Source organism: Bactrocera latifrons, unplaced genomic scaffold (genome assembly GCF_001853355.1).
Source record: "Bactrocera latifrons isolate USDA-ARS-PBARC rearing strain unplaced genomic scaffold, ASM185335v1 scaffold_141, whole genome shotgun sequence".
NCBI lineage: Eukaryota > Metazoa > Arthropoda > Insecta > Diptera > Tephritidae > Bactrocera > Bactrocera latifrons.
Window position 1 is genome coordinate 708,949 of NW_017534864.1, and position 72,089 is coordinate 781,037.

Sequence of the window (72,089 nt, forward strand, 5' to 3'; positions counted from 1 at the left end):
TGTATCTCAGAATTTAACAAACAAACCAGGTATTGCTGTTTTAGTAAGAAAAGACATTCCACATAAATGCCTCGAAATCCATTCAAATATAGCTTATTTAGCCATTCAGATATCCATAGAATTAAAATTTACGATTATTTGCTTGTATATTCCCCCACAACAAAATTTTACGCTTACTGAGCTTCAGCAAATTCTCTCCTCAGTACCCAAGCCCGTAACCCTGGTTACAGATATGAATTCGTGGTCCCCATTATGGGGCTCCCTCCGAACCAACGAAAGAGGATTAATTCTGCAAAACGTAATTCTTACAAAGAATCTTACCGTATTGAACGATGGTGTACCGACTCATTTTTCAACTTATAATTCTTTTACGCACATCGACCTATCTGTTTGCTCTACCAATATAGCTATAAAAGTGAATAGCCGAACTCTTGATAGTTTGTGTGGTAGTGACCACTACCCAATAGTAACTGAAATTGCAACATCATCCTTTCCGAAAGGCAATTCTGTTCTGCGATCAAATCCCGGTATCTCAAAATATCAATAAAGAGGCGGCTAACATCACCGAAATTTTAAGGTCTGCAGCGCACCTTTCAATCCGGCAAACTGTTTCTAAGCCCCATAAAAATGTAGTTCCTTATTGGTCAAAGGAGTTGGATAGCTTAAGAAATTTAAAACCGCATAACTGCAGACAATACAAGCCTTCCAGAACATAGCCAACCTGATTTTATATGTACTATTTTTCGTAAAAAAAAACTAAAGAAGCAAAACGAATGTGCTTCGAAAAACATACTACAGAAATAAATCCCAGTTCTAATCCTCAAAAGATTTGGTCGGACATTAAAATGCTAACTGGCTTACCAATATACGGAATAGTATAGCATAGTGCAAAGAGTAGTATTATATAAAACTGATCTCTTCGACGTATCATGCAGCCGTTCAAAGGAGTATACGCGCCTTTCCAACATCTCCGATTCAATGCATCTTAGCCGAAGCTGGAAAGCCTACCTTACAAGAAAGAATTGAATATACCACTATGAGGGTTATCCCAAAGATCTTTCTCTGCAGAAATAGTATTATGTATGACATAAGACACACGCCAACATTGCACAGAGTGCTGGAATACGCAAACATTTTAGGAATAGACTCGAAACCATCTTTTCTGCCTCCCGTCAGTTCACCACCTTGGGACTTAAGCTACTCATCTTTCCTTATCGGTTTAACAAATCACGCCAAGTCAACCACAAGCCCAACAGTATTCTAGATCCTTTTTGAAGAATACAGAGCTCCTTTTCGGAACGAATGGAAAATGTACTACACCAATGGGTCAAAGACGTGTGGTCGTCATTCGCTGTGGTCCAAGAGGACGGGAAAACATTAATAGCAGGGCATCTACCAAATTATGGATCAGTGTATACCGCAGAGGCGGTTGCAGTATACAACGCAATACTAGCAGCCTCAGAATCTAACGATAAGACGATAATCTGCACAGACAGTATGTCAACTATTGCTAGTATCATAAATATTACTAACAAGGCACCCCTAATTTCTGAAATACGCACCAAACTTATACAAAAAGCCAAAGAAATCAAAATTATGTGGATTCCTGGTCACGCTGGAATTATTGGCAACGAATTAGCGGATCTGAAAGCAAAATCTGTAGCAATGGAGCCATTATTTACCTTCAATTATATGGTGAGGAAGGATATCTCCCTACTCGTCAATAAGTTCCTTATAGAACAGAAAAAAAATGCTTGGAATAGTGTGCAATACTATTACTCGAACTTCAATACAATTGCCATGCAGTAACATATTCCGTTCATCTGCCGAGCAAACGACATTATTGCTTTTACTCGACTTCGGATTGGGCATACCATGGCCACGCACTCGCACATGCTAAACGGTTCACATAGACCACGCTGCGAATTCTGCACTTATCCATCGCTAACAGTTAAACATCTTCTCGATGAATGTACTAAGTCTAGTGCAACTAGAAACGCACTATTTGATGATCAACCCATTTCAAATACGCTCAAGATTTTTTCTGAGGAAACATCCACAAGGTAGCCGAATTTTTGTCCATAACTGGCCTTAGAAAGTTAATTTAATTCTCTAATTGTAAGTTATCTTAGATCCAAATAACCTCCTTTACTAACATCAATTATTTTAATAATTGTACTGACAGTAATATTGATCTCATGGTTACCTTTTACTGGCTAAAATATTAATATTCTAAGACAATATAGTTTTATTGGAGCAGTAAGCCGYAAGCCCTGACAGCTAGTGCTTCTTACTCTGTAAGATAATAATTGTATTATTATTTTTCATTTAMTAAATAAATAAATTAAAAAAACCAGCTCATTCATCATGCCATGCTTCCCGAGAAAATCATCAAATTGTTTTTGAAGAAACCTGTTCTCTAATAGAAGAGAACGTAATTAAGCGTGGTCGATGTTATTTCGTTTCGTATTTGTATAAACAATATAATGAGGATGGAGTCATGTGTAGAAGTTCACGCAAGGAGTGGCCAAAAACGATTCTCTTACATGTGACTCAAGCAGCTTACGACTTCCGGTCTTTGACCAAGTATCCTCTGGGTAGCCTAAAAACATCCGTTTGAAGCCGAGCTAAGGTGAGAAGGCGAATACATAGGTTTGTGCGCAGGGTTTGGGAGCCCCCATGTAAAAAAATACCCCCAATGAAAAGGAACAACCAGCCTCGGATGAGAGACCCCCTTTTAATGACGACCTTGGCAAAAGAAATAAGGACTACGAATTGAGGGCATGCACCTGGAATGTCCGGTTCCTTAATTGGGAAGGTGCCGCTGCTCAGCTGGTTGATGTCTTCGTGAAAATAAAGGCTGACTTCACCGCCGTCCAAGAAATGCGATGGACGGGACAGGGACAGAGACGAGTAGGTCCTTGTGGCATTTGCTACAGTGGCTATATAAAGAAGCGCAAGTTTGGTGTGGGATTTGTGGTGGGAGAGAGACTCCGTCGCCGAGTACTATCATTCACTCTGGTGAGTGAGCGTCTAGCCACAATCCGCATCACAGCGAGGTTCTTCAACATATCACTGATTTGCGTACACGCCCCGACGAATGAGAAAGACGATGCGACCAAAGATGCCTTTTATGAGTGCTTGGCTCGCACTTATGAGAGCTGCCCCCGCCACGATGTCAAAATCGTAATTGGCGACTTTAACGCCAAGGTGGGCAAAGAAGGTATCTTTGGCACTACGCTCGGTAAATCCAGCCTCCACGACGAGAACCATCACCAAATGGGTTGAGGCTGATCGACTTCGTCGGGGCCCGAAATATGGTTATCTGTAGTACTAGATTCCAGTATAAGAAGATTCATCAAGCTACCTGGCTGTCTCCGGATCGAAAAACTACCAACAAGATCGATCATGTTGTGATAGACGGAAGACACGTCTCCAGTGTTTTAGATGTGCGTGCGCTCCGAGGTCCTAACATCGACTCGGGCCACTATCTTGTTGCAGTCAAGATTCGCACCCGCCTCTGTGCAGCAAACAACGCACGCCAACAAACACTAGGAACAAAGTGGATTGCCGGCTGAGCCATTCAAACACGGCGGCGAAGAACTGATAAGGAGCATACATCAGCTTTTTTGAAGAATACGGTCGAATGAAAGCATGCCCAAGGATTTTAAGTGTGCTATGCCCAATCCATAAAAAAAAGGAGACCCCACAATCTGCGCCAACTATCGAGGGATAAGCCTCCTCCAATATCGCATATAAGGTTCTATCGAGCGTATTGTGTGAAAGCTTAAAGCCCACCGTCAACATACTGATTGGAACTCATCAGTGTTGCTTTAAACCTGGCAAATCAACAACCGACCAGATATTCACCATGCGCTAAATCTTGGCTGCTTTCGACAGCACGAAAAGATCTGCCTTTATGCGGCGGTGTCTAAATTTGGTATCCCCGCAAAACTAATACGGCTGTGCAAACTGAAGTTGAGCAACACCAAAAGCTCCGTCAGAATCGGGAAGGACCTCTCTGAGCTGTTCGATACCAAACGAGGTCTCAGACAAGGCGACTCTCTAACGTGCGATTTCTTCAACCTGCTTCTGGAGAAAATAATTAGAGCTGCAGAACTAAATAGAGAAGGTACAATCTTCTATAAGAGTGTACAGCTGCTGGCGTATGCCGATGATATTGATAACATCGACCTTAACACCCGCGCCGTTAATTCTGCTTTCTTCAGATTGGACAAGGAAGGAAAACAAATGGGTCTGGCAGTGAACGAGGGTAAGACGAAATATCTCATGTCATCAAACAAACAGTCGTCGCACTCCCGACTTGGCACTCACGTCACTGTTGACAGTCATAACTTTAAAGTCGTAGATAATTGCATCTATCTTGGAACCAGCGTAAACAAAACCAACTATGTCAGCCTGCAAATTCAACGCAGGATAACTCTTGCCAACAGGTGCTACTCGGACTGAATAGGCAATTGGCTCGGTTATAATCGCGTAAGTGGTGTATACGCCAATTAAGAAAAGGAAGAATATAATGATTCATTCAGAGAGCTAAATAACGAAGAAACTTCCAGTGTTCTATTCAGAGCCCATTATTTAGAAGACAAAATTCGTTTTAAATTTAAAAATCAAATTCATATCTTGCAATCAAATAATAAAAAAGTCGTTGCACCTAAAGGAATAACTACTATTGAAGATTCACTATTTAGTCATTTACAAGATCAAGATATTCTACAAGCTGCAATATCAATTTTGCGTACTGAGATAATAAACATAAATAAATCTAGATTACCAGATGAAATATCTAGTAAAGGATTGATACAAGGTGAATGCTCGATACCACAAACGACTTGAGGCTGTTCAAATGCAGGATATAATGTCAGGAGATTTTTTCATAGGTCATTGGGCAGTGAAGTCATTCGGTTTATTGGGACTAAATTAATACATCTCAACTTTCGCGACTGTTATTCCTACAAAGTGAAACATGAAATTGTTGAATCGAGTTTTATTGATGATCTCTCCTGTCCTGTACACGAGGAAACCGATAGTAAAACTATTTATCATGTATGCAATATTCTATACGAGTCAAATATCGTCATTAGAGGTTCTGATACAGATATATTAATTATAATGCTTGGCAATATGGTGCAATTAAAAAATCGGTTCTCTCATATTTGGATGCTTACTTGGACTGGAAACCATGAAAGGTTTATTGATATTACTAAAATTTACGAGCTGCGCGGTGAATTATTCACAAAGAGTTTGTTTTCACGCTTTCACGGGGTGTGACTTTATCCCTGCTTTTTTAATAAAGGTAAAAAAGACCTTCACCTTGTTAAAAAAAATGTTGAATTTCAAAAAGGTTTTGAAGGTTTAGGAAACGCTGAGTTAACTCCGGATATGCTATACTATCTGTTTAATGTTATTCAAGAATTTACTTGCCACATGTATAACACCAAGAAAACCAAAGACGTTGATGATAGTCGTTTTCAACTATTTGCCAATAGCTACAAAGCATCTGACTTAACTCTTTACGTCACGGTTTTTATCTGGCAAGGCTAGAAACACAAATTCTAGCATACTCTTGTTAGGAGGGTCAAATTAAGAGATAGCTGCAACTTTTTTTGTTGTACGTCAGGGGGGGTCCGTTATAAGGTGGTTACTTATGGTAACCACTGTGAAAGAAGTGTTCAAATTTTTCGTTTTTTTTCCTTTATTTAAAACAATAAAGTACATAGCATATTACAAACGACAAATGTGATTATTAAAACATTGTTTTCCTTCCCTGTAGCAAAGAGGTACTTGGCATATTATGCAGCTACAAACTGTGCGTACTGGTTTGTTTTTCGTGCTACATGCACTGCATCGCCTTTTAGTACCTCTTATGGGTTGATGGTTACCTTCAGCAAGTCGTATTGATTCAGGTACCTCCTGTTTGTACTTCTTGATACAAGCACATTTAGGTGAAGACTTGCCAGAGATTTACGAAAACCTTCTCTTATTGCTGACATAGGCCGGTGCAAGCATATCTTGATAAACTTGGCGTCTAAAGTCCTTGAGTCCCTGTTCATCTAATCCTGATGTTTCGTCTTTTTGGCACTCTTTATAAATTAGGAATGCATTTACCACTGTGCAATCTAAAAAATGAGAGAATATGCGGTGCCACCACTTTTTAGATTTTCGATCAATCGCGTAGCTACCCTTCTATTGATCGAATTTGTCTACGAAGTTCATGTTTTCGTTATAATCTTTCAATGCTAGAGGGCAAGGCACTTCCACTTTCTCCCCAGTTTTTCTGTTCTTCGGACACAAACTTCATTTCTAGGATCGTGGAAATTACTTAAGACGAAAACAAAACGTTTATCTTTCCATTTCAGAAATGAAACCATTTGATTATGACTGACTGGATAATCGAACTCGCCGCGCTTTAGTTGCTTATCTGGCTTCAAATTTGGAAGGTGTTTACGCGATTCATTTACTGTTCCACATGCATATATCTTTTTATGGCGTAAATCGACCTGGAGCTCGTAGCTATTAAAATAATTGTCGAAATATACTCTATGGTTCTTGTTTTCCAGTCCCTCGCAAAATTTTTTTACGCCATTGCCTCCTAAATTAGTTTCCACCTTATTTCCGATTTTTCCTGCATATATATTGAAATTCAGACAATATCCTGAAGAAACACACTTTGTCCATACCTTGTACCCCCTTTTGATAGGCTTTTTCGACATATATTGCTTCGGACTGCTTCTACCTTTGAATTTGATCATTGACTCGTCGATAGCGATCTTGTCAGAGTGGTTGTAGTTTTTTTTTGTAAGATTCTCGGAGCATTTCTATAAAATTGCGCACCTTATATAATTTGTCATAATTCGGATCGTTCCGCGAAGGCAGAAGATTGTTGTCATTTAAATGTAAGTGTCCAAGAATCCATGCAAAAGTGTTGAATGGCATAAAATGTGATATATATTCGTCATGCAAATCAGGTGAGGACGACCAGTAGTCTCTATAACTTGGACTTTCCTTATGCCCATTATTAAATTCAGAGCAATAAAAATGGACATCTCTTCTACAATGACTGGATTGTAAGAAACTCCCTTTTGTTGAGCATATGTTATCCGTCCAAAGTAAATTAAAAATTTTGATAGGAGTCACACTACGGCTCACTACTAAATCATATATTTCGTCCGGCAAATGAGATGAAAGCTCAAAGTTATCAGGATCCAAAATTGTATACGCTTTCTTCCATTTGGGAGGTTGCAATGAATGAAATGGTAGCGGAGCAACTTGGTTAGCCGGTCTATTACTTCCAAGTAGCTGAGCTAATGGAATTTCATCGCCAGAATCAAACTCGTCATCTGACAGAAGAAGACTCTGGTCTAATAATATTGGAGACTCCTCTTCCCATTGATCATCCTCATCAGACAGATCACCACCTGCACAGCTATCATTGTCTGAAGGTATATCTTCAAACAAGAATGCGTCAATTTCCCGATCCGACAACTTGTTCTTGGCCATTTTACCTAAAAAGAGTAAATTTATTCTACCTTGCACTTCACCGTGAACTTTCTCATAATTTAGCCACTTACCGCACGGTGGTTACCGCTRCTAACCACTTTGAATAAGTCTAATTTACTTAAAAGTTTTAAAAGATTTTACTTTTTTTTTTTTGTTAATAACAAAGTACGCAATTCGCACAAAATTAAACCACAATATTTATTTTGTGCTCACAAGGGAAGATAAAATTAGCACACACAACCACGACTGTGAAGTTCACGAATTTTACTAAACATTCATAATGGTAATCGACGGTTGCTCTGTTCATTTTCAAATTTTTTTTTCATAAGAATCGCATAGCTTGCTTATTAACAGCCGACGTTACCTATGATTTAAGTAAGATGGCGCTGTGTTGTGTAAAACCTCAAAATATAGGTGGTTACCTGTGGTGGCCACCGTAACGAAAAGAGTTCAGTGAAAACTTTAATAAAAAAGTTTTAAACTTCAACGCTAATTCAATACCTCCATGTAAAGCTGAACTTTACCAACAATTCTTGAGGGCTCATTACATTTCCAGCATTTGGAAAAATACTTCACAGAAAAATCCGACGATGTTAAACCCACTAGAATATCATACGTGTTCAAGTGGTTTGGGGGAGACCACCTACCATGTTTATTTAGTGATTTTATTCAAAATATACCAGGTAATTTTATTATAATGTACTATATGCTATTTTATATTCAAATTATTCAGTTGAAACATTTATACATAATTTTCCAGACGACAACGAAGATGATGACGATGACTAAGATGATGAGCATTATGACAATAGTAATGATCCGACGACGAAAATCCGACGACGAAATTGACGAATCATAATACGATGGATAATTTATATATAAAAATGTATCAATAAAAACGAAACATATTTTCATTAATACCAATTAAGTGAATGTTGTTATAATAGTTATTATTATTGATTTATAAACAACCCATTTTCGCCATTCATTATTATAAAGTAGCAAATATAATTTTGTTCTTATACAATATTTTTCATAATACATCTATTTCCATGCAGAAATTATCGAAATAGAAGTAAACACAGTAGGTACAGATAATCACACTGTCAATATACTATATATTGTCGTCTGCCGGAGTATTATAACCGGAGTAAAAGTCTGCCGTTTGAAAAATAAATTCATGATACTATTACAAATAACATATATAAAAATTAGATTTGTTAAAATAAATGTGTTTCACAACACATCAAACGAATCTTTTTGATATTTTGGGTTCAATTGATGTCGATATATCGAATTTCAAAACTGCGACCAAAATGAAGTTGGATTGAAACCCGTAATACTAGTAGCCGCCTTAGTTATTAGTTTGTTTTTGTTTAAGGCCCATCCGTCAGATCAAAATTTTAAGGGAATATTATTAAACTATTGATTAATGAGGATTCATGTATGATTAGTGTGTCATACGATACAGTGTTGCGTTACGATACAAAGGTGAGGTTTTAAGCATGATTTAACAAAAATAAGTTACAGCTGTTCAAAAATGTGTGAAAATAATGGAGAAATTCGCCATATTTTGAAATTTTTGTGTAAAAAAGGTAAGAATGTCACGCAAGCCACCTAAGAAATTTGTGAAGTTTACGGAGATATTTGTTTATTTATTTAAAAAAACTCTTTTTCGACTACCCAATATTTCTTTGAAATACTGAAAAAATGTGCTCCCATTCTAAAAATGAATGCTGTTATTTCAAAGTAGTAACTTCAACAATTGTATAAAAACCATTTTTTGTGCTTCCATTATTATTAATAACTGTGAATATTCGATTTGTCATTGAGTTGGTGTGATGAGAAAGCTTTTCTGGGGTTAGTAAAGTCCATGTATCCAAAATAACTGTTTTCAGCTCAGAAATCGTATAAAATTAACGATAATCTAGATGTTTTAAAGTAGGACTTACATCAGAATAAAAAACATCGTGGCTATTTTCGTAAATCTCTTCCAAAAGGCCATCTGGACCATCAAGATTTTCTCATCGAAAAAAAGTTTTTTTGTAAGCGCATTGTCTACTTTGCCGCAACCGTATTATTCAAAATTTTATTTTTCTGAATGCCAGTCTTTCTTCATGTGATTTCGGACAAAACTGAGACGAGAGACTTTCCGGTGTGGTTGCAAGAGTGGCGCTTTCTGCATTTGAGCACGTAAAATATTAGGATTTCGTTTCACCGCACGCCAAATTGTTGAAACAGATGTAGAAATTTGGTTCTCTCTTTTCTCTTTCCGTATTGACGTCGTTTTATTTGATAACTGTCTACATTTTCTCCTTCCCTGTTAATAATTTCTTTTCGACCAACGTAAGTTTTCTGGCCGTAATTTTCTTTGTTATTCAGGTAATTACACACCACTGTTAATGACCTTCCCAAATTATGTTATAGCTGAAACACTCACCATTGTAAGCGTTTATAGTTGCTTTGCCTTTATTGTTATGTATGTTTTTGTGCGGCATTCTACTACTAGCTAACACAATTTAATAACATTAATTTATACCTCTAATAGTGCAATTCGCTGTCTCAAATTTGTGACTTGATAGTTCCCAGGTCACACAACTAAAAGGAACTCTTGATTGCCATTTTGAATATACAAAATACAAGTAAATACATCTCTAAATAAAGAAATGCAAGAGCTGATTAGGAAGAACAACAAAGCGTCGGGGGCCGATGGATTGCCGGCCGAGCTATTTAAACACGGCGGCGAAGAACTGATAAGGAGCACGAAAAGGAGCTGCTTTTATGCCGCGATGCCTGAATTTGGTATCTCCACGAAACTAATAGGGCTGAGTAAACTGACGTTGAGCAATACCAAAAGCTCCGTCAGGATCGGGGAGGACCTCTCCTAGGTGCAGGTGCACTTAATCGGGCAGGTGCAATCTTCTATAAAAGTATACAGCTGCTGACGTACGCCGATGATATTGATATCATTCGCCTATACACAAGCGCCGTTAGTCCTGCTTTCTCCAGACTGGAAGGAAGCAAAGTAAATGGGTCTGGTTGTGAACGAATGCAAGATGAAATATCTCCCGCCATCAAACAAACGGTCGTCGCACTCGCGACTAGGCTCCCACGTTACTGTTGACAGACATAACTCCGAAGTTGTAGATAATATCGTCTATCTAGGATTCAGTATAATCAGCAACAACAATGTCAGCCTCGAAATCCAACGCAGAATAACGCTTGCCAACAGGAGCTACTATGAACTGGGTAAGTAAAAACCAAACTCTATAAGTCACTCATTATTCCCGTCCTGCTAAATGGTGCAGAGGCACGAAGAATGACAACATCTGATGAGTTGACGTTACGAGTTTTCGAGAGAAAGGTTCTGCGAAAGATTTAAGGTCGTTTGCGCGTTTCCGCGAATATCGTATTTGATGGAACGATGAACTGTATGATGACTTTGACGACATAGTTCAGCAAATTAAAAGACAGCGGCTACGCTGGCTAGATCATGTTATCCGAATGGACGAAAACGCTCCAGCTCTGAAAGTATTCGACGCTGTACCCGCCGAGGAAAGGGAAGACCTCCACTCCGTTGGAAAGACCAAGTGGAGAAGGACCTGGCTTCGCTTGGAATTTCCAATTGGCGTCATGTTGCTAAAAGGCGAGCTGTTGTCAATTTGGCCAGCAAAGAAGAAGAAGAAGATAATGTCTTTATAGAAAAAAAGTATATATAATGTGATATTCGAGATTTTCTACTGCGTGCGGAAGGTGGGCATAAAAATAAATTAAATGCTTCTAATATTTGCTTACAGAGCACGCAATAAACTTGGTTAAAAATCCATAAAAACTGTTTTATTTTGAGCAAAAAAAAAAACAATGAAAATCTGAAATAATCACAATTTGTGATTTTTGATAAAATGACTCAAGCTAATCAAAAATCCGATCTGAACAATTGCACCATTGCCTTGGACAATTATCTATGCCTTTTCATATGATCCTATGTAAGCGCTCATAAAAAAAAACGATTTGACTTTATGTTTACATGGTATATTTTAATAAAAATTAATTAAATTAAGCCCTGTAGATAAAATATATTTTTTAAATATGTTTAAATAATAAATTTGAGGAGATTTTTTTGACATTTACTCATATTGTCCTTTTAAATATTGGTTTTTAGTGAAAGTTAAAAACGCTATCAAAAACTAATTTGGTTAAATACTTGTATTTAATACTTTTAGAGTGTTTTCCTTATATTTTGATTTGACAGAAATTTATTATTTTCTTAATAGTGGGTGTCGGTATGCTTTTTGCCTTTATAACACTTTATAGCCGGTTGAGCATACTTTCGTATAGTTTTCTACTTAAGTCAGAAGTTTCATTATACCATAAATTCAACAATCTTTTTCAATTTTTGAATGCTAATTGGTTTATGGCGTCGGTTTTGTGCTTCATAATTGTTCTCATAGGGTTGAGGTCAGGTCTTTCCAGTCCCTGAAAGATACTCAATCTCAAAAATATATTTATATTCGTTAACCTATGCAATGTAAAAAGTTTATTTGTGATAATTAATGTGTATGGAACATAAAAAACTGGAAGAAATGTTAATGTTATCCTTACCGACTTTGACCGATAACACGGTGCAGAATTATCTTGTAAAATTACTTTTCTACGTGCACAGTTAAAGTCTTTTTTTATTATTTCTGCGTACGTTGCTGAGTTAACAATACCACATAATTTTATTACTTCGCCAACACTATAATTTGTAATTGCTCCCAAACCATAATGTATGGCGACTGCTTTACAGTACTCTGAGCACATTGATCACTGTATCGTGCATTCACTCTGCGACGAACATGACTTCCGAATCTGGTCCATTAATGTTTATTTTGCTTTCGCCTGAAAAACCAATACGATTCCATTCATTTTCGGACCAATTTGCTCTTTCCTTGCTTCAATTTAGACGGGAAGAAACATTTTTGATGTAGGAAGCGGGGAATTTGCAACTCTTCGGACATTCAAATTATTTTCTTTCAACCAACGTTTGACAGTTCAGCTGCTTAGTTCTATTCGATAAACATCTTTAAGCTCTGCAGAAATTCCTGGGGCAGTTTTAAAGCGTTCCCTCAAAGATATTCCCACCAAACCTCAGTGGTCTCGCTGATTCGTCTTCCTTCGATGTCCGCTTCCAGGCTGGCGAAGTACACTGTTAGTTTTCAAAATTTTTCCACAAACTTCCCCACTGATGATTCGTTACAACCAACTTTGTGAGAACATTTGTCACCGGTTTCTTTTTAAACACAATTATACTTTCTGATTTGCAGCCAAAACCATCGTTTCAGTTTAAATTGACTTATTTATCAAAATCTCAAAAAATTATATGAAATTCAATTAAATTTTTGTACTTTAAGCCCAACAAACATTAAGAAATTAAAATAACTGTCCTTTGATTACGGGATTTTCTCTTAAAACCCAGAAAATCACAAAAACGGGAGTGTAGCTTCCTATGAAAAATACGTGTGCTAAATTTATGCATAAGAAAAACGGGATTTCGCTTAATACACCATACAAAGATCTCTTTGTCCATTTATAGCACTTACGAATATTATAAGCTTACTCACTTTTATTTTATTTCTTCTTGTATTAAACAGAATATCGAATAGTGAATAAATATAAAATATTAGAAATAATGATGCTTTAATAAGCAGGCATATCAGACCGAGTTGTACGAAATCCATAATAGAGAAAAATATTGAAAAAAGAACATATATTATTTAAAAGTAAATTTGGGTGTCACAACTATATCTCAGAAGTGTTATAATCAACAAATGACTTCAAATAAGATACATACAAACAACGTTTTATAAATTCTTATAACAAATGTTTCAGTTGTAAATAAATGTCCTGTCTAAAAGGATTAGTTGTAAGCAATTGAAAAGGAAGTCTACGGATTTCATCAGGTACATTTTCTTGTAGATCCAATCTACCCGGATGAAACACATGTTGATCTGTGATTCTTTCATAGTCAAAACCTTTATTTTTAAGATCAACTAGCTCAGCCAACGAAGGATATTCGCCCATTTCGAGCATAGAAAACCTGTATAAAAAACGGGACAAATTTAGTATAGTATTTTCCAAATTTAAGTGTGTGCCTCACGTAGGAAAATCTTCACGAAGATGATGTGTTCGCACCTCATCCTGAAAATAAATTTGCATTTATTTATTGAACCGAACATTACTGGCTTCCAGTTGTATATGTGTGCATATAAAAATCCCTGTCTGATTTAAATATTAGAAACGCAAAAGTTTTAAAAGAAAATACCTATTTATTGGAAGAACCATATTAGTTCAACTAAAATAACTATTCATTTGGTCAAACTTGTCAGCACTAGCACACAAATTTTGTAAATAAATTTATTTTAATAACTTAGATTTATATGTCAATTATTCATGAATTTAAATTAAATATATATATACATATAACAAAGAACTTAAGTATTGACATTAACAGTCCATAACATACATATATACAAGTAACAACTTCCGAAAGGTTTAATCATGTAAAAATATTCGCTTAATTTTTATGCACATTATATATATATACATGGCTACATTATTGAGAACTGTTCACCTTATCAGATTTCAACCATTGTTCATCGTAAAAAGCAAATCCTTTTTCCACCAACTCTCTGTTAATTTGTAACACTTCATTTCGATTCGAATCACATAAGACCATGTGAATTATGCGTTTCTATAAATGAATTTAAATTTTAGAATTATCGCACTACAATAAGTCAATACTACCTTTTCATTGATCTCTGAGACTTGACCATAAAGCATTAACTCAGAAGACAGGGACAAAAAATATTGGATTGACTCCGGGCTCCAGTGATAATTATTGGGACAAATATGGGACAATGATCCGCGAATAGCTTGTTTTGGCAATCTTGCGAACGAGGTCAAGAGGAATTTTATGTTGCTAACAGGTACATTCGAAACCGTGCCATAATCTACAAAGAAGACCTGAAAGTAACACCTGTGAATTAATATTTACCATAAAATAAAAAATTAATAGTAAATACCTTTGCTTTATTCCCAATAACTGAAGTTAAAATTTCTGCACGATGCCATAGTCCTTTGTAAAGAGCTGCACACACTTGGCCAGGGCTTACACAAACACTAGGTATGCAGAATATTTCAGGTTCCAGTGATGTATAAAATCGTCTAAATACATTCAAATTTTAACCATGTTATATTAACAAATATAAAAAAAATACTTACTCAATTTGAAGCATTAGTTCATCCAATTCATGGTGTTTTTTGTAAATATGAAACCAAAATTTGTAAGGGCTGTGAATCTAGATTTAAAATAAAAATTAGTATACCAATAGTGAAGTGAATTATATAATAATGTATTACCTCTGATATAAAAATTCCAATGATAGAACCTCGAATAATTTGGTCCGAAATTTTATAAGATGGGATCTTCTTACCGAAGGTCATGGTATTTTCCGGAAAATCCATTCGGAATACTAGGCTATTCTGTAAAATTACAAATATTCATAACTTGTTACACATGTCTTTTTTACAAATTTACGGATATGAATACACATTTTTAAAAATAAAAAAAACAATACATACAGCTGCGAAGGCTGGGACTGCTTCTTCAATGTCATCTATGTGACTTTTTTCAAGTGAATTTTTTAATGACAACGGTTTAAAAACGTGTTTAACAGATAGTTCGTCATCTCCGTTCTCGTTATTATTTGAAATTTCAGTGAAATTTTGTTTTCCATTTTCTACAGTTTTATTTCTTGATGGATCTACGTCATCGCGTATTTCACACATACCAAAGATTTTCCATAAATATTCATCTTGGTTTAGTTGTGTTAACGGAGGTCTGCCCAAAATAATATTTTGTTCTACCTCAGAATGTGAAATTGTTTCATGCATTTCATGTTTGGAGTGTTTGATTTGTGCAAGTGTTTCAGATATTTTATGTATGGGTTTGTTGCTTTGTAGAATGTTTCCAGGTATCAAATGTAAGGGTTTGTTGATTTCGTTCACATCATCAGGAAAGCTTTGCCCAGAAAATTGTATTGGTTTTTGTTCAACTCTTTTAATCATAAACTTCGAAGTGTCAAGCGCTTGACACTTTATTACCGTATTCCGCGGGCCACAGCGTGATATAAAATGACTGAGACGAATATTACTTGAAGGAAGAGTATTATTGCTTGTTTTCTTAGAACTTCTTTCTACTTTCTGTCCGGCAGAATGTGGTTTATCAAAGTTAGAAGCATTTACTGGTATTATTTTTTGTTTTGATGACTTTGGTTTAATTCTTGTCTTTTTCTGCTCACTTACCATCTTATGTATATGAGCAGATTTTTCATTGAGAACAATACCTACAGAAGCTGAAGGCCCATTTCCGTAAACCTAAAAATAAATAAAATAAAACAAAACTTAAAAATTTACTTTATAGCTTTATAGCTTTATAGATCCAATATTTACAWTAACCGTATCAGGAATAGAACGAAGGAACGACTCTAATGTTTGGAAACCAAGCTTATGATGAGGTATTCGTTGGCCCTCAATGTTTCTATAGTCCCGATTAAGTTCATCAATCGTAATTGCTTTAGGACATGAAATGACAAGCGATTTAATTATTGCTTTTACTTCTTGTAAATATCCAATTTCCATTATCCTATTTTTATGTACAAATAACTTAGGCACAATCAAAAAATAAAGCCCTTTAAACCAAAAAACAACACATAACTGTAAACAATTGAGATGAGATAAGCATATTAAGCCATAACCGATATTTTCCAGTGCTTCCTCTTCATGTAGTTGGGTGTCTCCACAAACAATTTTAGATTTCTAAAAACCTATACTGCAAGTAATGTTGTCTCCATCTTGTATTTGCAAATTAAATGTTTTACCAGAAATTTGGAGCGGAAACATTTATTAATGATTATGGTATCTTATTATAGTAAGTGCATAAAAGCATAGCCAACTTCAATGACAATAGTGGCATTCTCTTGCTCTTGCAAAACGCTTGCACGGTGCACGGGAATTGCGGAAATTTCCTCTAGGTTCAATGGCACAACAACAAACACACTGAGAAAATTATTTGCAATGGCTGTAAAATATGTCAGACCAAAACCCATGTTTATTTTCCTGCCGTCATGTATCACTAGATTCTGTAATGAGTGCTCTCTTGTCGTTGTATATTTCGGTATAGGATTTTTGCATTTTGTGTCGTCGTGCAATCTTGCAAAAGCAAGATAATCCCCCTATTGATAATTGTCAATGAAAACTCATCGAAAACGCACATTGTCGATCCGAACGACTTAGATTCCACAACCCACAAATGTGTTTTCAAAATGTTTTCTATGTCGGTCCGAACATAGTATAACTTAAATTTAAATTTCACTGATTTCCTTTGTAAGAAGACCCTGCAAACGTGTAAGCGATTTGTTATTGTTCACTTTTGCATTCGTTAAAACATTTGTTACTTTTGTTGAGAGAGTGGGAAAAAAATAACACTTAGCTACTTGATATTCAATGGTTATCTCGCTCTAACCAATGGCAAATATCGCATGCTGAAGGCAGCTTTCTAACACAATACATACATTTGTTAGCAAATCTCTTTACAGTAAGTTAAGGGTAACAAATTCTTTTGTTAGCGCATAGCTTACCTGTGTGTTATGGATAACAAAAAGTATTTGTTTATAAGTATTATTTTAAATTTTGTAATATTAAAATCGAAATAATGAAATATTTACTTAAACTAATAATTTGTCTATTATTATTACATTCGGCAGGAAAATAATACAAGATTAAGTTTATTTCAGTATAAAAATTATAATTCTAAAAATTAATATTTGTAAAAGTAAAATTAGAAGCTTCAACTTAAAACTAATATGTACAACTTAGAACTAATATATATAGGTAATAACAAGAAAACTTAAACTTAACTTAAAACTTAAAAAAAAAGGCTAAACCTTAATTTTTTTTTTTTTAACGCCGCAATCGTTAATACCACAAATCTCGCCGCATAATATACCCAACTCGATTTGAAACGGATTGGAAGTTACACATCTCTGAATAATGAAATTTAATAGATGTGACTGCCCCTAATACCCGAGACAGATACGTAATAACTATACCATATATTGTACAAATACCACATGTGTGTCACCAAATACTAGCAAAATCCCATATGAGGAATAGTTAGGTTGTTCACGGTAAGGTGGTTATCGGGTTATTAGATTAAAAATAACCTCTATGCTCCGTGAACATCTTATATTGTATGGTTATTTACTTATTTTTACAAAAACAGTTGATCAATGTTTACAGTTTAAGTTCAATGAAATTTCTACTTATAAAATGCCTAAACAAAGTTTAAAAAGCAACATAATTGAATTTAAAATAAGTTCTGCTATTCAGGAAATGGACTTTATTGAAGATATGTGCTTATTAAATAATCCGAATTTTAAGGGCTCAAAAAATTTTTCTTATAAAATTTGCAGACATCTTGCGCCCTGAACAGTGTCACAATGCAATTGTAAACAAAAAACAACTGTTAATAGCAGAATTTCCAAAAAGAAAATATAAATGGAAATGCCATTCGCTTAGTTTTATTTATTTTTTGTGCTGCCATTTAGTAAAATTCCAACGACTTTCTACTAAGACTGGAAATAAGCAAACAACCACATAATCTGTAAACAAGGGCCTAGGTTGGTCAAAGTTGGTTATTTTTTCATACTGCAATTTGTTGTTGTTTACTCAATCTCATAACCACTTAACCCGATAACCACCTTATCGTGAACAGCCTAAGTATTTTGCTCTTAACAATAATGTGATGTTTCATTGTGGTATTTGTATAAACAGCAAACAAACAGGTGACAAACTTTGTAAAACCTTTTACACACACCTGTTTGAAATATTCTGTCAAAATTACTTAAAAAATTAATTAATGAAATGGAAAACTAAACATTTTTCACAATTTTTCTTAATGAAAAGCAGGAAATGCCTCATTTTATGTGAGAATTTTAGAGAGACTTTAAGCAAATCGCTTTTCTGCGATGAAAATATATTAACTTTAGAGTATTTTAAAAAATTGAACTTATTTTGTCAATAAAACACAACAACATATTTATTGTTTAAAATTTTTTTTGACACATTGCCTTGTGTGTCACCAACATAGTAAACAGAATACCATGTTACAGTTTACAAAATTACTTAAATCTAAGTGTTTTTGAACCTAATTTTTACATATATATATGCAAATCAGTACCATTTATGTCGCCAAATACTGCTTGCAATGCTCTCATATGCTCCATCAACATATCTGTTTTTTTGAGAGTCCTCCTTCAGAAAGGGGATCCACCCAAGTATAAGATGAACAATTTTCTGAATTGTCACAAATTGTTGTCTTTACCAAGTTTGTGGCAGATGTACCCTGCCAAATTCTCAAGTCCGTCGTTGTTGAGAATCTTCACGTCATCAATTTTTTTCAGTTGGGCCAGCGGAGTTTAGATCTATTGAAAGACGTTAAAAATATTACCTGCAAAAATATAATAAACATACATATATGCGTTTAAATAAATGGAATAAATTTTTTGTTAAGTTTATTATTATAATTAGGATAAGAAACAGTGGTAAGTATACAAAAACTTAGTTTGTATATAAGTATATATTTGCACTTGTTAACATCAGTTCATTTTTATATTAAAATGTTTTCTGTAGCTTTAGGTTTATAATGCTATGTACTTTTAATATTTCGATAATTACCGGTTAGAGATTTCTAAAACGTCCTGGTTTAAACCAGACTATATCATTTTCTGTCGTTCATTAATCTCTACAGGAGCAGTGGTTAACATGGGAAAAGCGCTAGGTAATAACTTCGTTGGATTCCGCGAGCTTAAACCTGCAAGAGTGTTTGGTTATAAAAGTAAAATTATTGTAATCAAAATGATATAATTACCCATTTTAAACTGCTTCTGCAGTTGCAATCGAACACTGCGCAACGCATTTAAAAAAATATAAAATTCCTCACTTAATACTTCACTCCAAAGTACAATTCGAATTCACATTCAAAGGCGCGGGCGAATAATAAGTCAACCGTGACGTCAGCAAGAACAGCTGACTGAAAGCAAACAAGCGCATTGCGTAATCTCTTTCTCTATCATTCTTAGAAATAAAGTGCCATAAAGTTGAGAGATTTATTTAACAATCAATCTCAAGAGAGAGTTACCAGGTAAACGATTTGATATAAATATAACTGTGTTTGCTTCACAATTCGACAGCCTTATATGGTAAATCTTCTACCATACAACTAGGAATATCGCTATCTAGTTGATTCTAGCTATTTATAGCAAAAAAAGCCCAGTGTGCTCCACTCATCGATTTTACAGCTAACAGCATGATTAAAAACCAAACAAGAGTTCTTTTTTGGTAAAGACTTTAACGGAAGGATTGTTGCTAGATATTGAGAAAACCATTTTTCAACATTTTGCTGATAAAGTTCTGGTTATGCCCTTTACCAGACGTTGAGTTAACGGCGCTGAGGACAAAAAATCTGAAAACAGAAGAACTGATTTCCACTTTATCTTAAATTGATTTAATTTTTTTTTGTAGCTTTTGCTTAATGCTTATGCACAAATTACATAAATATGGAATTTTAAAATTATATATAGAATATTTTCAACGAATATTAAGATGGTAAAAATTAAATATATTCCCGGAAATGATATTCAAAGATTTTGTCAAAGCCCAAAAACAACAATTTATCAAAAGTAATTGGTTTCACAATTTCAAAATCAGTCGTTTTGTTTGTAAACAGAAAATTCGTTAGTTAAATAAGAACAATTCAAGAATAGCATCCACATTTGGCTGTCAATGCCGCATTCGGATTGAATGTGTGCTATTGGTGTTTTTATTAAATGTCAGATGTGACAATTGGCAGCATTGCTTGCCAATTGACCGCTCTCTTTCTTTTACTTCCTTTTCTTACCGAGCAAGCAGCAAAATGTCGAAGAGAGGTAAAAATAATCCGGAAAAATCGTGAAATTTAACCGAAATATTTATTTTATTATTGTGTACATTTGTTATAAAAATGTGTACTAGTGTATAGTAATCAATATTTCAATTGTGTGTTTTAGGACGTGGTGGTACCGCGGGTGGAAAATTCCGCATCTCACTTGGTCTGCCAGTGGGCGCCGTGATGAACTGCGCTGATAACACAGGTTCGATACCCTTTATTTATTCTGTTTAAATCTCATTAATTTTTAAATTGTACTTTAGGCGCAAAGAATTTGTTTGTAATTGCTGTACATGGTATTCGCGGTCGTTTGAATCGTCTGCCAGCTGCTGGTGTAGGTGATATGTTTGTAGCCACAGTGAAGAAGGGTAAACCTGAGCTAAGAAAGAAAGTAAGTTTTTGGATTAAAGTCACCTTATTAATTGTGTGAATTTGTGTATTTCATTCTATAAGAGTATGCTTGAGAGTTGAGGAAAAGGGTTTAACTTGTAAAGTGAATGACAAGTATTACATATCAATCCAATTAGGCTTAGATTCTCGAAATAATAGTATTTTGAGTCTGTAGAGGAAATTATAAATGATAATATGTTTTGTGTGCATTTTGTAATTTACTCGGAATAATTTTTATCTTACACTTGCGACAATGTTTTGGATTCAACACCGGGTTCGGTAATTAGAGTAGAGTGAATTTTTTTCGAAAATTTTAGATTAGCATCCCCCGATTACAGGGTTATGGATAGGGGCGGTTCTTCAAAGATATATTTATATTTGCCACTGACTAATGGGTTTATGGGATATTTGCGTTTAAAGTTAGAAAATTCAAAAATTTAAAGGGCGTACTTCAATTTATAATACATTTTAAATTTTACATCTGATAACACTCCACTAAATTGTGGCTTGGGGTAAAGTTTAGAATAGCATCCCCGGATTTCGGGGTAAAATGGGTATGTACGGATAGAGGAGGTCCTCTAGATTAAGAAAATGTATATATATAGTTGCCGCTGATTTATGGTTTTTGAGATATTTGCATTTAAAGTTCAAAAATTCAGCTACTAAAAATGCGTGTTTTCCCATTTATAATGAATTTTATGGATATAGTTTTAACTTTTATATCCATTAACGCTTCACTAAATCGTTTCTAACTATTTATTTTATATTAAATGGTGCAAAATTTATTAAACATTTAACTTTGTTCATTAATTTTTGGTCGTACAATAACAAAGGGTTTCATTCCAACTAAAAATCAGTGCTACCTGGCGTTCATATTTTACAGAAGTACCGAAAGAAAACAAATAATAATGACAGGWTATATATATATGTGACCTGGTCTACGGAAAGGGGGCTTAGGTATCTAAAAATCCAAAAATCAATTTTCACTTTTTAGTTGATTCGGATGGAAGATGAGATTTTTAACAGCTGTTTCCCAGAAAACTAGTTTTCGCACGTTAGCTACCTTTTCGTAGACCAGGTCACATATATATTTCCGCATAGAATTCCTTTCTGCATTGGCGGCCTTCGGTCGCGATTCAAAAAATAACCCTCGGTCGGAACAACACCTGGGCGTACTCAGTTCGTGCCGCACTTAAAAAAAAACCCTCAGTCGGACCAACACTCATTTTTTTTGCGTTGAACTAATTTTTGCGTTGGCAGCCTTATTTATCAAGATATTGAAAATTCTGAAAGATTTTACATTACTCATCACACGATAATGAATTTAGTTTTGACGTCGTAATCTTTCTTTTTTATTATTCTTATTCCATTACAAAATATGGTAACACTAATTTTTTGCTTGTTTACAACCACTTTTTTATTTTATGAACAAAAGGATTTTAACTAAAGTTTGATATGGAATTAAAGTTATTTTTGCTCTATTCAATATAAAATAAATGATAAGAAACGAATTGGTGTAGTGTTAGTGGATATAAAAGTATAAAATGTAAGTGTAAAATGCATTATAAATCCGAGAAACACCCATTTTAAATAGTTGATTTTTTGAACTTTAATTGCAAAAGCCATAAGTCAGCGGCAATTATATTTATACATATCCTTGATCTGGAGGACTTCCTCTATCAGTACATACCCATTTTAACACCGAATTGCTGAAGATAACTTTGGCATCACGGGATAAAATGGACATGTGCCTACAGAGGAAGTAACACGCATTTTAAATAGTTGATTATTGAACTTTAAATGGAAGTATCTCAAGAACCATAAGTCAGCGGCAACTATATATACATATATTCTTGATCTGTAGGCTCTCCTCTATCCGTACATACCCATTTTAACCTCGAAATGGGGGGATACTATTCTAATAGCACAAACAGCCAAAAACGTAGACCCGTGGCCCGTGTCAGCGGATACTCAACTTAGATGTGTACAAAAGTATATACATATGTATGCGTATTGAGCAATGGCAACACTGTTCATATGACAACAAACAAAGATGGCTGATTTCTGCGTTTTTACCACGGGCTCAACTTTTGACACATTTTGCTCGCTAAGGAAGGAAAAGGAAGGGAGTACCGTTTTTGGCTGTTTCTGCTATAAATCGCAGGCAATTTTTTTTATAATTTTTGAAAATTTTTTTGGTTTAGCATTGCTTTTATTTTATATCCGGTCATATGATTTTGTTCGGTTAGATAGAGGTCCGAAGACCGTGCTTCAAGTCATTCCTTTGTTTAACATAACACATCATGTGAGTACAGAAAAGCAATTGCAATAACAAGCTTGGCAAATTTCTTTCCACTCATTGTTTCAAAACTACAGGAAAAGACAATAAAGGCAAAGGAAATTAAATTCAAGTCATATTGCAATGTGTGTAATAAAACATTTAAAAATTTTTCCATTATATTTGTGCATATTGTTATTATTTATTATTGACTCATAATATTTAAGTAGTAGTTAATAATAGAAAATATTTTAAACATTTGCTGTAAACATATAATCGGCATGTGCTATTAGGCAATAACGTTAATGTTTTACATGGCATTGCCTTTCAAGCATCTTAAGTTTGTTTGTGTTTTTGGCATTCATTGCTATTCAAGTGCAATGCTCACCTTGCTGTAAATGATATCAAACACGTTAGTACAATATGTCGCTCGTTGTTTCGTTGTAGATATCAAGTGCACTTGCGCAGCAGTCTAATGCCGCCCAATCTACCATGTTATCTATTCGAGATTTGCGTTGGGTTATTATCCTGTTGATTGACCCATACCATGGAAATATCCTTTTTGACTAGGAAGTAGGATAACGCCCAAGAGCATCATTTTATCTGAATCTTTATCCCTCTTAAAGCTTTGGTATATCCAATTCTGGCATTAAAATTTTCAACTGCTTCAAATAATCGCGCTCGTGTTTTATATTCATTTAAAATGAATACAAATTTATTTTCATTAAGTGTTGATAACGCCAATAGGAATGACTAATTGCCATTCGTTTTTGCGCTTTAAAAATAAGATCGATCTTTACTGAACTGAAAAAATTATGTCTCATTAGTTCATAAAATGTGAGCAACTGACAGAAGTTTATCTAAAAATGTTTTGGCAATTTACAGTACCCACTTTTCTGTACAGCACTTATCAAGGACTTTGTTTGTTTAGGTTAGCAAAGATCGGCATTTTTCTTATCTATCTACTAGAAGCTTATCGAAAGTTTGTTTGTGCCTCCTCTTATAGGTTTCCAGCGACCAATTTTTGCAGGATAATATCATTGCTGTTATTAACTCGGCTATAATCGCGTAAGCGGGGTCTACGCCAGTAAAGAAGAAATAATATCATTGTGTAAATAACTTCCAATTGTTGTCTCATATATTTTTTCTGAAATGTATTTTTAATAACTATCCTTTGGTCTATAACTATCTCGGTTTTAAAGGATTAACCATGATTTAAACATCCCATTTGCTCAAATTCGCCCTGGGATAAGAATGTTATAAGGTAATAACACTTGTTTAGCCCAGATCCGAAAATTTGATGTCGGTGTCGGGGTATAAACCGCTTTTTTGACTTCGTTCTCATTTTTTTCAAACAGGTTGTTTCAGGCTCAAAGCAACAAAATGCCGTAAACTTGCTAATATACGCGAAAAACAAAAATTGGAAGAATAACGTTATTGTATGAAGAGAAATGCAAAATTCCTCATATACCATATGTACATTTTTACATAAAGCTAATATATTGTACATCAATCGGACCCATACACTTTCTTGTTTGTACACCTGATGATAGTTCTTATTTCCTTAATAAACATTCGAAGCTAATTATGTTTTAAAATTAAAAACAGAGCTGACACAATTATGTATTTCTGCATAAATTGCGTTCCTTTCAATATGGATTTTTCTTCTTTTCTAAAAGAGTAAAATTGTCACTGTAGACACTTTAATACCGTGTGGTATTAAAAATTGTCCAAATATAATTATTTGGTATATATGGTAATAATAAATGTAAAACGCATTATATGTATTAAAGAGTGTAGGAAATTAAAAAAATATCCTTTTAATAATAATTATAATTTTTTCTTTTAAGGTTATGCCAGCTGTTGTTATCCGACAACGTAAACCATTCAGAAGGAGGGATGGTGTTTTCATATATTTCGAAGATAATGCGGGGGTTATAGTGAATAATAAAGGTGAAATGAAAGGTTCTGCTATCACTGGACCTGTTGCGAAAGAATGTGCTGACTTGTGGCCCCGTATTGCATCTAATGCCAGTTCAATCGCATAATGTTTTAAATAAATGATATGATACCAACTAAAATATATCGCATTGTTTATTTCAATTACATATAAATGTAATATACAAATATTTTTTATTTGAATTATTTTGACGCTTCAGTGCGACATGTAGGTTTAGGTCTTGTAATTTCCAGTGAAATTTTTCCATTGGCTCCTTTGAACAAGGCGTAACATATTTCGAAAGTGCACCCCTCCAAAGAATCGCCATTGAATTTGGTTATGATATCACCACGTTGTAACTTATTATCAATCTCAGCGTAGCCAGAAGGTATCTGAAAACGAGTTGTAAACAGTAAAATTCAATATTTCATATAACTATCCAACATTCTTAAAAATTCTAAGCAACTACATTCTTCCATTCATGGCGTTGTGAATCTGAGTATTTTATAACTTTACTTGATTTGTAATCCAAATTTCTATCATTTATGATTGCATATTTATATTGAGTTTCAGTAAAAAAACTTACAATTTCGGAAATTGTGCAGCCGCGATCATTTGGTGCTAATGAAAGCCCCAAGTCTTTTCCTGGTTTCTTTATAAATTCAACATTGAACTTTTCCACTTCCAACGGGTCAGCTCGGAATACTTGGAATGTTACAACTTTCTCGTACGTTGTGTGGAATATTTGGTGCACTTTTAGCGTCGTCATTTCACTGCAATTCACTGGCTTGCTGTTAACTTCCACTATATGGTCGAAAATATTTAGGCGTTTATCTGCTGCTATCGCTCCATCAGGATAGATGTGGGTTATAATACATCCGGTCTGCAAAATAGAATAGATTAAAATTTAAAGATTAAATAAGGACGATCGGCTGAGTCAGATTAAGGCCGAAAATTAGATACTTTTGCAGTCATTTTTGTCTTTTAAATCAGCCGGAGAAACGTTTATCAATTTATACTCTTGCAACAAGTTGCTACAGAGTATAATGTTGTTGTTGTTTTAACGGAGTATTAATCTCCGTTAGGATGGTAAGAGTTATCCAGGTTGTCGCCGACATCATCCAGCGGGAGGCACAGAAAACGTGCTGTTTCGACGGGGTCGTACCAAAGGGGAAAGGGTGTTAGATGGGTGGGGTTGGTAGGGCATGCAAAGAGGTGGTCAGTATCATGCGGAGACTCTTGCATACAGGACATACGTTGGGTATGTCAGGGTATATTGTGGATAAGTAGGAGTTTAACCTGCTACAATATCCAGAACGCAGCTGCGCTAGGGTCGCCACTTTTCTCGCGGCAACTTGAGCTCTTCGTCTGCGATGGGTGGTGATTTGACTTCAAGAACGCCATTTACTGGAAAGGAGTTAGTGAAGGTGTTGATAGCTCCACTGTGAATGGCGGTCAGGGCCTGTAGGAAGTTAGTTGCGTCCGAAGTCCGGTCGGCGTACTGTTCAATGTCGTCGACGTAGGTAAGAAAAGACCTCTTGATGCGGTCGTTTGGGGAGTGATGGAGCATAGACTATCAAAATTACACCTAAAATCTTAGGATTATTGACAGGCGGAATTTTGACGCCATCGACTGCAATTTTGTGCAGCCGTCGGTTAACACCGCTTGGTTTTGTCTACCGAAAGGTGCAGTGTAAATTTCCGGCAAAATAGCTCGCGGGTCCGAAGAGGCATGACCATTAAATTGAACTTCAATTCGGTCATCATGTCTCTTCGGGTTAGACAAAGCCTTGACAGAAGCCCAAAGTTTACCGGCACTGGTGGAGATGTTGCAGAAATTTAGGTGCTCTATCCATTTCGTCCGCTTATACTTTTTTAAAAATCGTCGAATCTCAAAATTGAGCTCCCTTATTTCTGTTCTTAGTGAATTCTGTGAAGCCGACCCAGTTAGCTTTGTTAAAGCTATCGATGGTGCGGTGTTATGGGGGGCAGACTTCTGCAGCGTGGGGCAATGTACGACTCACTCCACTCATGCGTGGTGCGCAGGCTGGAACACGCCTGGAAGTGACACCAGCCAGTGCAGGGATTGCACTTGACTGATGTGACGTTCCGACGTATGACGGTCTGACACACGAAACAGACTGTGCGAGGAACCAGTTGTTGGTGTGTGGTTCACGCACGAGGAATGGAGCGAGATGAAGGTTTGGGGAGGAACAAGTCAGAGGGGAGCTATGTTGTCCTGAGCTCCTGGCGACCGTGGGGATCCTCTGTTGGCTACTCAGGGTTGCAGATGTGCAGATTGCACAGCAGTAGAGGCTAGCGTCGCAGTATTGCGTTGGCAACATCGGACCAACGTAATTCGTGGTCCACTCCCTATTAGTCTTAAGGCCTGAGCAGGTCGTATGTTGGTTTCATCCTTTGCATGTGTTATACCTCACCGAGGTGGACTCAAAGCCATCACGAGTTAGGAGGATACAGAGCAACTCTGCTGCAAGGCATTGCTCTGATGACATCCGACATTTAACTTTTGCTTAAATAGTGCGCTTCAAGTATGTCACCTTATGACCAAATAATTATGAATAATAAGAGTATGCCTATTCCGTCAAGAATGAGTTGAATCGGATCAATAAGAAAAGAAGAGAAGAAATTTTGCCCCCTTATATCTAATAGAAAGATTTTTGAACTTCCAGTTGACTTTATATCGCATGTATCAGCAAATGTATGAGGTATTTTAATAAAATTGAGGCAGTGTGTTTTCAGGGTGAATTTAACTTACAAACCTTATGCGTCTGAAGATATTTGCCCGCCTTTGATTCCTTGGGAAGATATTGACCGATATGGCTACTAAGACAACCGCGTGCACATATCCGGAATGGACCCGGAGTTTTGTCCAGCAGAGGACTGTCAACTAGGCTACATTCTTAAAAATTTTTTGGAGAATGGTTTATTCCGTTTCAATAACGAAACATCAACTACTAACTCGTTAATGTATATGGCCTATGTATTGGAAACGGATGCGAATATTATCATTTTCAGTAATTGCGGACATAATAGGTATCGACGGGCTTCGAACATTCCTAATCCCACATTAACAAAAACTTTACCTAAATATGGCCATTCCGCGCCTCTTCTAAAATTTTCGAACTGAACTCTGTAAAAGACTGATATCTAGTATACCTAATGTAACAAGTAAATAACAGGTTTAAATGTGTAGCAAATAATATAACGGATTAATGGCATTAATCAGATTTTCAGATGCAGTTCCTCTGTTTCTACCCGTTTGGTCGTTAATTTTACGTCATTAACCTGGAAATTTCGCATGTAAATGGAATATGGTGTGAAAAAGTGGTAGAAAATTTCTGAAATCTTTGTCGCTCAAAGAATGAATGGGTAAATCCGTTAATTTACGAAATCAGTCTTAAATCGTGTCATAGAAAGAGGAGAAATAGTTTTAAGAATACAAAAAGAAGAAAATCTTTGAGCAACTCCACGTATCAGCAATCATGACTTAGAATGCTTACCTTGACATGGTTGTTTTTGCCTCCAACAACTATGACTCCAAGAGGTTTCTTTTCAACTTTCAGTTCAATAAGTATTTTCTTGTTGACTTTGATTTCCGCCACGGAAGGATCCTGTGGTTTTTCAGCTTCTATTTTTGCTTCTGTTTGGATTATAAATGTTACCGGTTTAAATTTTCTTTCTTTAATAACCAAGGTTGGAAGACAATAAAATTTCTGAATGGAAAAAATGCAAACCTTCTTTTTTCTTTTCTGCAGCCTCTTTTTCGGCCTTGAGAGCTTCCTCCGATTTTAGAGTCAACAAAACAAGTGTTACTATACCCTCAGCGCGCCTTATTAGTGCGACGGCCTTAAAATATTGAAAGTATTTGTAAGTTTATAAAGTTTTTTCTGATTTACTTGTATTTCTCTATCTGCAGGTACATATGTATGCATGTATGTATGGCTAACCACGCTGAATATGAGCCAGAAAAATAGCTGAGTTTAAAACATTATACATAATTTTCAAGAATATGTGATTCGTACATACAATATTTCTCAAGTATTCAAGAAAGTTTAAAATTAACTTTACATTGACTCCGCTATGATAATGATATAATACTTAAAATGAAATTTTTTATTATTTTGTTAAGACATATGATCTCATTAAACTTTTATAGCCTAGACTGTATAATATAATATAAATCCTATGGAAAGCCATTAACGTGAGTAAGCTATAGCGACCCAACTGAATAGGAACATAAAAGGGTGAAATCCGCAGTAAGAAAGTGACTTAGCAAGACGGAATCGTTATTTTATTATCAAATGGTTTTTGTCCATTTGACAAGTCATAATGATAATACATATAATATAAATCTTCATTTTTGTAGTGAAATAGAAAAACCACTTTTTTTGCTTCCGATATTTAAAAGCTATTAATTTCAAAAATACCTCATCGTAATTTGATTCCAAAGTGACATCTTTGTTTACAGCTAATAACATATCACCGACTTTTACTCCAGCCTGTAAGGATGTGTATTACTGATTTATTTGTACAAATAAAAAAGATAAGACTAAGCAATATATTACCGCTACTGCATTGGATTCTTCACGCAAATCGGATATGAATATGCCGTTGCCCACTTCGACATGTTTTCCATATATAACCATAATTCCTAAAAATCCTTCCTTTTTAACTTGTACTGAACGGGCATTGGGATATAAATCAAATAAAAACTTGGTCTGCAAAAGATTAAGAAAATAACACGAGTAGATATTATTCAAAAGTTAACACATGCTTATATACATACATATATATATATATGTATATATAAACTGGCTTCACAAACGTTGACTAAAATGTAAGAATAACAAAACCATAACCATGGTAAAACTTTAAGTCATCAGTGATAAGATAAGTTTCACCCTTGTTTCATAATATTTCTTTTGCACAAAGTGTACATGTTTAAACTTTGCTATGATACATTTTAGAAGTCAGTCTGTATTTGAACTATCAGTTTATATTGCCACTTACATCATCGACTTCCTTGGGGAACTTCTTTATGGGCTTTACCGATATACCTTCATCATTGTCTTTTCTGCGTGATGTTACAAGGATAATTCTCTCGGTGTCGATGTTTTTGAATATCACTGAGGCATTCAAATGGCAACGGTTCTGTAAAACATTTCCGTTCACCTCGAGTATCTCATCGCCCGGTTTTATATCCAACGAAGCTAATAGGCCATTGGCATTTATTCCAGCTACAAAGCAAGCCATTTTTCTTCTATCCTTGTGGCCGGCTAAGGCCAATCCTAGTGAGGTATTCGGCGCGCGCGTCACTTCTATTTTCCGCAAATCTTTCATTAAATTATAACGTTTCTTGATTTTCGCTGTGACAATAAAATATTCACATATACATCCAAATCCGAGAAAATCCTAAATAAATATTCATCTTCATACCCATTGTGTATCCGAACTCATCGGGTTGTTCTTTGTCTCGTTCTTTCTCTTGTTTATTGAGTTTGCAATTTCCGGCGGACGCTCGATCAATCTATAATAATTTATTATGTGTAAGTGTTAAATTAAAAATTAAAATGCTAAATCAAACAGCTTTCAATATGGCAACTTGTTGCTAGCTAAGAAGAAATACTTATACAGTCAGGGAGTTTTTGACTAACTCCTAACTAAAGGTGGTGAACTGAGAACTAAATTGAACCAAAGTCACATCGATTGTAAAAAAATACATATTTAAAGACTTTAGTGAAATCTATAAAATTAAAATTCCAACTTTAGAGAAAATATATCTACAATTTTTATACTCTCGCAACAAAGTTGCTAAAGAGAGTATTATAGTTTTGTTCACATAACGGTTGTTTGTAAGCCCTAAAACTAAAAGAGTCAGATATAGGGTTATATATACCAAAGTGATCAGTCTGTCCGTCCGTCCGTGCAAGCTGTAACTTGAGTAAAAATTGAGATATCATGATGAAACTTGGTACACGTATTTCTTGGCTCTATAAGAAGGTTGAGTTCGAAGATGGGCAAATCGGCCCACTGGCACGCCCACAAAATGACGGAAACCGAAAACCTATAAAGTGTCATAACTAAGCCATAAATAAAGATATTAAAATGAAATTTGGCACAAACGATCGCATTAGGGAGGGGCATATTTGTACGTAATTTTTTTGGAAAAGTGGGCGTGGCCCCGCCCCTACTAACTTTTTTGTACATATCTCGAAAACTACTACTATGTCAACCAAACTGTATAGAGTCGTTTCTTTTAGGCATTTCCATATACAGTTCAAAAATGGACGAAATCGGATAATAACCACGCCCACCTCCCATACAAGGGTTGTGTTAAAAATCACTAAAAGTGCGTTAACCGACTAACAAAAAACGTCAGAAACACTAAATTTTATGGAAGAAATGTCAGAAGGAAGCTGCATCCAGGCTTTTTTTAAAAATTGAAAATGGGCGTGGCGTCGCCCACTTATGGACCAAAAACCATATCTCAGGAAGTACTCCACCGATTAAAATTCGGTATATAATATTTTCTTAACACTCTGATGACATGTACCAAATATGGGTGAAATCGGTTCACAACCACGCCTGAAATCTCGATTATCACTTTATCATGCGAGAGTATAAAATGTTCGGTGACACCCGAACTTAGCCCTTCCCTACTTGTTTCAAATGTAAATATTTTCAAAAGAAGCAGTCAATAATAAAATTTAATAGTTCGGAAGAAGTGGTAGCTTCTTTAATTGGAGTAACGAAATGTAATTGTTTCCTGTAAGTCAATTAAGCATGAGTTATATTACCTCATATCCAGATTCTGTTCGAATTCGGCCAGTCATATCTCGTGTGTCCTCGTCATCCTCATCATTGGTTGTAAAATTCGAAGCTGGTTTCTGGCGAATGGAAGCGGAAAACGCGGGATTTCGCGGGGTTTCTTTAGGAGCCGAACTTTTATTCGCCGACATCGGCGGTTCTTAAAGAAATATGATTCCATAATTACTTATTTTCAAATAATTTAAAATAACTTTCGCAAACTTCAAATTTGTAAATGTATACGCACCTGGGGCAAATTTTGCTTTGGCTTGCGCATAACCATTTTCGTTGCGTTGATCACGTTCCGACGTTTTCTTCTCATCCTATTTAATTGCAAAGAAACATTTACGAATCGTTTAGGTGTTATTAAAGACCTAAATATACCTTCCCATAAGTTTGAATTTCTAGATTTATTTTGATGCCAGCATCTTTAATTAGCTCGATAACCGCCTGTTCTGTAGCGTTTCGCACATCCTTATTGTTTAACGACAATATCCGATCTCCCACCTAAAAGTTATCAGTTATCATTCAGTAGGAGATACAACATTTCGATATTACAATCACCTTTAGTTTCCCACACAAGTGGGCAGGGCTGTCTGGGACTATACCTTTTATAAAAATTCCGGACGTTTTCGAGTTTGGTGAGTCTTTAACCTTTTGAAATTAAGATATAAGCAATTGGAGTTAAGTTTATTGGCATTGAAATTGTTCAATTAATCACCTCTCCTCTAACTATACAAATTCCAAATGACTTCTTTCCGGTTTTATCCAAAGTTACTGTGTGAATGTGATCTGAAACAAAAATTATATATTTTTAATTTACATTAAATTAAAAATCTAAAACACCAGGGAGACTGAAAAATTTCTGAGAGAGGGATCCACTAGCATTGAACGAGTTTGATTACGTGTTAGAGCTAAAGTTATAGTTATGAAGATGCCAAGAAATTTGTTCTAGAAATTTTTAAAAGTAAAGGTCTAAATTGCCTGATAGAGCGAGTGAGAACGTTAAATTAATATAAGAGAGAGATGGACTACAGACTGACCCATTCATGAGTTTTACAAGAAATATTATAATAGGCAAGAAGATTATACCAAGCATTTCCCTGAGACTGGCGGGTGTAAGGAGATTTATAAGTTTTATGCGGTTATTATAAGGGGGAATATTTAACATGGAATGCAATGCAAAAAGTAAAAATTGTTTTTAAACTTACTCTAACTTCTCCTGATCTAACTTTACAACTAGGGTTCCAAACCACAGAAGCATACTCTAATATAGGCCTCACTAAAGATGTAAAAAGAATTTTTGTGGTTAGCGGATCTCTAAATTCTTTAGACCAACGTTTACCAAAACTAAGAGCACCTTTAGCTTTAAAAACTGTGGAAAATGCGTGAAGATTAAAAATGAGCTTGGGGTCCAACAAAACTGCATACTTGCTCCAACCGAAATTTTTGTATTACGTATGAAGTAGGGTCAACAGATCTATGTGAAAAGCACTTCGTTTTACATTTTTTAAAGTTCAATGGCCTGTCATTTCTAAAACACCAGAAAATTAGGTTTGAAGTATAGTATATGTTTTAAAAAGTTTTACATCGTCAGCATATAATAAAACTCTTGAATACTTAATAACAGATGATATGTCATTATTAAATAACAAGAACAGAATTGGACCAAGATGTCTACTTTAGGAACGCCTGAAGGAACATTGATTAAGTCAGGAAAAGTATCGTTAAATATAACTTATTGAGTTCTATTACTAATATAAGAAGCAACCCATTTTAGAAATATTGGTTGAAAACCAAGACGATCAAGTTTATTCAAAAGAATTAAATGATTTGCTTTATCAAAAGCTGTAATAAAATCGGTATATATAACATCAGCATGCTTTTCTCCCATAAGTTACTGTAGACTTCCCTCTACGAAAACCGTGCTGAAAACAAGAAATTAGTGAAGAAATCTGACAACTTTGCTTATCCCCAATAGTATTCAATGGATGATTTAAATCCACTCTTATGCAAAGGAATTATAAATGACTTTTTCCATATAGATGGCAATATGCCTTGTTTAAGAGATGCATTAAATATTTTTGTTTATGATTGGTATATGTATTTCGCACATTTTTTAAGAAAGTATGAGAGAATCATATTTATGCCGTAATTATATGACTGTTCTAACATATTTAAATGATATAAGACGTCTGCTTCGGAAATGGTGGGTGCATTAATTACATAAATCGGACATAACTTGTGCTGATGCGGAGCAATTTTTAGAGATTTTGAAGAGTAATTGAACCAAAAAAACATATCAGATATTGTGTGATTGTCACTGGACATACTTGTAGTAGACTTATACTTCATCACGGACGGAAAATAAGAAATCTGGCGTTTGGAGTTGACGAAACCATAGAACAATTTTGGATTACGTATCATATTATTGTTTACTTTGTTTATATAATTTTTATGACATATTTTGTTAAGTTCAGCAAATTGTCGACATAGTTTAGAATATTCTGTATAGTCAAACACTAAACCAGTTTGATTAAAAAGTTTAAAAGCACGAGATTTTCTATTTTTTAATTTACGTAACTCTCTCGAAATCATAAATTAGAACTCATGACTAACAACACATTTCGGAACATATTTTTCAAATAAATTTCAAATAGTTTCTTTGAAATGCGATGCACTAAACTCAATATTGCCACTGTAATCTGGCCAAGTTACATTAGAAAGTTCGCAATTAATCTTCCTAAAATTAGCTTTTGCAAAGTTTGACCGAGAACAAAGGTCTTGATTTTAATTTCCAAAGCAAGATGATACGAGTCCTCAGGCCGAACCAGAGGATCACATCGGACAACAGAGAACATTGAAGCGATATCAACGTAAATCAGATCTAAGGACTTACCAAACTCGTTTGAAATTAAATTAATTTGGTTAAGACCCAACTCCGACAATTTATCTAACAAAAAAAAAAAAAAATTAACGGATACTAATAGGAATGATGTAATCAGCAATAGATTTCCATGATACACACGGTAAATTGAAATATCCCAAATCAATCATGGAATCAGTATTATTAGCCATTATTTATTAAAGAAGTTTGCAGCATATATACAAATAAGTCCGATTGAGGCAGTATATAAGATAAAATTAAGTAGATATGACCACTATTAGCGCAAATATTAGCGGAATATCGACTTCTTCAGAAGGAATTGAAGAATTAACAGCAAACAGGACACCACCTCCTACTATTTGAAATTAAATTTTAGGATGTCACCTTATGTTATCCACTGTGGTATCCGCAGCAAGTCTTGATATGAAAATTGACTCTTTCCGCGGTATTACAACTAAATTTTTATTACCTGACTTATAGTTATTTGGAGGCAGACCCTAAGAAGTTTTTCGCTTACCATGTTCAGTCAAAGTTTTCTCTGTATTCTGGGCAGACGAAACCTTCTCTCCATGAGGACAAGGGGAGAAATATTGTTGAGGTCAATGTTGGGTGGGGGTATTCTTTTTAAAAAAGATGCAATGGTCTCTTCATCAGTTGGACGTTTAGAGGAATGTTTTTGAACATTTCATAGTGAATAAATTTTTCGGTAAGGGTTTAAGTTCACTGCCAATCTCCTTAAAATTAGTGAGCGTCGGCCTAAAGACTTTAAATAACTCAATTTCTGTCGGTCTGTATTTTAGACCAGCGCAAGCACTTACTATTAAGAATAGAATCCAATATCCTGCCTGTCAGTCCCGCACATTTAAGATGGGAAAGCCCGTCACATAGCCAGCAAGAAACAATGAGTTCCACACAAAGTGATCAATTACAGATTGCAATTTGTTACGATGCCACGAAGAGGTCGCGCTAATATCGGTCGGCGTTCTTTTTGGCATCAACATCCATTGGCAGCTCAAAGTAAGGCAAGTCAAGAAGTACTCCCAGGATGTGATTACATACGTGCGGAATTATGGATCGCGGGCTATCAGCAAGCGATCGTCACGATGTCACAGCATGACTATTCAAACAATAGTTACGGTGTTTGATGCACTTTATCTTGAAGCAACGTATATGTGGTGCTGTTAGATGCTAGATGTACTCCTGATCCAGAGAAAGATCCAGTATTATACGAAGTGGTGAAAACCAATATGGTGCATGGACCTTGCGGACACTACAGTCCCACTTCGGGTTGTATGTCTGACAATAAATGCACGAAATGCTGGATAGTGATACTTTTCTTTCGGAAACACAAACTGGAAATGATGAATATCCACTCTATCGGCGTCGCTCACCAGATAACAATGGCAGAACATTCAGCATTTAATTTAGAAGAGTGAGTATTGAAGTTGGCAACACATGGTCGTACTATATTCCCCACTATTGTCTAATTCACATTCAAAACTCATATCAATGTTGAGTATTGAAGTTTGGTGAAATCGATAATTTGTAAGTACGACACCAAAGGAAGTAACATGGCGGGTATTGGTCTTGAACGATACGGTCGATACGTGAACTGCAACAAAGCGCTTTGTATAATATTTACTTTTGCATCTCGCAGTTAGTTTGGAGAATGACCAATGAGTGTATTTCAACCCAGAGAATACAGTACAACCAGTGGAAACACCGCCAGCAACAAAATTAACATTTACGAGTTTTGCTCAACTTGCGTCAGTGATCCGTTTGCGAGAACATTATTCTATTCGGAAATGCCTTGATATTTCAATTGACGGAACATTATAATCACTGGAATTAAACTACGAATGCAAATAAAGATCGCATATTTTCGCGATAATCATTTCGACATAACAGCCTTCAAATCGGCGTCAATTATGGGATATGAACAAAACTAACATTGCCGAAGACATTTTACATCGTATTCGCTAAGAACTGCAAATGGGTCAATTCCATCTGCCGTTTATCAATTCACGAAAGATGAACTCATCACGAATGTTCGGGCATTGGCCAAATTATCGTAACTATGATTCCTTAAGTGCACGCGAAATGTTAGCAGCCAAAAATACCGATGTTGTTGACTTAAACTGGAAGATTCAAAGTCAAATTCCGATAGACTTGTGCTCATACAAATCGATCGATCGTCTTGACAATGAAGACGTCGCCGTAAATTATACAGTGGAATTTCTAAATTCTTTGACTAGGCGTCTCAAAGTAGGATCTGTCGTTATTATGTTTCGCAATCCGCATGCTCCGAAACTGTATAATGGAACCCGACTGATTTTGGCGTTGCTATCGAATACAAGGAGGCAAAATACTTGATTCTACGAATTCCTTTGAGTTGTAGCTATTTGCCATTTCAGTTCAAACGTATTCCGTTTCCAGTGAAAATTGCATTTGAGATGACGATAAACAGGACACAAGGATAGTCGCTAGAAGTGTGTGACATAAATATGGAAATGCTATGTTTTTCACACACAGTCTTTTCTGTACACCGAAACAGAAACCAAAAAATATTGTTTATCAAACTGCGTTACATTAAAAAAAAATGAAATGATAAATTAAACTTTTTTTCATTTCAAAACACATATTTTCACTCAGGACAATGGCTGTGAGGCCAGCTAGTATTAGATAAAAATAGAAAAAAATTAAATAACATAAAAGAGCAATGAAAACAAAATGTTTAAATAAACAAGAAAAAACGTTAACTTCGGTTGCACCGAAGCTAAATAGGTGCATTTATGTTAGTAACTTTTCGTTCAGTTTATATGAAAGCTATATGCTATAGTAATTCGTTCTTAACAATTTTTTTTGTAGATTTTATTGTTACCTTAAGCAGTAATCCATACCAAATTTCGTGAAGATACCACGTCAAATGTTTCCATACAAGAACTTGATTCCGATTGTTCAGTTTGTATGGCAGCTATATGTTATAGTGGTCCGATATTGGCAGTTCCGACAAATGAGCAGCTTCTCGTAGAGCAAATGACGTTTGCAAAATTTCAAAACGATATCTTAAAAACTGAGGGACTAGCTCGTATATATACCGACAGGCTAAATCGACTCAGCTCGACATACTGATCACTTATATATACTTTATGTGGTATCCGACCCTTCCTTCTGGGTGTTACAAACTTTGTGACAAACTTAATATATACCCTGTTCAGGGTATAAAAAATGCGATAAAAATAATTGGTATCAAAGCTTACAACCAATGTAGCGAGCAGTTTGAGATGCACTGTGACTCACGAAAAGTAAGAAACTAGATTATGTTTTTTTACGAAAATATCTAATATTTAAAAAAGTGCTCTAGATGTTATTAATATAATAGCATAATAGTCGAAGCAGTAAAGAACTTCTATGTCATTTCTATGAAAAAATCATTAAGGGGTCAGTAGGGTAATCTGCCCTGTTTTTTGGCATATTTTTTCTAAAATAAAATAGAATTTTTTTCACATATCTTGATCATATAAACAATTTTTTCGGATATCTTGTTTACATATCTTGATCATATAAACAATTTTTTTCGGAGTTTTTTGATGATATCTGTCGGAGAAATGGCTGGGTGAATGAGATGCGTTTTGTCACTGGCTTAAACACAATGGTTGCCGTCCCTACTAGAATTATGAAAAAATTTTGATACGTAAAAAAGTAATTAACGTTTTTTTTTTTTAATTTTTCCCCATTCATGTTTACATAAATGTTGTCATAACTTCTTCTTGATTGGCGTAGTCACGCGTTTAAAGTCCGAGAGCCCCGAACATCGAGCGGTATTATTATTTTTGGACCTTTTTCGAAACCCTAAGATTAGCCCTAAACTCAGTTTTTGAAGAATCATCTTAAATAACATCAAACTTTATTAAAACTTGTTCGTTGATTCACGCACATTTATTTTAAAAGTGAATAAAAATAAGTAAATAAGACTTAATGAAGTTATTGTCCCCGCCGTTTCCATTTGAAATCATATTAAAATTTGTTAACCTTTTAAAATCTGAGTACGGAACTCTTGCTTAGCAAATTTTGACTACACTAATGTGTTTCATTTGACTTTATATATATTTACTTTAATATATCAATGTAGTATTTTTTACATCGAAAATATTTGCGTATTTGACTGTATTTATAATAAGTTATCCAATATCATCCATGATTATTGCGATTATTATTAGTAATGAAAATTTTGCTAAGTAATGGAAACTAGCAAAACTTTTACTTTGTTTCATGACTTTTTACTAAAAGTCAAATACATTGTTCACTAGAAACAACAAATATATAACATATTATTGAATCATAGCACTCAAGACTTCTATCTACAGTTGATGCTTTCGAAAGAAATATCGGAAACTCCTCTTCAAAAATTAAGCGCAGACATTATAAATATTGTCACTAAATTTAGAATTGTTAAGTTATTTCTTGAAGCTGAGGCGGTTCCAGTATTACAAAAAGGTCGTTTTGAAAAATTACTGTTTGAAACAGCAGATGATAATACATATTATGAACTAATATTATATTTTTCTATACATATCACGACTTTCTCAAACTTATGGTAAAGTTCTAGAAATGTAATAAAAAACTGAAATTTGAGAGACTGTTTTAATTAAAACCGATGGCATAAATACACAGTTTAATATTAATTTAATTAATGGCGGTTTGGATCTTTCACATGGGGCTATAGAATTGCTGTGCACATTGCTCGACGTGTGTTCAGTGTCGAACCATGCACGTTTCAATTCATATTGCATATTCTAACAATAGCATACACAGTATTAAGTTTGTCACGTAGTTTGTAAAACCCAGAAGGAAGGGTCGGAGACTCTATATACTTTATATATGTAAATGATCAGCATGTTGAACTGAGTCGATTTAGCCGTGTCCGTCTGTATATATACGAACTAGTCCCTCAGTTTTTAAGATATAGTTTTGAAATTTTGTATACGTAATTTCTCTCTCATACACACTGAACCATCGGATTCAAGTTCTTATATGGAAAACTTTCACATTTAATAAGATACTCGTATATTCACGAAACTTCTACATTTGACGTGGTATCTTCATGAAATTTGGCATGGATTACTGCTTAAGGTAACAATATCATATCCGAAAAAATTGAGATCGGATTACTATAGCATATAGCTTTCATACCAACTGAACACATATTTACTAACATAAATGCACCTGTGAAGGGTATTTAGCTTCGGTGCAACCGAAGTTAACGTTTTTTCTTGTTCTGAGTAAATTTTCTGATCTGAAGGTAGATTGTGGGGAAACGAATCTTCGGTACAAATATCCAAAATGCAGTTGGTGCTTTATCGGTAAGTTGCGATCAAAATACTATATATAAACGCTCGGAAGGCCGAAACCCACCATTGCGTATCCGCCACTGTCTTGATGGATATTAATATATATTTTTTTTAAGAGCTTACATAAACGTTGTCTCCCGGCGAACTATTGAATCTACTAAAAATATGTTTTAAATGTAATGTTTTGTTTAATTTAGAATTGTGATCTACTCATTTTACAGTCGATATTAATTTTTCAAGTTTAAGAATAAATTTTTCGGATTTCCAAAAATTATTTACACTAATAAATCATTGAAAAATATTCCATATATAAAATTTTGAAGAGATAATTATAAATACTACTAAACGAAGAGATCAAGAGATATATGTATGTATTCCCTTATGAAAGTCGTTGAATATTTTTTATTACTTCACTCACTTATTCAGAAAACCGAGGCACTGATTTTTATTTGACAGTCAAGTTGTGGTTCTTTAGGTGCTTCACACAAAGAAAAAACACGATAAAGTTTACTTCAGGCACCAATGGATTTACTAATAGGTATATGAAGAGTTGTTTGTTTGGAAGCGAGGAGTGAATAAGGTTACAATGTCACGGAGGGGGGAAATAATGTCATTACATGTCTTAAATAAAAATCTTAGGTTGAAGTAAATAACATTTAAATGCTAATTGATTCGATGGCCATTTATTTAAGAAATTAAAAACATTAAAGTCCCTTTCAACAGTCTTTACATAATGGCGAGACTGTTGCAAACTAATATTTAATTATTTAATTTACATATTTATATTGTGTTATCAATGTTATATCTTGACAGAATACATTTTGCTACACCGAATTTCCAACAAGACATTGATAATTTTCTCGAAAAATTGTTTAGGTTTGCAGTTCTGTTTTTTTTAATTATTTTAACATTTATAATCAATTCACAGCGTTGTTGTAGTTTGAATTGCTATCTCAAAGTTAACGGTCGTTTTTATTCTCGGATATGTAAAAGGCATTGCAATTAATTTGAGTGCCCACGAACTGAAGGTCACTTACCGCCACTGCCAGAGTTAATTTGCACCATTTTCAAATTTAGTATTCAAGCCTTAGATGTTTTAAAGTTTAGTTACTTTCACCGTAGGGATATTTTTAAAAACATAAGTTCAATAAATAACTCCGATGTGATATTTATGCGCGTATGTACTTGCTGCAACTGTCTTTTCAGTTCATTGTATATAATATACTTGTATAGTGATAACTATTTAGGAATTTAAAGTCGAATAATAGAGGAAAATTTCGAAGAGCTCGCGGACGAGCTCGAACTATCCAAATGAAAATAGCGCCTAAACTGATGTGTAAACCGTTTTGACTGACTAACTAGCTTCGTTTGTCTTGAGTTTTTTATTTCTATGCCTCATACTTGTCGAATATGGAAGGTAACATTAGACGGATATCGATTATTGATTCCGTGGCAGGGCTTAACTGTTAGTTAACTTTGTTCATACAACCGAACGAAGAGCTGTAAAAATACTTTTGTACGAATTTCTTTTTACGGTGAATCTTATGAAATTGCCATCGTTTTCTGATGTTTAACATTTTAATGTTAAATTTCATTGCTACGTACAACATTCATTACGTTTACTTAAATTTACAGAGGCAAATAGACAAGCTATTTGTATTTGGTTTTACGGCGGTGGGAAATCGTTGCGCCACAAAGGAAGCCTTGCAAGTTGAAGCCGACACAACAAAGACGGATCGATATTGATGGCATGCGAATATTTGTGATTCTAAAAAATAACAGAAAATGATATCCCATTACCTTTACACGCCTACTTAAATTATTATGTATTTTTATTTAAAGACATTCAATAAAATATTATTTTAATTCACATACATATACTCAGTTGTAAATTTAAAAGGACAGTTGGGGTATATAATATTAATTTAATTAATTGTAGTGTGTGAATTTAGAAACCCGGTTAAACATGGAATTAGTCAAATAACGAGACCTAACTTTATCTTGATTGGAAATATTGGTTTAGATAATGGTGGATCTGTTGTTAAATTAATTTCCATATATTAGGTGATATATAACAATAGTAATTGTTTACTTTATCCTTGAGATATTTTAATTGTTCTCACTTACATGTCTGGTCTGTATTATTATAGATCAGAATGACGAGACGAATTGAATTCCATGTGAGACATGGTGGGATCGGACTACTGAAATGCTCACGAAAATTAAAATACGAAACTGTAAATTGGTAGAGGACATCAAAGTATGAATGACCAACAACGGATATGTTGGAAAGTAGTATGTGTGCGATACCTCACTAAATGAAAACGTCAGAAGTATTTTCATAGCCAAGATATATGTATCCCTAAGAGTGGGTGTAAAAATTGAACAACGGCCTGGTAGCGCCCACCTTTAAGTGTACATCTCAAAAACTATTTGACTAAAGAAAATGTGCGAAATATGATTTCAACTACGTCAATAGTTTTGAATTTTTTATGACGCTTTCAGTTTGCAGTGCACCAAGTTACCGCAATGAACTATGCACAAAAAGTGTCCTTAAGGTTTGTCACCTCACGTCTGAAAATTGTCGAAATCGGACTAATACTCTTTAAATTCTTCAGTGCCATTGGCCAGCTTTTTATGAAAAGTATCCTTCAATCTGTGAGATATACAAAGTAAAAAGGACTTAAAAAAAAACAGAACAAATGGTTTTTTCGGCAAAATCAATTTATTACATATATTCAAAATAGTCTCCTTCTGTTTCAATATAGCTTTTTGCACGATCCAAAATCATGGCGAACGAGTGTTTTAGCTAGTTGGCCGGTATTGGCCGCCAGTATGTCGGTGCAAGCCTTTTGAATGGTCTCCAGGACTGCATAACGCTTTCCTTTCATGGGTAAATGCATTTTTCCGAAAGGGAAGAAGTCGCACGATGCCATATCAGGTGAATATGCGGAGTGGTTAATGGTTAAAATGTGATTTATGCCCAAATAATCGTTCTTCGAATGTTGGATTCTGAGCAATTTTTGGTCGTCAGTCAATTTGTGTGGAGATGTTCAATTCCATTTACATGAATTTTAATAATGACTTCGGCTGATTTTTGATGAATTTACGCACAGTTTCGATGGAATTTCCCGTGATCATGGTTTTTGATTGCCCCACATGTTGATCGTCATTTTTGTCCTCACGAACACTTTGAAAACGTTGAAACAACTCGTGCATTCATAAAAGTTTTACCAATTTTAAAACAAAATGTAATGTTGGCTCTTTGTTCGAAGCTCATTTTCGTACCGATAACACAAACATAATGACACTTAAAACGCAATAACTTCACTTCCAATCAATGAAATGTCATGAAATTCTCACTGGACAATCGATAAAGATAGCAGATTCTAACGCACCAGTCGACATTAGTGCCACCAGGGGGCACTAAATTCAAAAAGTTTTATTTACTTTGGAACCCACCTTGTATATAATAAAATTCAGAGTTTTTTTTCCGATAATAGTGTCAACTTCCAATTGTATCACATACATCGGTACATATGTCAGATCCTCTGTCGTATGAACTTATAACAAAGCACTCATATACTAACTTAATCGCACACTAACTACAAAATTTAATTTAAATTCTTCTCAGTATCAATACGTATTATGGTACACTTATCTCACTTAAGTAATTTCGTTGTCATCACTATCTTACTAAGTGAAAAATCACCCTTTAAAAATCAATCATATGCGAGTAAGACGGTTTTAAATATTATATTGAGTTAAGAGCGCCTCAAAATTTGGCGTTTTTATTTTTTCAATTTCCGCAGATGGGACAAAATAATAATTGTTGGACATTTAAATTAAAAGCCCCAACATTGAGAGAAATGCAGGATTATCATCCGATTTCGCCAATTTTCACACACACGTGAGCAATGTTGGAATTAGTCCTATACAAATTTAGGTGATATAGCTATACATTAAACTTATTAGGAGGTGGGGCCACGTCTTCTTTTTAAAAAAAATCCAAACTTCAAATGCCTCCCTTATTGGGATTCGTTGCGTAAAATTTTAGTTCATTATCTTAATTTACGGCTAGTTATTGCACTTTATACGTTTTCGAATAATGATTAATTCAAAACCACTCCCACTCTCCATGTTACGGGTTTGCTAAAATCTTTTGAAAGTGCTATAAATAATGAGATAGTAAGGAAGAGCTTTTCAGGAGCTCGTGGGCGTGGCAGGCATTTAGGGGAAAACCCTAACCTCGGGACCTACTCGACCAAATTCAATCAAATTGCAAAAGGATAAAATATTCGTTAATTTTATTGATTTCATTAAAAAAGAAGAAATTACATACAGCGAGTGTCAGTCACATAAAATCGTACACATCAGTAAAATTGATAAAATGCTGAATAGGACGGTATTTAAACTTTTAAAAATTAAATACCAAGTCGTAGTAGGTTGTTTAATATTTGAACTTTTTATCTAACCATATAAACAAAATAAATTCCGAAGGTAACTTTATCAAAAACAAGTAAGGAAGGGCTAAGTTCGGGTGTCACCGAACATTTTATACTCTCACATGACAAGCTTCATCAAGATATCTCAATTTTTACTCAAGTTATAGCTTGCACGGACGGACGGACGGACAGACAGACATCCGGATTTCAACTATACTCGTCACCCTGATCACTTTGGTATATGTAACCATATATCTGACGATATACCGTGTCTGCGCAAAGTTTTATTCCGTTATCATCATTGGTCCCTAATGTATATATTAAACACAGAAGGCATCAGATGGAATTCAAAATAGCGTTATATTGGAAGAAGGTGTGGTTGTGAACCGATTTCACCCATATTTCGTAAGTCCTAAAACTAAAAGAGTCAGATATAGGGTTATATATACCAAAGTGATCAGGGTGACGAGTAGAGTTGAAATCCGGATGTCTGTCTGTCCGTCCGTCCGTCCGTGCAAGCTGTAACTTGAGTAAAAATTGAAACATCATGATGAGAAATACGTGTATTCTTGGCTCCATAAGAAGGTTAAGTTCGAAGTTGGGCAAAATCGGCCCACTGCCACGCCCACAAAATGGCGAAATGCGAAAACTTATAAAGTGTCATAACTAAGTCATAAATAAAGATATTAAAGTGAAATTTGGCACAAAGGACCGCATTAGGGAGAAGCATATATGGACGCCCCGCCCCCTACTAAGTGTTTTGTACATATCTCGAAAACTACTATAGCTATGTCAACCAAACTCTATAGAGTCGTTTCCTTCAGGCATTTCGATATACAGTTGAAAAATGGAAGAAATCTGATAATAACCACGCCCACCTCCCATACAAAGGTCATGTTGAAAATCACTAAAAGTGCCTTAACCGACTAACAAAAAACTTCAGAAACACTAAATTTTACGGAAGAAATGGCAGAAGGAAGCTGCACCCAGGCTTTTTTTTTTAATTGAAAACGCTATTTTGAATTCCATCTGATGCCTTCTCTGTATAATATATATTTACATTAGGAACCAATGATGATAGCGGGATAAAACTTTACACAAATACGGTATTTGAGCTGAGGTATCCCTTGTGGAAAAATTGTCGTGATCGGACTATCACTTTTTAAGGTCCTTGATATCGAACACGAAGAACTCAGTGGCTTACCTAACCTAACCTAATTTTTCACCGAAAATATCGGTAAATCTCTCAGATATTTTCATGTAATTCAGAGGGCATAATTTTTATACTCTCGCAATAAAGTTGGTAATAACGGTATATATCGCACATACCAAAGTGATCAGGGTGAGGAGTATAGTTGAAATCCGGATGTCTAGCTATCCGTCCGTGCAAGCTGTAACTTGAGTAAAAATTTAGATATCTTGATGAAATTTGTCATGCGAGAGTATAAAATGTTCGGTGATACCCGAACTTGGCCCTTCCTTACTTGTTTCGTATAGGATGATACAGACACCAAGGCTTCGGGGGCAGACAAAGTTCGTAAGTACAAAGCACAACCGTTGCGCAAATGACTTATTATACAATAACGAAATGGTACAAAATATGCTATAGCCTTTTAAACTTAACGATTTAACGGTTGTTTGTTCAATCATATATGTAGTAATAATAATAATAGCAGTGGCGGTTCCTAAGGGATTTTAGGAATCAAACTTAAATTTTAATTAAAATTCAAAAGAATTTACGAATATTAAACATTTTCTGGAAGGGAAGTTTTTTAGTAGAAACGACCCGCCACTGAGTAATAGATACCGAGTTATCTAAAATTAAAATTTCAAAATGGTGGGAAGGATTTATTTCAGAACATTGGACTTGGATCACTGTCTGTGTAACCTACCGCTAGTCTAATTATGTTCATCTCTTACTTAGTGGAGAGATAATTTATTAATTAGGTTTTAATTAGTTATTATTCTAACAACGTCGAGAACTTTTCTAAACACAAATACAATAAAAAATAAATTTATTAGCTCCGTAATTTTAAAGAATAGCAAACTTCCCTTATCGTGCGACTTTTTCAACCTACTTCTGGAGAAAATTGTTCGAGTTGCAGAACTAAATAGAGAAGGTATCATCTTCCATAAGAGTGTACAGCTGCTGGCGTATGCCGATGATATTGATATCAGGAAATATCTCCTGTTATCAAACAAACATTCTCGACTTTGCTTCCATGTCACCAGCATTAACACCAACAACAACGTCGGTCCAACAGGTGCTACTTCGGACTGAAAAAGACCAAATTCCACAAGTCTCTCACCATTCCCGTCTTTCTATATGGTGCAGAGGCGTGGACGATAACAAAATCTGATGAGCCGGCGTTACGAGTTTTCGAGAGAAAAGTTCTGCGAAAGAGTTATGGTCCTTTGCGTGTTGGCCACGTCGAATATCGCATTCGATGGAACGATGAGCTGTATGAGATATATGACGGCATTGACATAGTTCAGCGAATTAAAAGACAACAGCTACGCTGGCTAGGTCATGTCCGAATGGACGAAAACACTTCAGCAGAGGAAGAGGAAGACCTTCACTCCGTTGGAAGGACCAAATGGAGAAGGACCTGGCTTCACTTGGAATACGACTGGCGCGCGGTTGTTAACTCGGCTATAATCGCSTAAGCGGTGACTACGCCAATTGAGAAGAAGAAGAACTTTCAGTTTCGACCGCACTAAACATTTCCTTACTTTTTACTCACAAATATTCACTCTACGGTTGCACTCGTACACTGCTTCACAAAAGTATGCGGAAATACACTTTTTAGTACAAATTAACCCACACGATTTTGGTTTCCACAATTATCTTTTGGAAAATAAAAACTATTTTTAATAGAAATATGAATTTAAACTACCTTAAACATAAGCTTATTGTTTAGTTTCTGAAACTAAAACTTTTTATAATTGCCGTTATTATTGCTGGCATTTTAAGCTGAAATATGGAAAAAATGTAGAAGTTCACGGAAGTGAATAAAGTTCTCTGAGCGCCATTCACTTTGGATTGGCCAGAACCGATCCTTTTAAATTTAGACCACAAAGATCCTTTGTGTACCCAGAAAACATCCGCCGGAAGGTGAGCTATGGTGAGAAGGCAGACTATCCCTCTCCAGGGTTGCGCGTTAGGTTTTTGACACGCCACGTAAAAAACGCTCCTAATAAAAAGGAAACAATAGCCTTGGAGATAGACCCCTCCTTTGAAGACGACCATGGTAAGCGCGGAAGAAAAGGACGAATTGACCAAAGATATCCCCAAATGGGTTGAGGCTTATCGACCCGAAATATGGTTATCTGTAGTACTAGATTCTAGCCATCAACCAGATCGATTATGTTGTGATGGACGGTAAACACGTCTCCAGTGTTCTGGACTTGCGTACACTCCGAGGTCCTAACATCGACTCAGATCACTATCTTGTTGCAGCCAAGATTCGCTTCCGGCTCTGTGCGAAAACAAACGCACGTGAACAAACACAAGGAAGGTTCAAACTCGAGAAGCTGCATTCACAACGGATAGCTGAACGATTTTCTACTCGACTTGCACTTCTGCTCTCTGAGAACACTCGTCAACAATTCGGTAAAAGAGAACTGTGGGACAACATTTCAAGCTCCTTACGTACAGTTGCAATCGAAACCATTGGTTTTCGGAAATTGGAAAAGAACAGCTGGTACGATGAGGAGTGCCCTGACGCAGCGGAGAGAAAGTAGACTGCCTCCCTCACAACGTTACAGTCGACCACATCACGTGCGGGATGTGATAGACGCTGAGAGTTGAAAACAAAATCAGAGGCCGAAATGCGTGAATACGAAGAGCTTGACAAGTTGCCAGACAGGGATAACGCTCGAAAATTCTACGAAGGGATGCACACACTTCTGAGGAGTATTAGAAAAAACGGTGAAGTCCGATGGATTTCCGGTCGAGCGATTCAAGCACGGCGGCGAAGAACTGGTAAAGAACACGCATCAGTTTCTTTGTAGAATAATATCGGAAGAAATCATGCCCAACGATTAGAATTTAATTGTGCTCTGCCCAATCCACTAAAAGGGAGACCATACAATGAGCTCAATTACCGTGTTATAAGCCTCTTTACCATCGCATATAATGTTCTAACAAGCGTGTTTTAGAAACATTAAAGCCCACCGTCAACAAACTGAGTGGACCTTATCTATGTGGCTTTAGGCCTGGAAAATCAACAACTGATCAGATATTCACCATGCGCCAAATCTAGGAATAGACCTATGAAAAGAGAATCGACACGCACCACTTCTTCGTCGATTTTAAAGCGCTTTCGATAGCGGCCTTTATGCCGCGATGTCTGAATTTGTATCCCCGACAAAATTAATATGAACAAGGTGAATCCCTGTTGAGCGACTTCTTCAACTTCTGGAGAAAACAATTTGAGCTGCAGAACTAAATAGTCATAACTTCGAAGTCGTACATAATTTCGTCCATCTGGAACCAGTACTAACAGCAACAGCCTCGAAATCCAACGCAGTATAACTCTTGCCAACAGGTGCTTTTTCGGACTGAGTATGCAATTGAAAAGTAAAGTTCCCGCATACCAAGTTTCATGAAGATATCTACATTTTTACTCAAGTTAAAGCTTGCACGGACTGACGGGCGGACAGACAGACAGTTATTCGGATTTCAACTTTCGTCATCATATTCATTTATATATGTATATATAAACCTATATCTATATCGATTACTTTTAAATGATACGTACAATTGTTAGGTGCACAAAACTATAATACTCTGTAGCAACCGGTTGCAAGAGTATAATTATGATATGAATTCAACGAATTTTTTAGTTCAAGTGTTTTTACATATGTTTTTTGCAATACAGAATCTTAACATTATATTTTAATAATAATAAAACCTTTTTAAAGAATTTCTTTCTTAAAATATTTTGTTTTTAATACTTTTGTGAGGCACTGTATGTATGTACATACATATATAAATATGTTAATGTGTTTTTTCAGGAAAAATAAATTGATATGACAAGAAAATTCAAAGCGGAACATGTAGGTACGAGTTTAGGCGCACATGTTCACATCAACATCAAATAAAGGTTTTTATACATACATATATTAAAAGTATGTACAAATATTCCAAACCCCAGAGCTAGGGTAATAAAATGCAAGCAACATAGGGGCAAGGAGAAGATTTGTACAACGCTCATTCATATATCCTATTTGGTGATATATACAATTATATACGTACATATGTATATATTATGTATACATGTACATATATAAGAAAATGGCATGTTGGCTGAGACAGGAAAGTCAAAAGACAATAACAAATTATCACAAGTTCTCTCTTATTACCTGTGAAAAATTGGAGCAAAGTGATTGGCCAGTTAATGCTCTCAACGACCGCCCACTTTTCGAATCTCTGTCAATTTGTTTTGCAACTGCATTTGTGTTCGTCAACACAACACACACGCAGATACTTTTGACTTTATGTTGTGTGAGTGTGAAGTAAAGAAAACCCTAATAAATAAACACATACTTTTGCACAAAGTGCTTGTGACCATGCCGCTCTACCTTCCGCTTCTGCAGCATCTCTCCTTTCTCTCCGCAGCACAACATCCACCATTAAATCAATCTACGCCATTTGCGTTTGTTTTCCTCTTTCTCATTTCTGCTTCACTGTTTCGTGTTTGTGATGCCTGTTTATTGTGTGAATTTAGTTAGTTGAAGTGATTTTGTGTTCAATGCCACATACTCGTGCAACACAATTTCGAATTGTTGACTTGCAAGCAACTTATGTCTAGTTATAGTAAAATTGCTAATAATGTGTTTTTCCTGTTTCATAAGATCATTTTATTATGAGCGACATAGATGCGTACTTATGCCCATATGCTTTTAGATATATAGTCACAATCTGGATGTAACTTTATATAAGCATTTGTTTATAAATGCTTTCGTATGTGCTAGATGTTTAAATCAATTGTCGGAGGGATAGCTGATGGCGGCGGAACATTCCGAACATTATGTAGTTAAGGGGTTAAATGAGTTTCACAACTTCAAAAAATCGATTTTATAACACCTCAAGAATATTGTTCTAAATGTTTCAGTTGATCTGAGTAATAGTTTTGTAGATACTACCGTGAAAAGTGCGTTTTGTCTCAAAACTGGGCTATCAAAGTCGGTTCTCAAGACAACATGAAAGATGAAGATTATTATATTAAAACTATATTTAATTTTTATACAATTTAATATCACGTGGAAAAATTTCAAATCGAGCTTCTAATATCAATTCCTAATAAATTGAAAAAATTTAAAAAACACATTATAAATCGTAGATGTGCGGTTAACATACTTTATTGCAATGTATAATACTGTAGTTAGTTCGTATATTGAATAGAAAAAATTGTCAAAAAAAGACTATGTGGACTAAGTTTTGAGAATCTTTCGAGAACTTCTTCTGCAGTGACTTCAATGTCATGAAGCATGTGCACCAATGAATTGACGATCAATATACTATACATATCTTGAAGCATGTTCGTCCTCAGCCACGTTTTCATTCGGCGAAGTGTCGAGAAAGAGCGTTCAGAGCTCGCATTCGTCACGGGAAATGTGCAGAATAAGCGAAGAAAACTATGAATTATGGAGCATATGTCTGCATCGCAGTTTTTCAACGTTTCCAATGCAGTAGTCGGTAACTTGTTGTCTTTTGACCTTTGCTTCTGCGCCTTACTTACTTTTGGTAGCAGCAACCCGGTTGAAATATATCCAATACTTTTCTAGAAAAACGCGTCATCAAATCTTCGCCCATTGTATAAAATAGAAGATTGTGCACTGAGACCCTGTAGTATTCGCGTTTTATTTGTCGGCCGTAACTTCTTGGTTTTTCTTCGTTAACTTTCAGTTCTGCCGCCATTTTTTTCATGCCAGAATAAATGGATCGCAAATGTTGCTCAGCTTTTTGTCTTCGATTTCAGAACATTACAAGTAGCATCTCTATCATATTTAATGCCTTTGTCAGATCGAGTGATTCTTTCTGAAGAATTACGCTGAGTAAATGAATTAGAGATATAATATCGCATACGAAAAAATCCAAATTTTAAGCTCAAAATTGCACAGGTCTGCGATGAGCATCGTTGCTTTTCCGCTGTTTCCTTATTTTTCCAGTTACTTATTGTTGTTTCTTCAAGTTGCCACAGTAAAAAATACACCATAAAATGTCAGAATGCTCAATGCAACATTGGTTTATATAACAGCTGCTGGCGTTTTTATGTTGGAAAACTTGGAGGATAAACCGCGGAGAATGTATCAATCGAACAGATCACAAATGGATCTGAATGGTGCAATTATTTCAAGTTCTTTAGTCCCTTCCGGAAATGACGTCGTAATGTATATAATTTCTCTGAAAATTTTACAAATTCCTTGTAAAATATGTATCTTTGGAATAATAAAAAGTTTAAATAAAATATTTCGTTTTTATATGAAAAAATAATATTGGAAACAGGCCGTTTATAGCTTAAGGAAACCCATGTAACCTCTTAAGATAAACTCCAACTGATTCATCTCAGGAAATCAAGACTTTATCGTCACACTACATATGTATGTACACTTACTTTTATCAAAAAATAATTAAATAAATAATAAACAAGAATGTTAACTTAAGCTGCACCGACTCATCTCAACATACTGATCATTTATACGAGTATATATACATTATAGGGTCTCCGACTCTTCCTTCCGGGTGTTACAAACTTCGTGATAAACTTAATATACCCTGTTCATTTTTCAATGAGCTATCAAGTGTGATGAATTAATGAAATACATATCAAAGGCCTCCGTTCTTACGGATTGCAACTCACATATTGTTTGTTTATCTCAAATCGGTAAATACACAACCTAGGATGTATACTTAAATGTTGTTCTAGAATATTAATCCTACTGGATATAGCTTTATCGCAAGAGAAATCTAAGAAATTCTTTTCGGCTTCTACTGTTAAGCCGACTCGAAGATTTGTTTTTACCGACATGGAACGTTTCCGGAGGTTTTTAAAAATGTGATCTACAACCAGCATCTTCTTGCAAAAGAGCAAACGGCTCCGAACACCGAATTTACTCATCTGGGTCAATGTACCGAGCTAAAAGGAAGCTATGTTAAGAAATAACTCGCTATTTTTTCTAGTTTCTTTGCAGGTTTTAAAGTTATATACTTAACGGACCCCATAAATAAAAAGTGATTACTCCAAAGTATCGTTTGAAATTTCCAAAATAGAAGCAAATACCTGTCCCCAAAACTATTTCTGTAAATACTGGTGAATTTCAGACATTATAAAATTATAATAGTGTAATAGTTTTCAACATCTAAAATTAGTTTAGATTTAGGTATAGAGTTTTATACTAATGAAATACTAATTTTAATGGAAATTATTCAAATTATTGATCATTGCACATTCTGACCACCTTTCTGGCAATTTGTGGATAAAATTCCAATAAAAATAAGAAGAGCTGCTCAGTCAATTCAAGTCCCTGTGATGAAAACATATGGTAATCGGAAGGAGCCAAGTCTGGTGAATATGGTGGGAGACAGCTCCCAGCCAAGTACTTTTATTGTGTGCAGGTGCATTGTCGTATAAAAAAATTACTTTGCCGTGTCTTTTACACCATTCTGGTCGTGGATGGTAAAATTGATCTTTTGTTGTCTGCAGTGTTTAGTTTAAGAGTTTCAGCAGGTTTTAGAAGTTATATCATCTTCATTCAATTCATGTGGCACCCATTTTCCACACTTTTGGATCTTTCCCATAACTTTCAAACGGTCCGTAATTGATTGTTATGCAACATTCAACAATGCTGTCATTTGCTGTTGACTCAAAGGATCATCTTCATTCAATATTTCTTGTAGTTCGGCGTCTTAACTTTTTTATCGGCCTTCCACGTTCTTCGTGAAAAATTAAAATCAAAATCAAAATCTCTGAACCGTTGAAACCATCCTTTGCAAGTTGCTTTTGATAGAACATGATCACCATAAACCTCGATAAGCATTCCATACGGCTCTGCAGCAAATAACAAAAAATTAATGCTTTCCGCAAATCATCACTTTTCGGTACAAAATTTTACATTTTCAACACAATAAAAAAATATGATGTTGTTTGTTCAATGACTTTAAGCTTATTGAATATGTTGGACAGATGTCATGCCAAACCAAATAAAAAAAAAAATTAAGGCTCATTCACAACAAATGTATCCTACCAACACATTTGTGTATATAAATGATTAAGAAGACGAGACGAATTGAATTCCGTGTGTCTGTCTCTTCGTCCGTCCGTACATGTGATGTTGTGAGTAAAATTAAGATAACTTCATGAAATTTGGTATATGTATGTTTCTTATCAAAAATATTGCTATTGCGCTGGGCGGAATTCAACCACACCCACAAAAGCCCAAAAAAAAAAAATGTCAAAAAACAGGCAAGATTACCCTACCGACCCCTTAATATACCCTGTTCAGAGTTCGGTTCGGTTTTCACGAGGGCTAACCTCCCTTACATGTTTTAAGACAGATATTTTCCCAACATTAAGACTTGCGAGTTGTGAGTGTATAAGATATTCATTTAGAACCGTTCCCATTCTTTCCATGTTGGGGCAATAATCCTTAGTATCACTATAATATATGTTGATAACGGTGTTAAAAACTATAATTCTATTGAATAAAAACAGAAGCTTAAAATTAGAAGACAAGGAGGAACTGTTTGAAAGCGAGAATGATTCCAAATTTATTGAAAATGTGGAAAGATTTGTTTTAAATTATAGAGTGTCAGCTTCAATTGTTGTTTTGTGCACTTGTAATTCACATGTATTTTGCGTATAGAAAAAACCAAAAATAAATACTTACAGGTCACGTTTTCACACTCAATAACCGTTGCTGGGGTGTTGACACGTGGCCACAACTCGCATGGAAAAAATACGTAATTGAACTGTCGTTTATAAATATTTACTTATTGCAACGAAATTAGTGTGCTCACATCTTCAAAGCAGATGAGCGGTGCCCGGTCAGAGCGTTGCTTCGATTCATGTCTTAGATAAATTAGCGAATGTTTAATGAAATATTTTTGTGATGTTATCCTTAAACGTAAGGTAGTGTTAACAATAATACGAAAATGACACCAAGCAACATCAACTGACACGTGTCACGAACTTTTAAAGCAGTTCGAAGCTTACGCAGAAAAACATAACGTGGTGGTGGAACCAACAAATTTGTAAACAAAAATTCGTGACAATAAAACGATGTGTTATAGCTCTTATCGAATTCGTAAGTGCAAAAAATCAATTCTCTGATAACTTCTCTGAGGAGCATATGAATTACTTTCGCATCTAAAATATTTTCGGGTATGAAAACACTGAAATTAATATTTATGTATTTTGAAGCAAAAGAGAAAGTGTACTACAAAAATAAGAGAAAATCTAAGTAGCAGCCGAAAACTACATTCACTTATTGCAAAAGTAATTCAGTTCATAGTCTTATCTTTCCGAGCAATTATCTTGGCACTTATAATTTGCCATATAACAGAGTCATGCACTTCTATCCGATAATTCCAACATCTGGTTACACATAGAAAGGATTCAAATGAATCAATCTAGACTCTTCATCCGCTCACCTAGGACTATTGTAGATCTCCTTTAGAAAATATGGAATTTGGAGCCTAGCAGCACCATTTAATTAGATTGAAATAACCAGATATTAGCCGCAAACTTCTCATTGCCACGCTTAAGTCTTTGAGATTGGGCGAGTTTTGTACTGTCATTTGTCCTTTAATTCGACTTGTGAATATTTACAGCTGATAAAGCAGGAATTGAAGATCACAATCCAGCAGTGGCTCCGAAGTCAACATTTTTCCTTGTCCTTTACATACACATATGAATAATTATTCACGCAAATTGGATATAACATTTTCCATTTTTTGTTAAAAATATAAATTTAATTATGCCTTGACTACTCTGCTTCATTAGGAATTACGCTAACAACAGTTTTAATTGTTATTGGTTTTTCGGTGACTGTTAATAAGAATAAATAAGTGATCTTTGGATCTTTCCCAGTAACGCTATAATATTATTGCATAAAATATACCCATATATGTATGTATATGTAAGCATGCATCTGTATGTATTTACAATAGCGATTTGAGAATGAGTGACTCAACATTCAAGGCGGTAAGTTCTCATAACGGTTGTAACAGTCGATCAAATGCGTAGTGAATAAAATAACATCTCAATATCCTTTAAGCAAACAACGGCACCCCCATGAGTGTGCTGAGAGTCACTAATCGCAACAGCACACAATACGGCATTTGCTTCGGTCAATCACGGATATTCGCCTTTGAAAAGCGCGAAGTTTGAACAGGATTTGTAATCCAACGACATTAAAATTCAATTCCGACTGACAACGTATAAACAAATAATTGTCCTTTTAAAATTGTAATACGACAAAATAAACCGTTTTAGCAAACAACAGTAACGAGCAACAATCCTACCATACTTCGAGTGAGCAGGGTAGTCGATGATGCACAAGTACTTCGTGTACACAAATACAACCGTGAGTGAGAGTGCAGCAGAGCACATCTGGTTGACACCAGCTTTTCACAATTCAAATATGTATGCATGTACATACATATGTATGTATATGAATAAGTGATGGAAGCCACTTCACGCCACACAAACTGAATTGGCTTTGCGCATATAAAACGTTGTACACAGTCCCGTGTTACGGGCATCCCGAAGGAGTATCTTTAAATCTACTATTATACCTATAATATAGGTATAATGTTCAGTGGGTACATAGAATATTCCGAACTTGACCCCCTCTGTAAATGAATGCAAATTCAATGTAATAATTAAACAATTCGCCTAGGGGCGACTGCTATTCGATGCAATTTGGAACGGAACGGGTATCCAACCTTCTAAGTCCAACTTTTTATATCCAATATTTTATAATATTAGTATCTCTACAATAATTTCTTTCGAAGAAAAAGTCTTTGGCGTTATATTCGTAAGTTGCATTAAATATTTATTATCAGGATAAATTGTATATATTAGTGATCTTTCAGATATCTTAATAATATAAAAGTTTATAAAAGTCCCAAATTCTCCATACTTCGGGATTGATTTAACTATGAAAGAGAAATTATTAGTTTCGAGTGAGTTTGTAGAGATTTACATAAATGTGTAAACAGTAGTATTGAGAAAAGTAAATTTAATTTCCTCCTCTCTCCAGCATTGCTGATTGTGTGCTTTGCTATTTAATGAAAGCCTTGGGCAAAATTCTCTAATCTCTCTAACATTTGGTGAATTCAATTTAAAACACTCGTAAAGACTTAAAAGGTGGGAAATTAATAAAACTGCTGTCGCTTTGAGACGATTACGAGTTTTTTGATAATATGCCAAATTTGAAAATTGACATATTACGACATTCCCGATTGTAGATAAATATCTTGCGCATGCTTATCCCTAATGACTCTATCCTTCTTTCGAAAACATGAGTGATGTCGGAAGAACTGATGGTTCTTCACTGAAGTCTAATAAATACGAGGAAGAGTTTTAGAGCATGGTTATGGTTATGATACCTCATCTATTGTCCGAGGATGAGTTAACGAACTAGAAATGTCATTGCCTTTTTTTGGGTGGAAGTCCACTCGTGTCTGCGGACCGATTTCCAACACTTTTCAAAAGCATCATGTTTATTTACGATTGCCCATTGGAGATTGAACAAATCTCAATTGAATTTCTATGTAAGAAGTTGGTTATATGGGCAATTAAAACAATAAATTTTAAAGGTGGTGGTTTCATACAAAGTTCGCCTGATCTGATACATAATCGCGGACTTCTGTGCCAAAAGACATTTATCTCTAAAGCCAAAAGAAGTTACTACTACTAATCTCGCCAAGAAAGGCGATTAATCAGAGTGTGAGAATTGGTGAGGTACTGTACTATCGAGCGTTTCGATTCGGAAAGCTTTAGATTGTAGAGGGGTCCCCTAAAAAATAATTAAATTAACAAGATCGTCATGCTCTGATGAGGGTTGTCGCATTTTGTACAAGAAAGACTTAGTAATCGAATAAAAGTAGAGGTGAACGTCCAACAGGGCTGCGTTCTGTCACCACTTTTGTTTAACAATATGTTAGATATTGTAATGGCAAAAACTACGTGTAAAATGGAAGGAATCAGCTGAGGTCTAAACATATAACTCTAAGTCATATTTTCAATGACACATATGTATTTGTGTTGACATGACAAAAAAACTGCCTCTGACATCTAAAATATACAAGTTTCCACAAATCGATGTCTCTGCAGTATTTGCCGAATTTTCACCCCGTCTTCATTCTCAAGCGAAAACATGTCTGACTTGGGCATATTCTGAGATGAGATCCATACATAATCACTCGAAACGCTGTGTACTGGAATCCAAAAGGCCGGCCCGCTTGTTCATTAAACGGTTGTTTATAATACCCTCAGCTATTTGAGTATTCATATATATTATATATACTATACATATGTATATTATATTTCGTTCTTTATATCAGTCAACTATCAATATATATATATAGATTTAAATCAATTATTATCTTTGACATCATCTAAAATTTTTTTGAATTAATGCATTGGAAACGTTGTAGAACTGCGATGTAGGCCTATACCCTATAATTCATAGTTTTCTTCGCTTATGCTGCACACTTCCTGTGACGAATGCGAGCTGTGAACGCTTTTTTTTCGATACTTCGCCACATGAAACCGTGGCTGGGGACAAACATGCTTCAAGATTTTTATATTAGAAGGTCGATTTGAAAAATTTCCACCATGATATTAAACTGCATAAAAACTACTATATTTAATGTATTAATCTTCATGTTTCAAGTAAATGTTAATTTTTTGTTCATTAGTCGAAATAAAAAATATGTATTCAATATTTTGTCGAAAAGAACACAAAAAAATCTTCGCACAAAACAAAATTTTTAATATAAATATTGGATGAATAACCAATATAAAAGCTGACCTGTTTATGATCATTCAAAAGATAATTTTTTGCATTTATTTTTTGAATGTTATCTCTTTCAGATGGTCCATTCGTTGTGTTCAATTTTTGATGACCCATTCGAGCATTTTGACTGGTAACTGGCGAATGACACGTGTGATGTTTTGGTCCAAGGTCTGAATCGTAGCGGAATTGTTCTTATGGACTTTAGACTTTACATATCCCCCCAGGAAAAAGTCTAACGGTGTGGTATCACACTATCTAACGAGAAATTATCTGCTCAGCGAAGTGTTCTCTCAATAAATCCATAATTTCAGGCATCAAACAGTCGGTTATATGGTGCGATAACGATCGTTATTGACGGTTACGCTCTCACCGGCATCATTTTTAATTACATACCCATTGAGCCAAACATAAGCCTCATCGTTAAAAAAACTAGGCTCGAAAACGTCGAATCGTCTTGAAACTTTTCAAGAGCTCATAGATCGAGCGATTTCGCTTGGGAAGGTCGAGCGGCTTCAGTTCTTACACAAGCTGTATTTTGTACGCTTTCAATTTAAGATCTCGACGTAAAATACGCTAAGTCGTTCCATACGTCAGTCAGAGTTTATACGAATTGACTCTCCACGGTCTTCGTGTACACTCTTAGCTTCCGCTGTAATATTTTCTTCACTGCATGCTGGGCGTGGTCTTTTCGATTGAATTTTGTTGCGAATAGTATTCTCAGAAGGCCGATTATGCTTACTATAAATTGAGCGAAGCGCGCGAAATACGTTCTATACCGAACGTGAATTTTCCTAATAAAGTTGAACGTTTTGTAAACGTTGTTCAGACAAAAATAATATGAAAACAAAGGCTAGTGAAAAAAGTTCAAGAATACTATTCAGACATAAGTGTTCAGTCGGACAATACGGAATAGACTGATTGGGAAGAATTTGCGGGCACATTGGGCTAAGAAAGTTCCACTTCTAAGCAAAAAAAAAAATTATATCGTAATAAAACTGTGTTGCGCAAAGCGACACATAATGCGTCAAAATTGGAATAACGTACTATGGTTTGATAAAACTAAAATTGATTTGTTTGAATCTGTTGGAAAATTATACATACTTGTAGTATGTAAAACTTCCAAAAAATATTGCCTTTGTTCCTTTACACACTATATATAATATATACTATATAAGAGAGACAATATCGATCTCGGAAAGCATTCTTTTCCGCCTCAGGAATTGGTTCGATATTTTGATTAAAGGAAATAATGTATATATTAATATACTGGAGATATGATGCTACTATCTGCCGAAGAAGAAATAGGGTTAAAATGGGAGTTAATACAGGTTAATGATCCCAAACATTCCTCAAAGCTTTTTAGGAATGGTAACAGGATCATTAAATTATTATAATGTAGTGGTTTGCCCAATTCCTTGACCTAAATCCTATAGAACATTTGTGTGAGATGTGAAAAAAATAATTGTAGACTTTAAACGAAAAAATAAGAAAGAACTTTAGGAAAAAATTAAAATTCGAATGGTATGCCATTGACCCTTCAACGTGTAAAAATCAGGTTAATTCGATACTTCAGTTTTGAAAAATGAATTCTGCATCACTAGACAATAATTAATGTATTTTAATAAGATAATTAAAAAAATACTGTATTACTTAGTTTTAAGCGTTTTGTTTCTATTATTTTCGTAAAGGGAAAAAATTAACTTTTTTGTTTGTTAACAGAAGATAAAAAAATGATTTTGTAGTTTTAATGAAGTACTCATATCCATGTAAAAAAACTTAATATTACTTTATTTCGTTACGAAATATTTGAAAAAAAAAACGTTAATAGCTTGTCTATACTATTTTTTCCAACACTGTATATCTCCATTACTGACGTTTTATTTATAAAAATATTAAGAAAACGTTGTGTTAATGAAACATAAAATGTAAAATGAAATGAACTGTAAAATGAAGGAAGCAGATGAAATTAAAATCAGGTAGGAGTGTTTGCAGGCTGAGAATTCTGAGAATTTATACTTTACAATTTTATTTATACTTTTGCAACATGTGAAGGAGGATGGAGTCATGTGTAGAAGTTCACGCAAGTGAGGAAAGTTCTCTGATCGCCATTCACTTTAGAGTGGCCAGAAACGATTCTTTTACATATGACTCAAGTAGCTCACGACTTCCGGTCCTTGACCAAGTATCCTCTGGGTAGCCTACGAACATCCGTTTGAAGGCGAGCTTAAGTGAGAAGGCGAAACATTCCGTGCATAGGGTTGTGCGCAACAACAGCCCGGTTGTTAACACGGCTATAATCGCGTAAGCGGTGACAACGCCAATCAAGAAGAAGAACATGTGAAGGTGATATGAAGTTATATGTAAGTGTATATAAATAAGCAGGACCACGACACGAGTTAAAATCCAGATGTCTATCCGTCTATGCAATTTAACGATTAAGGTCTTGTTCGGCAAAGAGCTCGTTTAGTTGCGCCACAAAGTTTGTTAATTTATCCATATTTGCAAAATGAAGCTGCAAGGTAACAGCTATCTTTTCAACTGCACCTGCTTTTTGAGGCAATCCTGCACTGTGTCTTTACGCCGTCTTTTACGTGTTGTGGACTTTGCTCCGCCGCTGGCAATTTCTTCAGTACTAAAAAGCATGTCATCCAAAGAATCGCTGGCGACATCAATAACATTAATGTTAACCTCAAAAGAATAGCTATGTATTTGCGATGCCTTCCACGGCCGTATATATTCCGCAAATTCAAACTACTTCTTCCTCACTGGTGATTAGCGAAAATTTGTTGAGTAGTTCTCCACCAGTAGCTTTCGCATTTCTTGTGTGCGATTTTCTTCCGGATGTAGCCTTTCCAATCGGACCATAACCATTAAAAAAATGTTAGTGCAGTTCACATATATGTACATACATACATACGTGTTTTAAGTACGTGATGTTTTGCTCACTTTTTTCCAGCCGTTAATAATGTCTTTTTGTGGTGGACCTTCGCTATTTATCATTTTAGCTAGTTCTGTCCACAAAGCCTCGGCAACAACACGATCTCCTTTCAGTAAGTTTTTGCCAGGTCCGGATTTGTGAAAAAATATAAAGAATTTGTTCAAATACTTACATTTTAAGTTTTTAAAGCGAATTCAATAAATTTCAACCAACCATGAATATATTTGCTCAAATGGTGCGCTTAAAGTAGGCCACCTTACCCATATATTCCAGTTCCTACAGCGAACATTTCATCGAAAATATCGGTCAATCTCTGAGACGTATAATTTAAATAGTATTTGTCAAAAAGATTTTCGAAGTTCCATACCGCAGTTATCGGCTAATATGTGAGTTATCTAATAACAATGTATCTTTGTGCTTAAAATGGATAAAATTGAGTGAAACTTGCCCTAGACCCTATATATTTAGCGCGATTTTTAAGTCTCCGGTTGACTTTACTCCATATAAGTGTATCGGTTATTGCAAGGATATATAGATAATACTACTACTTCAATCTATATGATTTCTATTAATTGGATTGTAACTATTAGTTAATGAAATATAGAATTTGTTTACAAAAAATGTATCGTAAAGCATTTCGTGTGTTAATAAAACATTGCTTTTTTGGAGAAAATTCTGTTGAATTTGGGCTTATGGAAATCCACCGTTGAAAATATATTTGCTAAGCTGGAAACAAGCGAAATGAGCAAAGTAGGTGTCTCGCAAATTCATAATCCAACAAAAACAAAGAATAACTGACTCTGAGAAGTGTTTAAGTGCTCTCTAATCGGAATAAAGCCGAATTTTTGAGTTACTGATAGAAGCATAGCTCCATAATTTCCACTGGAGTCCAATCGATTCTAGTGGACTGCACATGAAGTACCGGTTCTCAGGTGTGGACGGACGAAAAAGGCGGCTGAAAAGGTTATTCAATCAGTCTTTTGGGACGCACGTAGTATAATACATACTCAACGTCTACTTGGTTTTTTTTCGAGGAAGGATCTGTTTAAAATTGTGTCAGCCATTCTTGTGTTATAAATTTCTTTTATGTACATATGTATGTACATATATAGATGTGAGTTTTTTTTATTGTTTTTTTTTTTTTTTTTGTTTTTGTAGAAATGAAATTCTCAAATGATTTCTACAAACATGACTTTTTAACAAATACTTATAATTTGAAATATAATTTTTGGTTTTATGAGTTGTATTGAATTCTAATGTAAAGAAATGAAAAGTAGCCTATGTCCTTACCCTGGTTCTACACTATCTCCCCACCAATTTTCGGCCAAATGCGTTCAGCCGTTCTTGAGTTATAAATGGTGCAACTAGCACGACTTTCTTTTGGATATATAGATGTGCATGTTTGTGTCCGATAAGGGACGGCATTGCCCAACATTTGGTTTTGTTTCGTTGGTACACTCTTCATATGAACTTATGTGAAGTTTCATTTCAATCTGTCAATTTATTCTTTGTTTACAAGTCATTTAGCGTCAGTATTTTTTTCAATGGGAAAAATTTAATATCGTGCAGTGATAAAATTCTTATGTGTGGAAGGTGTAGCACAAAACGAAATTTACGAGCGAATATTAAAAGTGTATAATGATTTTTCACCTACAATTAAAGCAATAGAAAGATGGGTTGCTGAATTTAAACGTGTTTGTATAAGCCTTGAAGGCAGTGTGAGCCAAGGTTTAATGAAATTTTGGGTTTTAGAAAGCTATGTGCCCAATAGGTGTCGCTTTCGCTAACAATGGAACAAAAAGACATTCGAATGCGACCTTCTCAGTAACATTTGGAGTGTTTTAAAAAGGATATAGTGGATTTTGTGCGCCGATTCCTCACTATGGATGAGACTTGGATCTATCGTGATGATTCTGAATCAAACCAAGAGGCTAAAGAGTGGTGTGAACCTGGTTGTCAAGAAAATCGGTCAAGAAGGTTATGGCTTCATTTTTTTGGGATCTTCAAATGAAGAGGTCATAACGGCTGTTGCAGCGTATTTTGCAGTGTATTAAATTTCAGGGAGATTATAATGAATACCAAAGTGTATTTTGAATTATAAAGTTTTGTTTTTCTTATGGTTTGAATTATAATCAAACTGTTGGATTTGTATGATTAAACGTTAAAACTTAAATAAGATTCTTTAGATCTTTACCACTGGTGGGGGGAAAACAAAGACCTTATTCAAGCTGAGAAATATTTCATTCTAATTATATGGACTGCACACCACATAGAGTTTTTTCAAGTGCACAAGTGCATTTGTAATCAATTGTCCAAACCTAAGTAAATATGTTTATAATATTTCTTGAGTGCATGCGTATTACATATTACTGCATATAAACGCATATATTTTTGTGAGTATACTTATGTATGTTTTGTATTGCCTCTGCCTCATCTAATTTATGTAGACTGTATAACTTATTACAATAGCTAGAATATTTATTATCTTATTTAACATTTGTAAAAAATGTCTAAATAAAAATATATTAATTATTATTTTGAACACTTATCAAACGATAAAAATTATTAATCAACCTGGCATACCTGAGCAATAGCCAAATTAATGCAATCAGCCTTTCCCTATCTCTGCCCACAATATAGCATATAAAAGGATTTCCGACTTTCCACTTGACAAGTTTTCTTGAAAATTAAGAGGTTTATCAATGAATATGAATGGAATTGGTCTAGACCTTTGTCAAAACCTCATGTCCCTCATATGAAGATTTCGATGGTTGATTTTTTTCACATCAACTAAATATATTAAACGTAGTTTATATAACATATTTCTCATTTAAGGATGATTTTGAATATAAGTTAATAAGACACCTAAGAATGTTGTCTATTCAAGCTTTTCGTCGGTAACTCCCAAACTTAGCCTTTCGTTACTAGTTATAACTAGTTTTTTCGGGTTTGGCTAGTCAAGAAAATAAAATAATTAATTTCGAAATAAAAGTGCTTTTAGCATTACATTGCATTGATATAAGATCTCAATTAATTTTACCTGATCAAAACTATAATGTCTTAGAGTTATGGTACATTGATATACTTTATTATCTACTATGTATGTGTTGAAGCGTAAGTACGCTGTGAAGTCTGTTGACAGACAACTTTTTCGGTACGACATTTTTACAAACATCTGCTGGAACACAAAGATATAAATTTTATTATTGCTCTCAGCGTGGAATTCTTGTCAAACATTAATTTTGTGGGCACGTGTATTTATCGAGTTATCTACACGTAGTATTAGTGGTGTCCTCACCCGTTCAATGCAACTCTGTACAATGGTCAGACAGACAAACGAGTGCGAGCATAAACGTTTACGCCGACAATTAACTTGCTTGCTCATCAATTCAGGCGGCAATAATTATACCGGCAGAGTCCTGCTGGCAGGATTGAATTGAACACATTATACTCACATCCTTCTTAGCAGGAGTGGCGGCGGTGGTGCGATCCAATAATAATCCTTCTTTTGTCAGCATTTTATTACATACTTCCAGGCGCACAAACACTCCATATATTCATATCTAATTTGTGCACACATATACAAACAACACTTCACTTATACCCACCAATACAGGTACGTGAGATTTTATTGCGAAATCTGAAAAAGGCAAATAAGAGATTTGACACTTGAATTACTTAAGCACTTTGCCAGCTACCCAGCCAACGGAGAACACTCGAAAACAAAAACAGAACAATGAAGCAAACAAAGAACATTATAAGTATTTGAAGTTGGTCGACAACAACAAAATAATACAAATACATTGAGCAAAGGAATGAAAACACGATGGTACTTCTCGCAGCTAGTATATTCGGTAGCAACGCTGAATCGTGAAAATAACAACAACATGAACTACGCAGAACCATACAAGCATAAATTGATGGGCGGAAAGTTAAGCAATATCCTCAATAAGGGTGGTGTCAACACGCCAAAGAGCGAAATCATTTCAATACTAACTGTTCGAGTATCCTTACATCGGTCGTTTTCTATTTTCGTATCATTTGAAGCTGTGCCTCATATCTGAGAATGCCTGTTCATATGCACATATTTATAAATAGCGCATACTTAGATTTTCTGGTGATGTACTTTAGTAGGGTGAACCAACAACAATTTCATTTCGTGCAGAGGTCTGCACCTGACCAGGTCTTTATTCGTAACTCAGAGCCGACTCCATTTCTTATATATTTTTTTTAATTCAGTTAATTGTGGACTCAACAAAAAGAGTAATTTTCGCGTTCCCCTTTCTCTCTCTACCTTAATTCGTTACAGAATCCTACCATATTAATTATCTAAAATAAAGGAGTACTTTGTTTCTTATTCACTTAGGCTCATTTATTCTAAGCATTCTTTTGACAACCGGAGTGACATATTGACATTTGCATATCATAATTAATACATTAAAAGAATTAATTCATGAACATCGATGGTTTTATTACTTTCTGCATGAACATGTATTTTGAGCCCCCTTTATATGCACATTTCCACATATATACATATATTTATTTATGTTACAACCTCACAGTAAAATCAACATGGTATAAAGTACTTCACAGGTTCAACTATTGAACCGACAAATTGTAAAATTTCGATGTCAATTGTCAAATTTCTACCAGTTCAATGATGGACAAGTACCATATATTGGTAATTGAAAGATCTGGTCTTCCTCTGACTGGTACAACTTCGAGGCACAAATCTTTGTTATGAACTAGGAAATTTCTAACTAGATTGAGGCGAGATGTAGTTTTATTAGTTTGGCAATATACATACTTCAGGGTATGCGAGACTGAAAATTGGAGATGGCAGAACAATATAGCATAATGAATGAATTGTATTTTGTTTGAGTTTCGTGATGGAGTGTATAAAAAAGCAAATGACTGCTCTCTTTCCTTTAATCAGGCAAATAAGTGCATGTAATATTGTCCACTTGTTAAGCTGTTGTACTCAATGAAAAACATGGACATGTAAAATGAGTTTTAGTTAATGCATGGGCACTATATAAAATGTTGCTAGTGTTGTAATGTAAAATCCCATATGAATACATTCCTAGGTACATACATATGTACATATGAATATGAATTATAACCATAACCTCAATTGATTTGTGATTGTCAAATTCTAATGTATTTATTATTTCAACATTTAGGAATATATGTATGTAATATTTGTAAAACAGAAAAATAGAGTTCTTATTTTATTGAATTAGGCATAGTGAAATTAAAAGAACTGGCGATTGTCCGAATTGTTCCAACTAAGTCATAGCATAAATAATTCTGAAAGTATAGTTTTATTTAATTAAAACTAAACAAACAACACAAAAAAAATATATATATCTCAAAAATAAGACCCAGTTTGTGTTTAAACATCTGCTTAAGAGAGGTTTTTACTTAGTTGGGCCGAAAATCGGATGCGTGTTCGGACGGAATACCGAGAGAGAATGAAGCTGGCAAATTTTTTAAATTAGTTTTTCGGTGAAGTGAAAAAGTGAAGCGAAATTTTTGCAATTGGATTGTTTGGGAAAAGAGTCTGTCGGGATTTATTCGTGGTTTGTAAACGCCCATTTACATGTATTCTGTGATAATACATAGAATAAATACTCCATATGTTTAAGTATATTGGAAGGTATGAGCATGTTCTTGCGATACCCAGTAAGATGATGCACGTGTGTGTGTACCATACATATTCGTAGATTATTAAGACGCTTGTCTGTCCACCGAGAGTACAATTTGTAATATTTAACGCTCGATTTGAGCGCATAAGGGCTTCGATGAAACAGCAAGTGGCAAGTGGCTCATCTTCTGCACACCTCCCTGCTTGACTCCAATAGCACAGTGGCTTTGGTTTTCGGCTTCATTTACTCCCTTGTTCCACCGTATCGCGATGGCTTAATATTGCAGGGTCTCAACGTTCTTCGCTCGTTTGTTCACTTAAGCCTTTTGTTTGACTGCAATAAAAATCGAACCAGAAGGAATTATACTTACACCGCACTAAGCCTGCCCATAATGTCAATCTCAATTTACAATTCAGAATTCACAACAGCCCTTGAATGTGTCAGCACAAGTGTGGAAATTAAAGCAACAAAGCGCTGAAGGGAAGAGCCCATTTGTGGCGATGAAAATGAGCAAGCGGTTTATGGTATGCTGTGATGCTCTTCTGCTGTTGTTGTATTATTGTGATGTTGATGTTTGATGTTGGTGGTGGGGATTTTCAGCTTCTAAAGTGGGCATAAACGCCCTCGGTACATTTATTATTGTTTATTTGTTTGCGCTAGATGCATAAATTTCACCTAAACCACACTCAGCCCACAAATAAGCCGAGGGATTTCGTATTTGAAGACGAAATCGTCAAGATGCAGTCATACAAGTGCCGTTTTAGCATGATTTATTATGTAGCGTGGAATTCAATTAAGTACGATGATTGTCACTTGGCCGTATGGTTAAAAATTATTTTACGTTTTTAATCGCTTATGATTAAATGTGTGTGGGTGTCATGAGCATACTTATACTCGTACATTTATGCATGAATGTCGATGTGAATATCGATTTCGAATGAAGCGGTCCATTTATATACATATATACATATATGCAAATACATATGCACATATTTTACGGTGTTTGCGGATCTGAAGTTGATGATAAAATATCTAATAGAAATGAATTTATAATATATTTTTTAATAAAGTGAATTTCATTTAATAAAAAATTTCTGCAATATGTTCTCAAGCAGTTTTTATGGCTGGTCTTTGAAAAAACGATCAATAGTGAGGTAAAAAAAACATTTTAGAAATATTAATATTAAAACTTGTGTTTAGAATGTCACAAATTTCATTTGCTTCTTTTCCACAGTCGCAATACCATTTTCTTTAGCTCACCATTTCATTTGCAGCTAAAGCAAACACTAAACTGATTGTTGTTGTATATATGAGTAGGTTAGGCTAGGTTAAGCTCGCAGATATGTTACCCAAAACAGACGAAACAAATTTGTAGAGACAGCTAATGTCATTTTCAGCTATTATTACAGACACTGTTTGCCTAGCGATGAGCGCGCAGTATATGAGAGCTCCTTCCAACCTTCTCTCCTAACTTCGACCCATCCGTGAAAAAATTTTCTACGCCTCTCTTCCATCGATTTTTTCCTCATCCATATAACTTTCTTAGGAATGTTGGCAGGGAATAAGCCGCCAGGAGTGGACTCTGCATATGTACAGCCTGATTCATATTAACTTATTTCGAAATTTATACATAGTCTCCATTATTTTTATATCGTAATAAAAATAGAAATGAACCCTTTCAACTTTTTTAAACATATATTTATATGAAGTTAAGTCAATCAGACATTTCAAAATTCAGTTATATGGTGGCTAAGGAAGGGTCTAGCGAAATACATTTCCTCTATTTCAAATAACTCCCGCATTGGTTTATAAATGTGGTATAAAGTCAGCTGAATGTTCATATTTTCTTTTATTAGGCTTATGAGGGATTTGGAAAGCATTTATCCGATTCAACCCATTTTTTACATATACTATTATGAGTAAAAGATTCTCTCCCAATTTCAATTATAGTATATCTCACACATTAACCGAAACTTTTGGTCAAAAGTTAACTATATTTACTGAGGTCCTCATATGCGGTACTTAGGGGCAGTTTTGGTTCGATTTTTACAATTTTTGGTTATAAGGTGGTATACTTCAAAGGCTCTATTCGTGCAAAATTTTATCTCGTTATATTAATTGTTAATTGATTTGTATTCTGGAAGATGAACGAATCAAATGGAAATAAGTAAGAATGGGTTAAGTTTGGACGCAGTCGAACATTTTATAAACTGGAAACTTGCAAGAATTCACGCTAGGGAAATACATTAAAATGTTAGAAAATCCTGTTAATAGTTATATGGCGGATAAGCCAAGTTTTCGCACAATTGTATCTATTTTAGGCATAAAGTATACTGTTATGAATGAAACATGTACAGTAATTATTATTCAGATTTCTCAAATATTGACCAATATATCCGGCATAAGGTCACATGGAAGTTCACAAATGTTTTTATTTCGGTACACAGAAATAGTATTGTCAGGAAATATGTCTGTCCTAATTTCAATTGTTTCACAATAACCGATATTTTCGATGAAAAGTAAACTGTAGACACTAAAGGTCCTAACCCTGAAGTACCTTGAAGCTTAAACAGTTTTGCTTTGAATTTAAACATTTTTTGGTCATGAGGTGCTTCCTGATTTGTGTACTGGAAAGTGAAAGCATCAAGTGGTATTTAAGTTGTGGTACATATATGGGAAGTTGGTGTCCTTGAACTTTCGTCCATTTTCACAATATGATATAGGAATACAAGGAGAATGCGCGCATCTCCTCAATCGGTCGGTCGGGTTACGAGATACGTGACTTCACTAAAAAGTGGGCGGTGCAACGCCTACCCAGCAATTTTCACTCTGACTCCTATAAAGCTGTCCAATGCCATCTCGGGGGAAAATTTAATGCTTCTAACGTAATTAGATATTAATTTATTAGATATTGGGTTTTGGATAGCACCATTTGCTTGGAAGTGCTTCGTGTACGAACAAATTCTGTTGAATTCGGCACATCGTGAAACATCCATACACTCGATTACTGCTGACTGAGGTAATATTTTAAGTTAAACAAAATAAATAGCACTCATATGTCGTTATGGGCATATAACGTAAAAAATGTCAAACTTTACGATAAAGTTGTGAGTTGGGGGATTGCAACATAACTGTGCCAAATCATAAAATATAAAAGGCAACCTACATATTACTAATTTCATTCGGTTTTACTGATTTAAAACTAGATAGCTTTCGAATCGTTATAATCTGCTATCTTTACCGATTTTCCAGTGAGAATATCACGACATTTTATTAATTGGAAGTGAAGTTATTGCGTTTTAAGTGTCAGTATGTTTGTTATCGGTGCGTAAATGAGCTTCGAACAAAGAGCCATCAATAAATTTTTTTTAAATTGGTAAAACTTTTACAGAAACGTTCCAATTGACGAAAGAAGTTTATGGTGATGATTGCCAATCCCGTGCACGCGTGGTTTCGATGTTTTCAAAGTGTTCGTGAGGACAAAAATGACGATCAACATGTGGGGCAATCAAAAACCGTGATCACGGGAAATTCCATCGAAACTGTGCGTAAATTCATCAAAAATCAGCCGAAGTCATTATTAAAATTCATGTAAATGGAATTGAACATCTCCACACAAATTGACTGACGGCCAAAAATTGCTCAGAATCCAACATTCGAAGAACGATTATTTGACCATAAATCACATTTTAACCATTAACCACTCCGCATATTCATCTGATATGGCATTGTGTGACTTCTGCCCTTTCGGAAAAATGCATTTGCCCATGAAAAGAWAGCGTTATGCAGACGTAGAGGCCATTCAAAAGGCTTGCACCGGCATACTGGCGGCCATACCGGCCAACGAGCTGAAATACTGGTTCGACATTCTTTTGGACCGTTTTGTTTTTTTTTTTTTAAGTTCGTTTACTTTGGAACACACCTTGTATAGTAGAAACTTAAAATCGATTTTTTAATATCGACTCCTACTAAATATAGAAACACATTATACTAAAATCGTAGACTTGCGTGTGACATACTTTATTGCAATGTATAATACTGTAGTTTATTAATGTATTGAATAGAAAACTTTCACAAAACAAGACGATATGGGCCAAGCTTTGAGATTCTTTCGAGAACTTCTTCTACAGTGACTTCAATGTGATAATGCATATGCAGCAACGCCACGCCGATCAATCTATCTTGAAGCATGTTCGTTCTCAACCACCTTTTCATGGCTCGAATTCGTCACGGGAAGTGTGCAGAACAAGCGAAGAAAACTATGAATTATGGAGTCTACATCGCAGTTTTTCAACGTTTCCAACGCAGTTGCCAGTAGCTTGTTGTCTTTTGACTATTGCTTTCACCTTTGAGCTCCAATTGTCGCACGACGTGGTCATTATCCCAAAGGTCTTTGAATCTATCTATGAAGCAGTCAATGATATTTTCCATTTCTTTGGTTTTCAAAGCACATACTTTTGTTGGAAGCAGCAACCCAGTTGAAATATATCCAATACTTCTTTAGAAAAGCGCGTCGTCAAATCTTCGCGGATTGTAGAACGTAAACTGAGACCGTTTAGTATTATTCGTAAGTTCTCATGCAGAAATTTTCGCGTTTTGTTTGTCGGCCGCAAAGTCTTGTTTTTTCTCCGTCAACTTTAAAGTAGCGTATCTATCATATTTGATGTATTTATTTGCCAGATTGATCGAATCTTTCTGAAGAATCACGCCGAGTGAATGACTCAGAGATTTAATATCGCATAGGAAAAAATCCAAATTTTAAGTTCAAATTTGCACAGGTCTGCGATGGGTATCGTTGCTTTTCCT

General features: G+C 35.0%; 3 protein-coding genes and 1 long non-coding RNA gene across 4 annotated transcripts; 1 reads left to right on the forward strand and 3 right to left on the reverse strand.

Moving 5' to 3' along the window:
* Positions 1 to 13,253: 13,253 nt before the first annotated feature.
* On the reverse strand, positions 13,254 to 16,836 carry LOC108965513 (tudor domain-containing protein 5). The gene is made up of 9 exons (XM_018927988.1): positions 16,015 to 16,836; positions 15,145 to 15,939; positions 14,923 to 15,045; positions 14,785 to 14,861; positions 14,586 to 14,727; positions 14,308 to 14,526; positions 14,135 to 14,254; positions 13,661 to 13,701; positions 13,254 to 13,600 (listed from the first exon to the last, which is right to left on the reverse strand). The coding sequence occupies exons 1-9, from the start codon at positions 16,201 to 16,203 to the stop codon at positions 13,375 to 13,377; spliced, it is 1,932 nt and encodes a 643-aa protein (XP_018783533.1). The 5' UTR covers positions 16,204 to 16,836; the 3' UTR covers positions 13,254 to 13,374.
* Positions 16,837 to 18,818: 1,982 nt separating this feature from the next.
* Positions 18,819 to 19,636, reverse strand: LOC108965527. Its single transcript, XR_001993112.1, has 3 exons — positions 19,493 to 19,636; positions 19,300 to 19,435; positions 18,819 to 19,072 (listed from the first exon to the last, which is right to left on the reverse strand). It is a non-coding gene; the product is annotated as an uncharacterized LOC108965527 (long non-coding RNA).
* An 805-nt stretch (positions 19,637 to 20,441) lies between these two features.
* Positions 20,442 to 25,299, forward strand: LOC108965540 (60S ribosomal protein L23). The gene is made up of 4 exons (XM_018928033.1): positions 20,442 to 20,549; positions 20,670 to 20,753; positions 20,812 to 20,939; positions 25,067 to 25,299. Exons 1-4 carry the CDS (start codon positions 20,537 to 20,539, stop codon positions 25,262 to 25,264), a joined length of 423 nt encoding a protein of 140 aa, XP_018783578.1. The 5' UTR covers positions 20,442 to 20,536; the 3' UTR covers positions 25,265 to 25,299.
* LOC108965539 (inactivation-no-after-potential D protein) lies at positions 25,293 to 41,571 on the reverse strand. The gene is made up of 14 exons (XM_018928032.1): positions 41,259 to 41,571; positions 32,705 to 32,775; positions 32,548 to 32,637; positions 32,368 to 32,490; positions 32,231 to 32,306; positions 31,974 to 32,143; positions 30,613 to 30,703; positions 30,187 to 30,542; positions 29,742 to 29,894; positions 29,604 to 29,675; positions 28,911 to 29,022; positions 28,677 to 28,816; positions 25,742 to 26,038; positions 25,293 to 25,547 (listed from the first exon to the last, which is right to left on the reverse strand). The coding sequence occupies exons 1-14, from the start codon at positions 41,284 to 41,286 to the stop codon at positions 25,359 to 25,361; spliced, it is 1,968 nt and encodes a 655-aa protein (XP_018783577.1). The 5' UTR covers positions 41,287 to 41,571; the 3' UTR covers positions 25,293 to 25,358.
* Positions 41,572 to 72,089: the final 30,518 nt, after the last annotated feature.

Coding starts and splice junctions, on each gene's coding strand:
- LOC108965540 (XM_018928033.1), top strand. Junction 20,754..20,811: donor GAACTGCGCTGATAACACAG/GTTCGATACCCT, acceptor ATTGTACTTTAG/GCGCAAAGAATTTGTTTGTA. Junction 20,940..25,066: donor AACCTGAGCTAAGAAAGAAA/GTAAGTTTTTGG, acceptor TTTTCTTTTAAG/GTTATGCCAGCTGTTGTTAT.
- LOC108965539 (XM_018928032.1), bottom strand. CDS start 41,286: ATGGTGCAAATTAACTCTGGCAGTGGCG. Junction 32,144..32,230: donor CAAAGCAAAATTTGCCCCAG/GTGCGTATACAT, acceptor TATTTCTTTAAG/AACCGCCGATGTCGGCGAAT. Junction 25,548..25,741: donor GCTGCACAATTTCCGAAATT/GTAAGTTTTTTT, acceptor ACTCGTTTTCAG/ATACCTTCTGGCTACGCTGA.